Source organism: Adiantum capillus-veneris, chromosome 3 (assembly GCF_014529385.1).
Source record: "Adiantum capillus-veneris isolate H3 chromosome 3, ASM1452938v2, whole genome shotgun sequence".
NCBI classification, from domain to species: domain Eukaryota; kingdom Viridiplantae; phylum Streptophyta; class Polypodiopsida; order Polypodiales; family Pteridaceae; genus Adiantum; species Adiantum capillus-veneris.
Genome location: NC_140933.1, coordinates 133,129,499 through 133,201,587, shown reverse-complemented (window position 1 = coordinate 133,201,587; position 72,089 = coordinate 133,129,499). Strand labels below are relative to the sequence as shown.

The following is a 72,089-nucleotide window of genomic DNA, read 5'->3' as shown; positions in this document are numbered from 1 at the left end:
TGGGCTGATTTCTTCATTGGTCGTTGGATTTGTTGATGAGGTCCAATTTGCTGCAGCATCCTCATTGGTCCGAATATGTCTGATGTGAGAGATGATGTTGCATTTTTCCGTTGTTATAGCATAATGAGGAGGCTTCTATTTATTTACAAAAAGTATGTACAGGGGAAATAGAATGATGAGGTTCTAAATTACGGTCTAATACCTGGATGACCAAAGGGAAAAAACCCAGTGGAAAAAAAGTGCATTTGGAATATGCGCATTATTGGAGTACTTATTAGCATGGACAATATTAATAAAGTACCCAATGGATTATTCCCTGATAGATGGAATTAAAAAATGTGATATCCGTGGAAGTGTACTAGGCCGATGTCAATTTGCCAAGGTCAACACCAAGCGATGGGGAGCATTGGGCAGTCACCAAGCCTGATATTCGCTCAGTAGTGACTCAACTGTATTTTTGTAATCACGTCACCATGGTCTTCATTGTCGGTTACACCAAGGTCAACACCAAGCGATAGGGAGTGTTGTGCAATCCCCAAGTGTCCTATTCGTCCAGTAGTGACTCAACTGCATTTTTCCTTTTTGTTGTTGGTTATCATGTCCCAAGGTCTTTTTGGTCGTCTATAATGGCTTTAACACCTAGGTCAACACCAAGCGATAAGGAACGTTGGGTAGTCACCAAGTCTCCTATTCGCTCAGTATTGACTCAACTGTATGGCTTTGTTGGTTAGCATGACATTGGTTTGTTGCCTATTGTAGTCCACTCAAGGTGCATAGGTAGAAGAAAAAAAGAGTGTCTAATGCATATGTCCAATGGTGGGACATCCTATTTATGCATACATAGAAATGCATGGGAAACAATATGCTGTGCAAGAAAAAAATTTAGGGGTTATTCAAAAAGATGGTGTAGCTATAAAAGCATATGACATAGCTTTGCAAGATGGCACCCATTAAGAATGGTTTTCGTTGATGAGGATATGTGCTCTCATCTTACTGTGCACCGTGCGTGAGTGTTGAATTCTACGACACTCCACCATTTATAAGTTAATAGACTTCGCTCTTTTGCTCATCTCATCTAGCATGAGCAACACAACTTTAGATATGCTCAACTCTTCCAGCTTGAGCGCATAAGCCTAATAACTACGACTCTTAGTACAAAGTTTAATATGACTTGAAGCTTTGGGACTAATGCTTTGCTCATTTAATGGCTCAACAACCCGACTTTGACTATGTCAAAGAGTGATTTTTGCACCCTGGCGACTTGACTTTTTACATTCTTGAGCTTACTACAAACATTTCTTCAGGTAAAAGTAAGCTTGAATCTTCAAAAAGAGGATTCGTGAAGGACCAAGTTGGCATTGAAGGTTTCTTTTGCCATACCTGTTAATCTGCATTCTCCGTGGTTGGGTTGTCCTTCTTTGACTTTGAAGATTCCATTATCTTGATTCTCCAATTAGGCCAGTTGGTAGGAGTCTTTGATATTGTTGTAGGCCTTTGTTCACTGTCGGCATTTAGCTTTTGACTCAAAGCATTGGAAGACTTAGGAATTTAATCTCTTGCTGACCTTTGTATCTCCATTGTTAACTCTGCTTCACTTTAGGTCTTGTTGATTTCTTGATATCTTCATGCAGGTTTTGTGTAGTTGTAGTTGGCTTATGGTTGACTGGTAGCCAAATCTTTGTATAGCCCGTATTGAATCCTTGTCCAAGAGAAACATTCTTTGAGATCTTTCTTTGTTCTGTATCCTCTTGTGAGTTAAGGTAGACTTTAGCATCTTTCAATGTTGTTTTGTTGCATACCTGATTCTTAGGTATCCTGAGATATTGTCGAGGTTGATACCTTGTGGGCCTTCTTTCTTGTGAGGGACTTGAATTTACTTCATATGCTCTAACCTGTGGTTTTGATACCCATATCTGTCTATTACCTCTATAGTACTCTTGTTCCTTTAAGCTCCAATGTGATGGTATCCAGTCCATTTGTTTGTCTTTCTGTGTTGAATTCCTGTCTTTAATCCAAACTGGATCATTGACTTTGACTAAAATGCTCGAAACAAACACTTGCTTGATTATCTTTTGCTTTCTTGAGTACTTTGGCTGAAATATCTTGGTGTCTCTTTAGAGGTTTCAGTTGGGTCAGCACTTGACTTTAAGTTTTGAAAGCCTGACTTGCTTGAAGAAGCTGATCCATGAGGGTTCGTTGATGTAGAGGCATATGCTGTCACAACTTCTTTGCTAATCGGTGGAAGTTCCACTTTAGCTTTAACTTTCTCTACAATTTTGATATTCGTTCCTTCTAGCTTTGGTGGCATTTTTTGCTCCATAGCTATCGTGGTTGCTTTGCCTGATTTGCTTTAAGATCACAGCAGAGCGAGTTCACCATATCGTTGTGCTCTTCTTCTCGCACTCTCTCTCGCGTCACACTTTTGCTCGTACTCCTTCAACTGGTATCAGAGCTCAGATCGAGGCTCGGGGCAGCATTTGCAGGTAGCCAGAGTCACCTGCTCAGATTGGAGTGATATTTGACACGAAGACACGGCCCCAAATCTTGTGGGACAGCCCGAAGGGCTTGGTGTTCTCATAATTTCATTCTGAGGTCATCTCGGCCACCGTTCGGCTTCGACAAAGTTCTGCGTAGGCCATTTTATACTACGTGGTCTCAGGGGGTGCAGATCCAACTCTGCAAATTTGGGGTTTTGGCCTACGACTGCAGGTGCTGAGGATATCTGCACTTCCAAAGTGCTCATTTGTGGTTGTCTACACAACAAAGGACGGCTCACAGTTCTTGGAAGCGTGTCACATACGACATGGACGCACCTACACACAGACTGTAGGCGACATCCACTAGTTCATCAGGTAGCTTGTGTTTGCTGCTTGATATTCGAGATTTCATCCTTACATTGCAGGTACTTCCACATGGGATGTATTGTCAGAGATGATGTATGTCTGTTAAGGATTTACTGGCTGTGACTCACGCAGCAAACAACCGCCGCAGCGGTTACAACATACAGTGAGAAATTTGTGGATGTATGACTTTGTGGGAAGTCTATGTACTGTCACATTTACTACAGCCTTTGTTGAGGGTCGAGTGAGGTTTTATTGAGCTGGGGGATTCTCGAATGTTGAGATCCTTTCGATGATACAGGTCTTGGAGCGATCCCTCGAGCACCCTTAGATAGGCAGCTAGGATGTATTGACTATGAGTTAGACAGTTGGGATTGCATCTTTGATTTACTGCCGTTGAGGCATTGTCGCAGTCTATGCTTAAAGAACAGTGACAGGACAGTGACAGGACAGTACAGGTGTAGGACAGGTTTACCCACAGCTTACAGTGTTAGAGAGACAGTGGTTTTTTGAGCTGTTTTTGGTCTGTTTTTGAGTACACCAGAGCCATTTTACAAAGGAGACTCTGTCGAAATTTCTGCAGAATCTGAAGCTTTCTTGGTTCATTTGATAGGTTGATATTGGTTCAAAGCTTAGTTTACAAGGGAAACTCTGCCGAATTTTTCCCAGGAAAGTAAACTACTGTGAAGCGTAGCTATGGCTGGATCACAGGACACTGCTCTTTACAATATCAAGAAGCTGGATGGAACCAATTTCCCATTGTGGAAGAAGCAGATTTGGCACGTGTTGGTACAACAGAAGCAGATAAAACCTATAAAGCTCAAGGGGATAAAACCACAAGATATGGACAAAGATGAATGGAGCAAAATGGATGAATTGGCACTTTCTACCATTATGCTGACTTTGGCAGAAAGCATTTACTTCAATGTAGCAGACGAGATGTCGGCTTATGAAGCATGGAAAAAGCTGAGTGATCTTTATGAGAAGCAGAGTGCATCTTCACAGGTATACTGGCTTAAGAAGCTTGTTGACTTGAAGATGAAAGAAGGGACACCTATGTCCAATCATCTGAATGAATTCAACACCATCTACAGTCAGTTGTTAGCTCAAGGTGTCAAGTTTGATGAACCTGTTAGAGCTATGTTCCTGTTAATCACATTGCCGGAAAGTTGGGATAATTTTTGCACAGCTTTGAGTAATTCTGCACCTCCAGATGGTTTGACCATAGCAGGTGTAGAAGGCAGTCTGCTTACTGAAGAAACCAATAGAAAGATAATGGACAAAGGCAAAGGAATAGCCTTAGTTGTCAGGGGAAGGACCAAAGAAACGTACAAAGGTGGAAAGAGGAATCAGTCTCGTAGCAAGTCCCGCACTACTAAAGGCAAGAGTGACATAGAATGCTACCACTGTGGCAAGAAGGGTCACATGAAAAGAGACTGCAGAGAATGGAAAGCAGAAAAATGCAAAGAGAAAGCTGAAGACCATGGTGAGAAGAACAAGTCCTCAGTGAAGATTCAAGAAATAAATGTGACAAACACTGTTGCAGAGGATGACAGTCTAGTGTCAAGAGACATCTACTTCTTGAATAATACAATGGACTCAGCTCTTCTTACAGCATCCGATGGAAATGCACTGAGTGATTGGATTATAGACTCAGGGGCATCACTTCATGTGTCTCCAAACAAGGAGTGGTTTACCTCTTATGTGACCACTAAAGATCATGTTCGGCTAGGCAATGGGCAGACATGTGAGATCTTAGGTGTTGGAGATGTTCAATTGAAGTTTCAGAATGGCTCTTCTTTCACGCTGAAGAATGTGAGACATGTTCCCGCAATTACAAAGAGCTTGATCATCACAGGTTTACTTGATAATGTTGGCTACGTCACCACTTTTGGACAGAACATGTGGAAGATATCCAAGGGTTCTATGACAGTCGCACATGGAGTAAAGTCTGGAGGACTTTACATGATTTATGTATCAAATGTCTCTAAAAATGTAATCAATGTAACCGAGCAGCCGAGCGTTTCTTTGTGGCATAGCCGGTTAGGACATATGTCCAAGAAGGGAATGGAAATCTTGTCTCGTTCTGGTTATTTGCCTAGCTTGTCATTTAATGATTTTGAATTCTGTGAACATTGTCTGTATGGTAAGCAAACACAGCAGCCACATAATCATAGAAGCAGTCAAAGAGATACACAGTTGGCACTTGTTCATAGTGATTTGTGTGGACCTATGCCTAACCTATCTCTAGGGGGAGCTTCTTACTTAATGAAATTTATAGATGATTCCTCGAGGAAAGTATGGGTTTACTTTCTCAAGCATAAGGATGAAGCGTTTAGTGTTTTCAAAATGTTTGTGACACTTGTGGAGAATCAGAGTGGCAAGAAGCTTAAATGCTTACGCACTGACAATGGTGGAGAGTATGTTTCAAAGGCCTTTCAGGACTTTTGTGAGTCAAAAGGTATAAAACGTGAACTTACTGATCGTTACAATCCTCCTCAAAATGGTGTTGCTGAGAGGATGAATAGGACCATACAAGATAAGGTCAGAAGTATGTTGTATAATGCACAGTTGCCAAATGGGTTTTGGGTTGAAGCTGTATCAATAGCTGTTCATCTTATAAATAAATCTCCTAGCAAGGTTTTGCAGAAGGATTCAGTGGCAGAGATGGTATGGTCAGGCAAAATGCCCTCATACAAGCATCTCAGAGTCTTTGGCTTCAGTGGCACAGATGGTATGGTCAGGCAAAATTCCCTCATACAAGCAAGGTTTTGCAGAAGGATTCAGTGGCAGAGATGGTATGGTCAGGCAAAATGCCCTCATACAAGCATCTCAGAGTCTTTGGCTGTGAAGCATATACTCATGTTCCAAAGGAATTTAGGAACAAACTTGAGCCAAAGAGTAGAAAGTACATCTTTCTAGGCTATGGTAATTCTGGTGAGATGGGGTACAGACTTTGGGATCGAATCCAGAAAGGTTATCTGCAACAATGATGTTCACTTTAATGAAGCCAAATATCATTCTAAACCAGAGAGGGTTGAGGAGATTAGAAGAGTTGTCTTCCAAGAAGATGGACCTGCACGTGCAAGACAAAATGTCAGGGCTCAAGAGGAGCAAGGACAAGATAGAGTGGAACCACAGGTTGTGGTTGAGCCTGAGCCACCTATTTTTCGTAGATCTGGACGTATCACGCGACCTCCTGATAGGTTTGTTCCATCTATGAACTATGTCATGTTGATTGATTGCAATGAGCCTTCATGTTACAAGGAAGCAGTGCAAATGAAGGACTCTGGGAATTGGCAATTGGCCATGCAGTCAGAGATGACAGCTCTGCATAAAAACCAGACATGAAAGCTAGTTAAATTACCACATGGCAAAAAGGCTCTACCTTGTAAATGGGTTTACAGGTATAAGATCACCACTAATGATAGTCAGCCAAAGTACAAAGCAAGGCTTGTTGCCAAGGGCTTTAAGCAAGAACAAGGCATTGACTTTGATGAAGTCTTCTCTCCGGTGGTCAAAATGACTACATTGAGATGCTTTCTTGCATTGGTTGCCATATTAGATTTGGTGTTGCACCAAATGGATGTCAAGACAACGTTCTTGCATGGTGATTTAGATGCCAGCAGGGTTTGTTGAGAAAGGCAAGGAAGATTTGGTATGCCAGTTGTTAAAGAGTATTTATGGCTTAAAACAATCACCGAGGGCATGGTACCATAAGTTCCACAAGTTTATGCTTTCTCAAGGCTACAAACGTAGTGAGTTCGATCATTGTCTATATACAAAGAAGGCTAAGGATGGCAGTTGGTTGATCCTTATTTTGTATGTAGATGACATGTTGATTGTTGGCAAGCACTTGGAAGAAATTTCAGCTTTGAAGTCAAAGATGGCAAAATCGTTTGACATGAAAGACATGGGTGAGGCAAGTCATATACTTGGTATGCGCATTGAGAGAGACAGATCAAAGAAGTTGATTTGGTTATCTCAAACAGAGTATATTGACAAGGTTTTGCAATGTTTCAATATGGAGAAGGGAAAGGCATTGAGTGTTCCATTGCCACCATATGTGAAACTTAGCAAACAAGATTGTCCTGTGTCTGAGGAAGAACGGGCTGAAATGGATAAGATTCCATATGCGTCTGCAGTGGGTAGTTTGATGTATGCAATGATTGCTACTCGCCCAGACATTGCATTTGCAGTGGGAGTAGTAAGTCGATACATGTCAAACCCAGACAAGAAACATTGGGAGGCAGTGAAAGGAATATTGAGATACCTGAAAGCTACAAAGAGTATGCGTATATGCTATGGGAGTCACGAGCTAAGTGTAAAGGGTTTTACAGATTCAGATTATGCAGGTGACTTAGACAATCGAAGGTCTACATCAAGGTATGTCTTTACATTGGTTGGTGGAGCAGTATCATGGCGTTCTAGATTATAAGATTATGTTACTCAGTCTACTACAGAGGCTGAATATGTTGCAGCATCAGAGGCATGCAAAGAATCAATTTGGCTTAATCGACTAGTAATAGATTTGGGAATCAAAGAAGAGATGCATGTGTTATATTGTGATAGTCAAAGTGCTATACAATTGGCTCGCAATCCAGTTTATCACTCAAAGACAAAGCATGTGGATGTGAAGTATCATTTCATCAGGGAAATGCTTGAGGATAAGCAACTTCAGCTTGTCAAAGTTCACACCACAGAAAATCCTGTTGATCTACTTACAAAAGGACTTCCCTCAGAGAGCTTTGCGCATTTTCTCAAGCAGTTAGGTGTAGGGTAGTACATCACTTCTCTACATCTCTTGTATATTAGCTTGTATAGTAGCTTCTCTCACACTTAAAGTACCACATTGGACTTTAAGTGGGAGGTTGTTGGGTTATAAAGCCTAATGTGGTCGCCCAGGTAAGTGGGCGGGCCGCCAGGTATGTACACATATTCTTTTGTAAAAACCTAATAAGAACTCACTATGCTCTAACATTACAACAGAGCGAGTTCACCATATCGTCGTGCTCTTCTTCTCGCACTCTCTCTCGTGTCGCACTTCCGCTCGTACTCCTTCAGTTTCCTGATATGCTCACAAATTCAGGAGCATCTTCCATTTGTGGTCGACCACATCTTTTCCAAGTGCAAAAGGACATGAGGTTGAAAATCTAGCTTTACTTCTCCTGACAGCTTTTCTTTGTTTTCACTAACAATGTTGCACTTGATCTTCTCAGGATTTCTTTTTGTATTGAGTGCTTTTGTGGTGGCGGTGTCCGTGGGCTGAACTTTTTCTACATTGCTTTGTCTTGATCACCTACTTCCGTTGATGTTGGCTCGTCTTGTTGTAATATTGCACCTTTTTCTTGCAATTGTTGAGCATTGTGTGCTTGCATTTGAGTAACTTTTGATCTTAGAAGATCCACTGTACTTTCTGGAAGAATCTGTCTCTTTGGAGGAGATTTTGGTGGTGACCTTAGTGTATCTTTTTGGACTTTAGCTTTCGTTGATCTTGATTTTTTTGTCACCTGTTCTGTCAGCTTGAGGCTTTGCATCATCTTCAGATAGTCCTTGACTTCAGGTTTAGCATCCGTAGGGGCTTGTACAAGGTCATGAACCTGCTGAGAATCATTGCCATTTGCATCTCGATATGCATATGCGAGCTTGGTCTCAGGCAATTTCTTGAACATTATGGGATTTTTTTATTTTTGACTCTGACTTGTGAAGATCAACTGAAACTTTTGTCCCTGATAATCTTCATAGAAGAATTTTTCTAGAGATTTTGATGGGATATGGGTCAGTGGGAAACTTCCAACAACCATACGATCTTCCAATGGTTTTTGCTTTGCAGGGGTCTGCTGACTACAATTTCTTGGGCTTCTAGCTGGTGTAGCATTTTCTGGTACTAGAGCTGAGCTTGATGAATTTGCAGCTACCCCCTTCCTAGGGTGATCACTATAGCATGCTTCATTGTGAGAGCTCAAAACTGTTTGGCTCTGGTTGAGTCTCACCTTTTGGGATTGTGAAGATACACTTTGGGTAGCACTATTAATGTTTGGCATCTGTAAACCCTCTGCATAGTTTCCTATGTATCTTCGTGAAACATGACAAATTATTTCCCAAGTCAAGATGTAGATAGCATTATCTTTGCCCTAATATTGTCTATCCCATGGGTCTCCTATGATATGAGCTTATGTGGTTTCAGGACCCAATGCATCATAGATGCTACACTCTCGTCTATATCTACGACTGTTTTGATCAAATTATATGTTTGTTTGGTCACAACATCGAAGCTTGATTTCCAATGGAGGCGAGTTTGGCTACGAACAAATTTATGGGTTCACTCGGGTAATATCCTTCAGCTCTAGAGAGGATGGGCTATAATATATTCTTTTCTCTGAAATGAACCATCCTTTCTGATGTATCACTGGACTCACTTCTATGAGTTGGTATGTGTGCCGTTCAAACACAGGTTGATCCTTTTTGTACAGTTTTCCTTTTTGTTCTACATAGTGTGCATATGAATTATGTGTACCATACAAAGGTGATATCATTCTGTCTGATGTGTTCCTTAGACTCGTGAATGATTGCACACTTGTGGTAGTGGATGCAAAATCATTTGCAAACCTAACAATCTTTTCAACCTTCGGTGATATCTAGACACCTTGACCAAATTCATGCAAGAATTTGTTGTTCAAAGAATCAATTTTAAGCTTTTCAGATGCATGTGCATCTTTATGTTGATTTTGAACTTGCAAGTGTTTTTCTGGTGCTTCTAATGGTAATGCAGCATCATCTAATTGCATTAAAAGTGACGAGTTAAATGCACTTACATTGAGATTTGCATTTCCAATCTTCTCTGTACCTTTCTTGGCAGTTGATATGTCCCTAATGTCTGGATTTCTTGGACAATCTTCAAAAAAATGTCCACCTTTTTTTCCACAATCTCAGCAATATGCCATGACGGGTGGTATTTAATTTGTTTATGCCATATCAAGATTTAGTTGAGAAGTTTTTGCTTCTATGTTGGCCAAGTTGTCGGCATCTTCTTTTGAAACACTAAGCATCAAGTTGTAGAATGCTCTATCTTGACCTTTATACCGTCTTTGGCTTGGTTCTTTAATTAGATTAGCTTCTGGTTCTCGTTTATAGATCTATCACTGTAGTCCATGTACAACGACCCTGATTGCATATGCACTAATTGTATGTTTTGTTGGCTTGTACAGATTTGTGAATAAACACTTGGGTTGATTTTTTGTACCTCTGTGTGCACTTCATCTTTGAGCTTGCAATACCTGGCTCCAGTGAAGTCTGTGAACATCTGGGAGTTCTCTAAATCTGGCTTCACTCTGATGAGTAGGATCTTGGCTCCTGTGCTGCTTTTGTTGTTCATCAAGTATCTATGGCCTTTGAATCTGTATACAAAACTTTATACCATAAAGCTGTAAAATCTGCTATGTTTCACTTGTACCTGTGTTATCACTGCTACTGGCTTGCTCTGCTGTACTTGAACTCTCAGCTCGAGATGAGTCCATGTCAATTGGTTCTGTAAAAACTGTCTCCTAGCAAATTTTGGTATTGATTAGCAAAAAAATTTATGCTCGGGTTTGATAAGACTGCTTTTACCAAAGTACTTTTGGCAGTTGATTTCTCTTAGACTCACAAGAGTTGATTACTCTAGCTCGAAAGTGTCAGAATTGATTGCAGCCTTTGAAATAATGAAAATCTAGGCCTTGAATAACCTAACCTGCAGATTAGATTGTTTTTTGTTTTTTCCACTTGACTTGAATTCAGCTCTTGTCAAGCTCCCAATCCTTTGCCTGTAACCTGGTTCTTGAATCTGAGCTAAGTGAGTCAGCAATTGAGATTTCCAAATTCTATCGTTGTAAGGAGCTAAAGGACTAATCTGCAACTTGAAACTGAGTTAACAAGTACCAATTTGGATCCAATGGAATCGAAAATTGACCAGTGACCTTGTATTATGTTGTTCTAACACTATATAAGCTCGAAATTCAAAAATCTTGTTTCTGGGACTCAAAAGTAAATAATCCCGATTATTTACTTTTCTCAATTTCTATACTTTTTAAGCTTGTTTTACCAGCTAATTACCTTGTTGTGGTCTCTGGACAAGTTTGACTGAGTTTGATCAAGATTTGACCAAGTTATCCACTGTTTAGTGTCAATAGACTCTGATTCCAAGAATCTGGCTTAAGTTTCAATTTTGTGATCCAAATTTCTCCAAATTTGATTTGTGGAGTCTACTTGATGTGCTTGACCCTGTGGTATACTCAGTTGTGCCAAATTTCTCAATTCTGGAGCAAATGTAAATAATCGCGATTATTATTACAAGTTTTTCTTTTTTGAACTTTTTTTTCCCTCAAAAGTAAATAATCGCGATTATTTACTTTTAGTAATTTTTGGTCATCTGAGCATGTACACTTTTTTAACACATCAATATAAGCCTATGAGTCAAGTTTCACTGAATTTGAACAAGATTTACCAAATCACACTCAAGTTCTCGACATTCAGTACAGATTTCAGTTGTTATTAAGGTTTTGGTATGTTTTGTGATCCAAATTTTATGAGCCTTCACAGATGTTTACAATCATGCATAGAGTCTCTGGTATCAACCTTGATCAGTTTTGAACCAAAAGTAAATAATTGTGATTATTAACTTTTGACCTAAAATGAAAACTTATTTCAACTTTTTCAGAGAAGAGTCTTTTTATGATCTATTTTGAGCCTATGAATCAAGTTAAAACTTAATTTGAACAAGATTCATCCAGTCAGACTCAATTTCTCAACAATCTATACAGATTTCAATTTTTGTCAAGTTTTTGGTATGTTTTGTGATCCAATCTCTATGAGCCTTCACAAAAGATGTTTGTAATCATGCTTAGAATCTATGGTATCAACCTTGATCAGTTTTGAGCCAAAGAATAATCGCGATTATTAAATTTTGACCTAAAATGAACAATTTTTTCACCTTTTTTTCTAAACAGTCTTTTTATGATCTATTTTGAGCCTATGAATCAAGTTAAAACTTAATTTGAACAAGATTCATCAAGTCAAACTCAATTTCTCGACAATTAGTATAGATTTCAGTTTTTAGCTTGTTTTGTGATCCAAACTCTATCAACCTTCACAAAAGATGTTTGCAACCATGCATAGAGTCTCTGGTATCAACCTTGATCAGTTTTGAGCCAAAAGTTAATAATCACGATTATTAATTTTTGACCTAAAATGAACAATTTTTCAACTTTTTCATTAAACAGTCTTTTCATGATCTATCTTGAGCCTATGAATCAAGTTAAAACTTAATTTGGACAAGATTCATCAAGTGTATCAACTGTTTCGTGTCCGCAGACTCTGATTTCAAGAATCTGGTTTAAGTCTCACTTTTGTAATCCAAATTTTACCAAAATGGATTTGTGAGGTTTACTTGATGTGCTTGACCTTGTGGTATGTCCAAATATGCAAGATTATCAATTTTTGGAGCAGATGTAAATAATCGTGATTATTTATTTTTGCTAAATTTTTGTTAGTTTTTGTTTCAATCTTGACACAGATCTGTTAAGCACCTCAAGTTAAGATCTCTAGCCAAGTTTCATCAAGTTTGGCCAATTTTTTGTCAAATGGTCATCAGTTTTCTGTCCGCATACCTACTTTACAAAATTGGTCACAATTTTCAATTCAATGATCCAAATCTTACCAAATTTGGTTTGTGGGCTTATTACAACATGGTAAAACTAGTGATATGCTGACTTGGTCAAAAAAGTTGAAAACTGAAACAGATGTAAATAATCGCAATTATTTACAACTGATAAATTTTTTCATCTTTTTGATCAAGTGATCATGTACACAGGTTTATCACATCAATATAAGCCTATGAATCAAATTTCATCAAGTTTGAATAATTTTTTTTCCAATTTACACTAAAGACTCAGAAAGTCAGTACAAACTTTAGTTTTTACTCAGTTTGGTGATCTAAATCTTTTGTGCCTTTACAAAAGTTGTTTGTACACATGCAATGAGTCAATGGTATAAACCTTGGTCAAATATGAGCTAAAAGTTAACAATCGCAATTATTAACTTTAGGCTCAAAACTGATACTTTTTTGAATCTTTTCACTTGACAGTCTTTTCATGATCTATTTTAAGCTTATGAATCAAGTCAAAACTTAATTTGACCTAAAATGTCAAGAAAAAAATAATAATTTGAGTTTTGACCAACTCTTGAAAATTTTACCTCAAAGTGTCCTTGAGCTTACCCACTGGTTCATACAACTTTTAAGCTTACTCTCTAGTCGGATTGAGTAGTTTGAGTCTTTTTGTACTATTTCTAACCGTAAGCTTGAAATTCTGCAACTTCGAATAACAACTTACACTTGATTCTTTCAGAGAGAGCAATGTTTTGAAATCCACCTCGGATCCTGCTTACCCTACTCCTAGATTTTTATGCAAAGGGATTGTGGAAAGTGTCCACAAACACTAGTTTTCTTATTTTTTATGGTTTTCTGAGCATTGAGCTTAAGACTTGTATCGTACCAATCATTCTCAAAATCCTACTCTATCGATATTTACAATCCTACAATCCTAAAGGCACTCGGTAAGTACAACTTACCTCCAAGCTACCTCTACACAGCAAAAGACGACAATTTTAAGCTATGCGGTTTCTAAAAAGAAAGTTTTACTTTAGGTGAACCTATAGGAAATTAATGGACAACTACACAAGACAGTCGTGTTTTCTCTAGTTTAGGTCTATTCGTCTCGGACACGTCGTCAAATGTGAGACGCATACCTAACCTCACTATCCTATCTTATTGCAGTATTAGCGAGAACTACGATTAATTTGTCAAACCATGGGACGAAGCTGACTCGATTAATGCATAGAGGCTACAAAAGGTTGTCAATCTCTTGGAAAACAACTTACAATTCTCATCTAACTCAAGCTACACTCAAGTGACTGAAATCACCAAAGACAATCGCTCATCGACGGCAAGCAAATCACATCCGATACAGCATCAAATAACATCCAAACATAACGAAACTTTTTGGACAAGTTTACAAGACCTAAGAAACATGCTTATGGTATCAAACCGCACTTTAGATCAAGTTCAAAAATCGCGATTATTAACAGTAGTGGATTTTTGACCTAATCATTTTTGACCCAGAATGCATGTAGATGCATTCTGGGTCGAAAATGCATGTAGATGCATGTAGATGCTTAGCAATGATACCCCAATATCACGCATATGCTTAGTTTTTGATTTAAAAGTATAAATTCTTAGTTATGATGAAATTAGACCGCGGATCGACGACGTCGAAAGCTACAAAATACTGTGAATGGCTTACGTCAATGCGTAGAGCTCTTACATACGGTTGCAATGCAACAAACGCATTCGCAATGTGACACCGGAGAGGGAGTAGAAAGCGCGAGAAGAAAAGGAGTGAGCGTCGTTAACCCACGCTGTATATTTCTTATCCAAAAACTTAATCAAAACTTTACAAACTTGACTTTTATACCTTAGCCAAGGTATAAAATGTGTAATGTCCAACGCCCAAAACCTTTGAGACTCCACACTTATTGTATCTGCAACCCAGGTACACTAAGTGACCTATGCTTTACATTTTGGAACTCTTATTGAGCCCGTAACACATTAAATCATTATAATGGCTTGAAATAAATCGAGAATTTACAATACGTGATCATTTTGAGAAAACGTGTGATAAATGTGTAATTCCAATCTTTACTGCTTCTTCACTTTGATCTTTGTTGTGCATCCGTACATCTTGGTCTTTAGCAGCTTCTGTTAACTGACGTTGGCTCAGTTAACATCTTGCTTTTTGAGTTTTTTTTAAAAGACTGGTTACTTTGAAATTTTTTAGGATTCTAGTTACTTCTTGTATTGGTAATTTCTACTGCTTTATGAAATTTATAAATGATACATAATTATGCATGTCAATTGAAATTTCAACTCTGGCCTTTATTGATTACTAAGGCTTAATAGATTTACATATTATCTTGTTAGCACTAGTTAGATAAAGATGATGCGTGTGACACACGTGTTAAATCTTAGATTTCATTTCCTATCTAACAATTAAATATATATAATTTTCTTAAAAGAATGGGATAACTATTAACCTTAATACAACCTATTATAAAGATCTCACTTAGATAAGAAGAAGTGATGGCCTTCAAATTACAAGAAATTAAAAGAAACACGATTTACACTTGATCCGGAGGGACAATGGCCTTTTGATCTAAAAAATAGTGATAACTTTCATACCATTTGTTGTGAGAATGGATACTTGTTCATATTTCACAATACATGGATGGTAGATATAAGTTAAAAAGGTGTTAAGTAGGACATGGATAACACCTGATAGGATTTGTTGATACTTGTAAAATGTATTCAAGTATAACAAATGTGTTATCTTGTTTACACGGATCAAGCGAGGCCTCTATCTTTACTTAAAAATCTTTTTGGCTTAACTGATGTTTTTCACTGTCAAACCTAAGCTCTTTCAATTTATCTTGTTTATGTGGATGCAAGTGAGGACTGTTATCTTTACTTAAAATCTTTTTTCCTTAACTGTTGTCTGTCACTGTCAAACTTGGCCTCTTTCACTTTAGAATCAATTGTTCTTGACTATCTTACATACAAAACACTAGAAATGAATCAAAGGTTGAACTTTTGAACTTAAAGTTTTCAAAAGGAGAGGAATTTCACGCGTCACTCATTAGTTTACTTCAAAGAGAACTTTACAAAAAAATCAAATTTAAATACAAAATTGAAAGATAAAATTTATAATACAAAAGTAACATGTAAGATTTTATATAATGAATGCCTTTAGACAATGCAAAGTCAAAAGACTTAATCTGATACATAGAATAAATGTACAGTTTAAGTGCACATAACAAAAAAGATAATTTTAGCAAAGACCTTGTTATTTAATGAAAATTTATTTTTGAAAATATATTTAGCTTTATCTTTTCAAGAGGCCCTTTTCAAAACCAATATTGACATATTATAAAATTTTGTGCAAGTTTATATGTTTTTAAAACAGATTGAAAAAAAAAAAAAAAAAGCTTACCTATTCATGCGTTGACTTGGGATTGTCTCACTTTGAGAACATGTATGCAAATGAAGAGGTTGTTATCTACATTATTGACCATGAGAGAAAGAGAGACCATCACATTGCTTATGTGTATCACGTGTGTATGTGTGTGTGTATGAGAGAGAGAGAGAGAGAGAGAGAGAGTGTGTGTGTGTGTGTGTGTGTGTGTGTGTGTGTGTGTGAGAGAGAGAGAGAGAGAGAGAGAGAGAGAGAAAGAGAGAGTTGCATTGCATGTGTGTGTGCGTACGCGCATGTGTACATGTGTGTGTGAGAGATTTTACTCACGCTCAATAAGGACTTCATCTCACTAGGGACACCTTTGCCCTTCAAGTTTCAAGATATTATGATTTTTTTGACATTATTGTTTTTTTTTTAAAGATAACTAATATTTCTCATCCATAGAAAACGAACAAAATGATTTGAAATGGGTAAAATGCACAAAATAACTAAACCTCACAGTGGCACTCCGAATGGGGAGACATTGAACAATTGAAAGATCTTTTACCAGTTTTGGAATGTTTTCTTGTTTTTATTTTTAAGTTAAATTGTGGGCTATGCTTAAAAGTCTACAAAATGTCTGAATTCTAATAGGCAACTGTTCCTATAAAAAATCAAAGAGAGAGAGAGAGAGAGAGAGAGAGAGGGGGGGGAGGGGACACGGAGAGGACAAAATTTTAGTGTCCAACATGACGAAGAGAGGAGAGGAGAGAGAGAAAGAGAGAGCAAAATGTTTAAGGGTGTAGGAACAATCTAATGCGATATTAAAGTTCTACATGACAAATCTTCAACAATTGAATGGAGAGAAGGAGAAAAAACAAAGAGATCTAGAGAGAAGAAGAAAAGAGAATTTTTAATGCCATAAGAACAATCCCAAAAAATATATTCGACAACTTGGTTGAGAATAAAGTCATTCATGATTCATCTTCTGACTCTCTTTCTCTCTCTCTCTCTTTTAAGATTTGCACAAATCTTGATAAGAGGAGAATTTAAAACGTTGTAGAAACAATCCGATGAGATCTCCGAGGTCTATTCGATGGCCTCAAGTTCAAGATGTGTGTGTGTGTGGGTGTGTGTGTGTGTGTGTGTGTGTGTGAGAGAGAGAGAGAGAGAGAGAATCATAGCCATCTATACTTTCTTTAAAGAGATCGAGAAAAAAGAGATCGCTTGCAATCTCTTGGCATAATAGTGCACTAATATGTGACCTGGGTGTTACTGCGATCCAATAAACGTCTATTCTTATGGGACTATAGTCTCTTCCAAGTGGAGCACTATCAATACTTTCTTCCTACATGTATAGTCTTTTCCCATTTCTAAAAGTGATGCATATCACCTCCTTTTGATAGATTGTGCTCTCTCTCTCTCTCTCTCTCTCTCTCTCTCTCTCTCTCTCTCTCACACACACACACACACACACACACACACAAAGTGTACAACTCTACGAATAGATATTTAAGAGCAATTACGGTTATGATGTCAACATACTCTCTCTCTATATGTGTGTGTGTGTGTGCACACACACATGCTTGCATCAAAGATTTGTCACACAGATATTGAGGCTTGAAGAGACAGCTGATCCAAGTCAACAGGTGGACAAAGCAAGTGATCTTTTTATCAGTTTTTTTAAAGAAAAGCATAAATAGCTATCTCTCTCTCTCTCTCTCTCTCTCTCTCTCTCTCTCTCTCTCTCTCATGTTAAACTTGAGAACATCAAATAGATCTTTGAGATTTCATTGGATCGTTTTCTACAATGTTTTGAATTCTCCTTTGAATTTAAGAGCATAGAATAGATCTTTGAAATTTCATCGATCTAGAAGAGAGAGACAAAGAGAGAGAGATAAATTACTTTACTTTCACCCAAGTTATCAAATATATCTTTTGGGATTGTTTCTATGGCCTTAAAAATTATCTTCTTCTTCTTCTTCTTCTCCGCTCTCTCTCTCTCTCCCTCCATAGGTATTCAATTGTTGAAATTGTCGTGTAGAGTTTTAATCTCTCTCTAGATTGTTTCAACACCCTTAAAACATTTTGCTCTCTTTTTCCCTCTTCCCCCTTCTCCTTACCGCGTCATTCGTTGGGTGGTAAAATTTATCCCCCCCCCCCCCCCCCCCCCCCCCTCTCTCTCTCTCTCTCTCTCTCTCTCTCTCTTTGATTTTTGATATACAACTTTGCTTGTCATAATTCAAAAAAATTATAGATTTTTAAGTCAGGCCCATAGTTTACATTTAAAAATAAAAAATACAAAAGGCTCATCAAAGGTGCAAGCTCTCTCCATTTACGATGCCAATATTAGGGTTGATTTTTCTCGTGCATTTTATCCAATTTTTCAAAGTTTTTTTTTCGTACTCCTACGAGTGAAAAATCGAAGCTACTTTGTTAAAAAAAAACTTTAATGCTAAAAAAATCGTAATATTTTAAAAATTTTGAAAGACAAGGGTGTCAAATGAAATGTAGTCTCTATGAGCTCTCTCTCTCTCTCTCTCTCTCTCTCTCTCTCTCTCACACACACACACACACACACACACACACACACACACACATAAAAGAGCAAACACATAGACAATGTGATGGTTTATATCGTGGTTATTAACCAATGTGATTGTCAATATCGTGAATAACGACCTCTTTATTTGCATACATATCCTCAAAGCGAGACAATTCCAAGTCAATGCATGGACATGCAAAATTTTTCACTTTTTAAAAATCTTTTCAAAGACATACAAACTTGCACAATTTTTCAAAAAATATTAATAACAATTTAAAAAAAAACCTTTGAAAAGATAAAACCAAATATATCTTCGAAATTAAATTTATCATGAAATAACAAAAACTCCACTAAGATTATCTTTTTTTTTAACGTGTATTTAAATCGATATATTTATTCTATGTAGGTAGAGTGTCTCTCGACTTTACATCATCAAAAGACTTTTCATTTTAGATTAAATATTTTGTATGCTTTTTTTCAAATGAACCAATGAGTGGCACATGGAGTCCCTTTTCTTCCTTGACTATTTTAAGCTCCATTCTATATCTATACTAATAGATAATGGGGGAGGGGATTCCGGCTCCCCTCCCCCCCCCCTTACACGTGTCGAAAGTAGCATGATCCGGCAGTGTGCCCTGGCACACGGACACTGCACGAAGCAAGAACAATGTGCCCTACGTGAGTCAGAGAGAGAGAGAGAGAGAGAGAGAGAGAGAGAGAGAGAGAGAGAGAGATTGTGCTCCGTCCGACACAAACACACACACACACACACACACACACACAGAGAGCGCGAGTCTTGCATGAGTCAGAGAGAGAGAGAGAGCACGAGTGGCGCTACATATTGCCCCCGACGCGACCCACACGCATAGAGAGAGCCTCTGACTGACGACGCAACGTGGATAACCCACTGCCCCCCTAATTTGTGGAAATTCCCAAAATACCCCTCAAATTTCATTGCTTTAAATTTCATTTCCCTTCAAATTTTCCAAAGTTTCCAAAATCTCCATGGTTGTGAGATTAAGCTAAAATTTTGAGTTCGTTATGTAGGCTTTGGAGATGAATTACATGCTAATCACTTAAAAGCGGATCTCGACTGTCAAAAGCGGATCTCGACTCAAAAGGGTTTTTACACTATTTTTCTCTATTTGGGGGCAGACTATCTCCTTTTCCTCGGGCTCCCCTTGCCCTCAACCGGCATTTTTGAAATTGAAAACGACACGATGTTAAGTTGAAACACATTTTTCACGAACACTGGGCCTGCGTGATACACACACACACACACACACACACACACACACACAGAGAGAGTCTCGGAGAGAGAGAGGACCGGCACGATATTAAGCTGAGAATGAATATTTTACAAAATTAAGTTTGTTTTTTGGGTTTTTACACTATTTTTCTCTATTTGGGGACAGAATATCTCCTTTTTCCCTTGCCCTCAACCGGCATGTTTGAAATTGAAAACGGCACGATATTTTTCACGGACATTGGGCCTGCGTGATACACACACACAGAGAGGACCGATATTTTTGGAGTTGAAAACGGCACGACATTAAGCTGAGAAGAAAATTTTAGAAAATTAAGTTTATTTTTTGGTTTTTACACTGTTTTTCTCTATTTGGGGGCAGAATATCTATCTCCTTTTCCCCTTGCCCTCAATCGGCATTTTTGAAATTGAAAACGACACGATATTAAGTTGAAACACATTTTTCACGAACACTGGGCCTGCGTGATACAGAGAGAGAGAGAGAGAGAGAGGACCGGCACGATATTAAGCTGAGAAGGAAATTTTAGAAAATTAAGTTGTTTTTTGGGTTTTCACTATTTTTCTCTATTTGGGGACAGAATATCTCCTTTTCCCCTTGCCCTCAACCGGCATTTTTGAAATTGAAAACGGCACGATATTTTTCACGAGCATTGGGCCTGCGTGATACAGAGAGAGATGTATATCTCTACGTCCTTTCTCATTAACTTGGACCTTGGCTCCGTCACATTTATGCCGAAACCATAAAACACACGCGCGCGCGCGAGGTCGTGAGTAGCAGGCAGCGAATAGACACACACACACACACAAAGAGCTTTACACGTGCGTCCAAGGCCTCCTTTGATAATTTGGCTGCGCTGGTTTCCTCGGCGGCTCTGTCCGGGGTGGTCTGTGAAACGCTGGCAGCACAAGTGTCGTCCGCCCTCTAGAGACTCCAGAGAGAGAGAGAGAGAGAGAGATGAATGAAATGGTATATTAACGTCTTCATTCACGAGAGAGAGAGAGAGACGTATATCTCTACGTCCTTTCTCATTAACTTGGACCTTGGCTCCGTCACATTTATGACGAAACCATAAAACACACACGCACGCGCGAGGTCGTGAGTAGCAGGCGGCGAATAGACACACACACACACACACACACACACACACAGAGCTTTACACGTGCGTCCAGGGCCTGCTTTGATAATTTGGCTACGCTGGTTTCCTCGACGGCTCAGTCCGGGGTGGTCTGTGCAACGCTGGCATCACAGGTGTCGTCCGCCCGAGAGAGAGAGAGAGAGAGAGAGAGAGAGAGAGAGAGAGAGAGAGAGATGAATGAAATGGTATATTAACGTCTTCATTCACGAGAGAGAGAGAGAGAGAGAGAGAGAGAGGAGGGGGGAGAGAGAAAGAGATCTAGAGAGAGAGAGAGAGAGAGAGAGGAAGAGGAAGAGGGAGAGCGAGACAGAGAGCTTTAGAGAGAGAGAGAGAGAGGAGGGGGAGCGAGAAAGAGAGAGAGAGAGAGAGGGAGGGAGGGAGAGAGCGAGACAGAGAGCTTTAGAGAGCGAGAGAGAGTCTCGGGGAGAGAGAGAGAGAGAGAGAGAGAGAGAGAGAGAGAGAAGACCGGCACGATATTAAGCTGAGAAAGAAATTTTAGAAAATTAAGTTTGTTTTTTGGGTTTTTACACTATTTTTCTCTATTGGGGGCAGAATATCTCCTTTTCCCCTTGCCCTCAACCGGCATTTTTGAAATTGACAACGACACGATATTTTTCACGAACACTGGGCCTGCGTGATACAGAGAGAGAGAGAGAGAGAGAGAGTCTCAGAGAGAGACGTATATCTCTACGTCCTTTCTCATTAACTTGGACCTTGGCTCCGTCACATTTATGCCAAAACCATAAAACACACACGCGCACGCGAGGTCGTGAGTAGCAGGCGACGAATAGACACACACACACACACACACACACAGAGCTTTACACGTGCGTCCAGGGTCTACTTTGATAATTTGGCTACGCTGGTTTCCTCGGTGGCTCAATCCGGGGTGGTCTGTGCAACGCTGGCAGCACAGGTGTCGTCCGCCCTCTCGAGACTCCAGAGAGAGAGAGAGAGAGAGAGAGAGAGAGAGAGAGAGAGAGAGAGAGATGAATGAAATGGTATATTAACGTCTTCATTCACGAGAGAGAAAGAGAGAGAGAGTTTTATTATCGTCCTCGGAGGTCAAATATGACCTATGGGATCAAATGAACATGTCACGTGGTGTGAGTGGAGGTCATAAGCGACTCTCGATGCTCAAAAATGGTTGAAATGAGTGTCGCAATAGAGAGTCCACATCGTGGTTGGGAGAGGAAGGTATGTAGGGAGAGCTCATGGCTGAATATACGGGGAAAAGAGGATCTAATGTGGTCAAAAGCTGAGCACTCAAGTAGTGTATGGTACTCACTCTCTCGCACTTAATGAGGGCATAAGGTGCAAAGTCGATGACACTCCTCGCAAGTGCCCCAACGCCCTGTCTCGCAACGTAGAGAGAGGAGGGGGGAGAGAGAAAGAGATCTAGAGAGAGAGGGAGAGAGAGAGAAAGAGGGAGAGTTTTAGAGAGAGAGAGAGGAGGGGGAGCGAGAAAGAGAGCTAGAGAGAGAGAGAGAGAGAGAGAGAGAGAGGAAGAGGGAGAGCGAGACAGAGAGCTTTAGAGAGAGAGAGAGAGAGAGAGAGAAGACTCGGTAGAGGCGGTCTGCTGTTGATCGCGAAGAGAGAGAGAGAGAGTAGAGGCGGCCGGCTGTTGATAGCTGAGCTTCCAGGCAGTGCTCTCTGAGCGAGGACACACAGAGAGAGAGAGAGAGAGAGAGAGAGAGAGAGAGAGAGAGAGAGAGAGAGAGAGAGAGAGAGAGAGAGGCAGCAGACTCAGAGGCATGCTCAGTGTAGCCAGCACTTGCGCTCGAAAAGAGAGAGACGTATCTCTCTACGTCCTTTCTCATTAACTTGGACCTTGCCTCCGTCACATTTATTCCAAAATCATTAAAAAAAAACACACACACAGAGGGCACACACACACGAGGTCGTGAGTAGTAGGCGGCAAATAGAGAGAGAGAGAGAGAGAGAGAGAGAGAGAAAGAGAGATAGATAGATAGTTCTATTATCGTCCTGGGAGGTCAAATATGACCTATGGGACCAAATGAACATGTCACGTGGTGTGAGTGGAGTTCATAAGTGACTCTCGATGCTCAAAAATGGCTGAAATGAGCGTCACAATAGAGAGTCCACATCGTGGTTGGGAGAGGAAGGTATGTAGGGAGAGCTCATGGCTGAATATATGGGGAAAAGAGGACCTAATGTGGTCAAAAGCTGAGTACTCAAGTAGTGTGTGGTACTCACTCTCTCGCACTTGACGAGGGCATAAGGTGCAAAGTCGATGACACTCCTCGCCAGTGCCCCAACGTCCTGTCTCGCAGCGTAGAGAATGGGAGCTAAGACGAATGGAGGCAATGGTACGGATCGCACTCAACGGGATGGGCTCAAGGATGTAGGAATGGGTTCGGTTACCTCGTTCCGAGAAGAAGAGAGATTTGTAGTTTGGGGCAACGTGTGTGGTATAATGGCTGAAGCGAGAACCTCCGGATTTCTCCCAAGCCATGATACATTGGCGTTGTAAGAAGGCCTCATTAACTTGGGAGTCGATCGACGCATCCTTGACCAAGTGACATGCATCCCATCTTCCAAACCATTTCTTGATATCAAGCATCCACCCCGAACTTAGTATTTTGCTCTTGCATGTCTTTTGAACCTTTTGACTTGCTTCATATGCGATTCTAGGAAGTCGATGCAAAGGGCTACGTTGTGTCTTACGCATGTACTCCACAACCCTTTCCATGCCCAAGACCTCAATGGGAAGCGATCCGGACTCAAGAAGTAAGAGCATGTAGGGTGTTTGTGTCTTGACTTGGAGAAAGTTGGTGAGAAAACGCTTTTGAACATTCTCAAACTCTTTCCAAGTAGACTTCCCGATGCTTCCACCCCACACCTCCACTCCATAAAGAAGCACCGTTGTCACCAATGTGTCAAAGAGGTACTTTTTGAGAGCCCAACACTTGATATCTCCTGCATTGCACATGTTCTCAAATGCATAATAAGCCCTCTTTCCGGCTTCCAAGCGACGCATTGCACAATCCTTCCATTTATGATTGGATGGAACCTCAAGGCCAAGGTACTTGAAGTGATCTACCACTTCAAGTTTCTCATTGTTATATACAATGCATGGATTTTCGTCATTGAGGGTCTTTACAAGCATAACCTTGGTTTTGGATCCATTCACGATCAGCCCGCTATGTAGGCAAAAGCGTTCCAAGACACTCATAAGCTTTTGTGCATCTTCTAAGGTATGTGCCAAGAGCACTACATCATCGGCATAAAGCAAAAGCATGATCACCGCATTTCCAATCTTAACCTCTTCTATGCCTTCTTGCTGCATAAAATCAAGAACCATGTATTCCAATTCATCAATGAGTAGCCCAAAGAGGGTTGGGGAAAGTGGGCATCCTTGTTTGACACCAATAGTGCTTGCAAAAAATTCTGAAATTCCATCTCCCATACGTAATCGACATATCACTTTTTGGTAGATGCGAAAGACTGCATGCATAAATTCTCTCGGCACTTGAAGGCTTTGCATACGTCTCCAAAGATTTCCTCGCGGTACCATGTCAAAAGCTTTCTTGAAATCCACAAAGCAACAATACAACTTTTTTCCTTTCAATCGAGACGCTTCCATAAGAACTCGAAGAGTGACAAGGTGATCAATAGTGCTATGATGCTTTCGAAAACCTGCTTGGCCAAGCGCACGTTTGCATTCTTTTCAGCCCATTCACTTATCTTCATCTCCATGATACATCCAAATAACTTTGCCATCAAAGAACCAACCATTATAGTGCGATAGTTGTTCACATTGTTTACATCTCCTCCTTTGTGCAAAGGTTTGATCCAATTTGCACTCCAATCATGAGGCATGCCATACTGAAGTGCAAGGTTAAACATATCGCATATCCAATATCGTGTTTTCTTGCTTGTCCATTTAATCATTTCAGCCTTGACACCTTGAAGGTCACCTGCCTTGCGAGTAGCAAGTTTCTCAAGCGCGCGGCATACATCTTCAATGGTAAAGAAGGGAGACATAAATGGAAGGGAGCTACAACCCTCCATCTTATCAACATTGGGTTGCTCATAGAGGTTCTTACAATGCATATACATATCCTCAAGAGTCAAGTCACCAAAGCTCTCAACGCGCTTGCCTTTTAGATTTTGCCAAAACTTGCCACATGCATGTGCTTTCTCTTGTGCTAAAAGAAGTTGTTTTTCGACTTCCCACCTTCTCCTCTTCTTTTGAACAAGTGCTTTGTATGTGTGTGAACATTCCAAGTAAACTTCCTTGTCTTTGATTGCATCCAATCTTAGCAAGTGTTTTCGGGCTTGACTACATTCCATGTCAAACCATTTCTTCTTGGTGCTACCCTTTTTAAACCTTTTGCAAGACATGTGTTTCACCGAAAAGCATTCCTTCGCACAAGAGAAAATTACTTCTTTGAAAACTTTCCACTTGCATTCTAATGTTGGGCTCCCTTGATGCTCTATCATGCTTAACATTTGGTCCACCATATCAGCATATATAAGTGCTCGTTTGAAGTCTAGACGTAGGTACAAATGATTCACATCATGATTGGAGGCTACATGCTCGGGCCGTTTACCACACTTGAGGTCAATACATAACATCCTATGATCCGATTCCGGATTCCATTCACCAAGTGTAAAGCTTTGTATGCATTCTAGAGTGGCTTCTGAGAACAACATATAGTCAATCACGCTAGCACCATTGTGCTTTCTACATGTAAAAGCATTGGTGCCTTGCCATAGAGATACACCATTTGCAATGAGCATTCCGGTACTATTGCACATATGTAGAAGTGACTTTCCATAGTGATCCACTTCTTTTGCATCATTAGAACTTCGATTATACATGTATGAGTCATCCACTCTTCTTGATACATGCGGCATGTCGACTTGTTGTGTGTCGTGTTGTAACATATTTGTGTGAGCATTCATGTCTCCAAAAACAATGACTTCACCTTGATCCTTGTAATGAGCAATGTCTTCCTCTAGTTCAACAAAGGGTTGATCTCTATCCATATTCAAGCGAGCATAAAAGTTGGAGTCATAGTGAGGAATGTAGCAATCGGCCACAAACATGACTTGACCATTTGGTGGGCTGATTTTCAGCCATAAGTAGCGTTTATACTTATCTTCTTTGACAATGGAAACATCTTTCAAACCCTTTTTGGTCATACATGCTACGTCTCCTTGGCCTCTTCGTTGCTTTGCATTTTTGGCCCACATCAAAGAATGTACATCGTATTTGTCAAATCCAAGAATTCGTTGCGCATCATGCTCCCATGTTTCGACAAGAAGTATCACATCGGAGTCATTGGTAAGCTCATCAATGCCAATTCCCGCATTCCATGGATACCCGTTACAATTCCAAAAGCTTATTCGCAAGCGTGAGTTGGTCTCATAGATCATGTGTCCTTATTTGTTGGGTGGACTTGCATCCTCCTCAAGTGACTTTTCTTCTTGAGATGATACCTTAACCTTCTTGCTTCTTTCCTCGTATGCTTTGCGACGTACATTTTGTTGCATAAGAGTGCGATCCTCATATACATTACAACCCGTTCCTTTGAGGGAGATCCAACCATTGTCAAGGATGATCTTTCTCTTTACCTCATCAGCCATGGTACATACAATAGGTCTTTCTCCCGAGCGAGGGACTCCTTGTTTTCCAACTCGATGTGCACCATAAGCCATGATTCCTGACATGCCAAAGTGTGTAGCAAAAAACTCTTCAATAGCAACCGCAAGAGATTGGGGTGTTTCCATGCTTTCCTCCTTGATTCCACGAATGACGATGTTCTTTGAGCGTTTTTGTCGTTCTTGCAATTCTTGAGTGTCCACATTCTCTACATTCTTTGCTTGGACAACGGCTTGCGTGATAAGAGATGTAGAAACCACATTATCCTTACATATATCAGCCCATGATTTGGATGCATTTCTCATCTCACATACATCATGTCGTATTGTATCTATCAATTCCTCTTTTAATACATGATCACTCTCAACTTTGCTCAAGCGCTCTTTCACTACATTCATGTCCACAAGAGAGCGTTTACATTCTTGAACTTCATTCTCAAGATGCATCAAGCGTGTTGTTTGCATTTCAAGAACCTTCTTGAGGTGCTCATTCTCCACAACGAGAACTCTTAAAGTACCATTCTCCATTGCAAGTGCACGCAACTCTTCACCTTGCTTGTTGACGGTTTCTTGTAACGAAATCAAGTAAGCCATGATCATTGCTTCTGTTGTTGTAGATGATGTGGTTGGATTAGCATCCAAATTCCTTGGAGATTTTGTATCATTCTCCATGGCGAGTGTGGCTTTTCCACCCTTGCGAGTTTTGTCTAACATTGCCTTCAAGTCGGCAACAAAAACGCAAAGTTTTGACAGTTTTTTCAGTTCTGAGATGCTGTTACAGCAAAGCCTTTCATTACACAGAAAAATTCTGTCTTTACATCAATGCGTAGAGAGAGAGAGAGAGAGAGAGAGAGAGGGGGATTGGGGAGATAAGAAAGAAACAAGAAAAGAGAGTAATTTTTTTGATCTTCTTTTGTGAAATTTGTCAGTGAAGAGCTTGAGGATAAGAGGAGCCATGCCGCCGTCGAAGGCTCGGTCCGGGGTGGTCCGTGCAACGCTGGCAGCACAGGTGTCGTTCACCCTCTAGAGACTAGAGAGAGAGAGAGAGAGAGAGATCTAGAGAGAGAGAGAGAGCGAGACAGAGAGCTTTAGAGAGAGAGAGAGAGAGAGAGAGAGAGGAAGAGGGAGAGCGAGACATAGAGCTTTAGAGATAGAGAGAGAGAGAGAGAGAGAAGACTCAATAGAGGCGGCCAGCTATTGATCGCGAAGAGAGAGAGAGAGAGAGGACTCAGTAGAGGCGGCCGACTGTTGATAGCTGAGCTTCGGGGCAGTGCTCTGTGAAATTTGTCAAGAGTGAAGAGCTTGAGGGTAAGAGGGGCCATGCCACCGCCGAAGGCGGCGCCATTTTACTAGTAGATTTTTAAAAAGGTCGCTAATCTTTTTCACCAGTAGGAAACAAGACAAATGCCTTGCAATGGGTAACATGTCTGAAAAAAACCATGACAAAAACTAACCATAACATTGACATCCAAAATGGAAAGAGAAGCTACGGAATTGAAAGACCTTTTATAAGTTTTTGGGATATTTTGTCTTTCTAATTTTAAGAGTTAAATTATATACCACATTCTAAAATCTATAAATTCTATGAATTTTGATAAAAAATGAGAGAGAGAGAGAGAGAGAGAGAGAGAGAGGATAAATTTTTAAAGCCCAATGGACAAGAGCTGCACAAAACATAGATGGAGATGCAAGCAAACCAGGCGATATAGATAGAGATGCAAGCGTATCTAGAAAACGACATAGATGGAAGGATCAATCACATCCTCGATAGCTCTCCTGGTACATTGGAAAGTATGAGCACTAATCTTTTCACAACTTCACTTTACAATGAATATTTTTATTATTATAGAGTATTAATTTAGGCCTTAAGTCTTCAAAAAACTTGCTCACTAACTAAGTTTGTACTTTTGAACTTGGTGGCACTTTTGCCAACCTTAGGTAACCAAGGAAAAATACATTCTTCCCAATAAGTTAGGAGGCAATGATGTGCACTACTACTATGCCGGGTGCACAAGAAAGACACAAGAATAGAAGCAAGTGAGAGAGTGAAGGAGAGACATTAAATCCAATTTTGCTCACGTTGTTGAAACCATTTGTGTTCAAACAAAGTTTTACAATTACATTAATTTCTCTTAACTTTCATCTCTTCACACCATGCTAACTTATTTGATATGTATAATCAAGCATGGTAGCACTGTTAGACCAAGATAGATCAAAAGGAGGACTCCTTTCCCCCTCCCGCTCCCGCTCCCCCTCCCCCTCCCCCTCCCCATAGAAGTGGAGCACTTCTACGTTTGTTGAGCAAGGGCTAGCATGTCAGGAAAAGTAATGTCTATGAGAAGCTCCTAAGCTTGGTATCAAAGAATGTGAGGCATTTTACATATATTCATGTTGTTAGAATTTGTGAAGAGTTTGTATCATGCATAGCTTGTAGAAATGCAATAAACTATACATGTAGAAAGAGAGCATTGGTAGTGTTCCACTTGGAAAAGAAGATATCCCTATGAGAATAGAGACGATATTTCTTTCACCAAAGCAATGCATGGGTCACTCCCCCCCCCCCCGCCTCCCCCTCCCCCTCTTTTTTCCACACGGTCATTCCTTAAGCATGCCAAAAAGGAACCTAACATTATGTCCTTTGCCCTTTGGGTGGGCCACATTTAAAACTCTTTAAGCAATGTATCATACAACCCACATCCCACACTAACTTAGTATTTCACAATAAATACTCCCACTCAAAGTTTTTGTGTAAATGTTTGTAAATGCTTACAAGTCTTTTAAAAAAGAGAGAGCCAAGCAGCTAATAATCTTTTTTGTATCGCTTGGTTATTGAAGTTTTGATTGCATTTATACAAGCAGCTAATAATCTTTTTTGTATCGCTTGGTTATTGAAGTTTTGATTGCATTTATACAAGGCTTGGAAAGATTGAGCGACATCAAGAGAGGCTGCTTTTCCTTCTTTTGGAATAGTTCTTTTTTTTTTTGGATGGGGAGGGGGAAATGAGAGTTCTCTGCGCGCACGCACACACACACCATGGTTTCTCTCTATCTCTAATGTTTTTTTGTTCCGACACACCAAAGGGCCTACAGGGGGAGGTGCTTATCCCTTCCAAATATTAGCCATGTTACACGATCGGACAAGGGTCACATACCATCAAGCAAGCGCCACGCGTAGGCATCACCATGGCCATATAATTGATGCACCACGTGCTAGGAACGACGAAGAGAACTCGTAGCAACCAACTACAAACCTCTTCCTCGGGACCCGAGGAGGAGGATGCACTCGAGTGTCCCAAGGGCAAGAGTCCTGGCAACGTGAACACCAGGTGAGTACAAGGTGTCACTCTAAAGTATGACCCAACGGGGGTTATGAACCTACAATCCGTTTGGGGACCTCTATCTCAAATGTTGATAGGACTAATGTTCCCAAAAAAACGTATTAACACGTACGTAATAGGTTTTGGTTTATACTTGTGAAATACAAGTTTGCAATTTGGCAGAACTACAAACCTTTCCAGATTAGGTTATGCATATAATTTTTCCAAAATACCAGCAAAGTCTTGGAAAAATATTATAAATTTTCAATAGATCCTCGGGACATTTGATATGACCAATTATAGAGGGTACTAACACATTGGGACCGACCACAAGTTTGTCAATACACGACTATTATAACCGTAGTAGGTGAAGATGGCCGAGAGTTATACACTGCTTGATATTCTACTACAGTGGACCCACAAGATTTTTGCACCATTTTTAGGTGAGTGCTTGTGTCATGGGCCTCACAAGAAGTTTTTGGTAAATTGTCACAATAATTCCCACATTGTGACTTTACTTGAATATCATGAGCTTATGTGAGGGAGGCACCACATGTACGATTGGGGGCAGGGGACCGATTGGGGGCTGGTAGTCTGCTGCCCCCAATCGTACCTAGATAGGTATGTGGTGCCTCTCGAGCACAAACTCATGATGTTATGCATTGCATGAAAGACACTGAAAAAGACTCCGATTTCCTACATGAAAAATAAATTTTCTAAATCTTCTTGTGCCTTAGAAGGGTGGTTTATTGCTCGTTCAAAATGTCAACGTTAATACGCACTTCCTAAAAATATAACCATTCTAAATTAATTTAATAAAATGAACTTATATTAAACCAAATTTACGAAATGGACCCATATGAGGCTCTTAAATGAAAAAAAAAATCCTTTCACAAACTAGAACTAAAAATAAAAAATAAAAAAATCCATTGAGTCAATACTTCACATAAAATGTATGCTTGACTCCTCCTTGGCTCATGCTCAAGCTCATATGCATTCCCATGACTCTCTCTCTCTCTCTCTCTCTCTCTCTCTCTCTCTCTCTCTCTCCCCTCGACGGACCCTTGATCCTTAACTGATATGTATCGCACAGTCTTCACTCGACGAAGCACTTGTAATGTTTTGTTCTCGGTCTCATAGGTCATATCCGCCCCGCCCCGCCCCGCCCTCCCTCCCTCCCTCCCTCCCTTCTCTCTCTCTCTCTCTCACACGAAGCACTTGTAATGTTTTGTTGTCGGTCTCATAGGTCATATCTGACCTCCCCCCGCCCCGACCTCCCTGCCTCCCTTCTCTCTCTCTCTCTCTCTCTCTCTCTCTCACACACACACACACACACACACACACACACTTAACCAGAAATGAACAGTGAAAAGGCAGGCTCAAAATTCAGCTTTTCTTTAAAATGAATCGATCAAATAAATTAACTATGACAGGATGTCAAATAAAATATGCTGTACGACATTTAGGAAATGGGTAAGCAAGAAATAGGAGCTTCCCATGAATGAATGTGTGACCATTTTGCAATGGCGCCTAGGTAGATAATCCACTGGCTATAAGCACTAATTTACAGAACAGCATGCTCGCGTCCACGTGTCGCAAGCGAAGGTTTGGTTTGAGATGTGGATCTAAATCCTATTAAGATGTGGGTCTACATCTAATTGAGCCAAAAACTAGCAAAATTTAGGGTTTAGGGGTCACTAAATGTTTGATTTCAGCTCACTTCTTCACTCAGCTATGGGGATCCTTCTATTGGCACTATGCTCTACACAGATTTCACTAACAATTGACAGAGAGTTTGTATTACGCGACGCTCCTCGGCCTTCGCTCGAGACAGCTCTCCCTACCTCCCTAGAATGAGTTGGGGTCTGAAACTGAGGATGGTGACAGGGAAGGGGAGGAGGTGATGTCAGGAAGCCACTGCAGCACGTCGTCAAGAGACGGCATTACGTGGTTACGAAAACATCGGTCCAGCTCGCAAGGAAAAGAGACCAATGCACAATTGGTTGAAAAGCCTGAGTCTAGATGTTGATAGCTCAGAGAGGAGGCTGTCTTTGACATACAAGGTGCTTGTCTACTGTTCTGCAACTTTTCCCTTTGCTCACATTTGTCCGAAGGACTCCAGCCGATGTCATCAGGGAAGGGGGGATCCTTGAAAACCAAGGTGTGCGGAGCAGGAGACAGCGGCGTGCTGCTCCGCGGAATGGGCGGAGGCCGTGCACTTGCTGCAGCCAGCGAAGCTATTTGCTGTATCTCCTTAGGAGAGGAAGGGGCAGGTGAGGGAAGGGAAGGCAGAGAATTGGGGAAATTGAAAGAAGGTGCTTGCGGCCCCCGCAAGCACAGCATAGCGGCATCGTATGCGAGAGCTGCCATCTCCGGCGTTTCATAAGAGCCAAGCCAGATGCGGGAGCGCTTGTTGGGCTCTCGGATTTCGGCAACCCATTTGCCCCAGCTACGCTGCCGGATGCCTTTGAACTTCCTACTTGCAGAATGGAGGCCTAATTTGGAGTCAGTTTTGCAAGCAGCATGGCCATTGCTATGGCTCTGAGCTCTGTGATCTATCCAAGGGTGAGGGAAGGGATGGGGGAGGAGCTCTGCGAAGGCAAGGGGGACGGCGGGGTCGGAGGTTTTTCTCCGGTCGATGTGCATGTTGCGGGAATGGGGAAGGAAGGCTACCATGGGAGCTGAGGGGAAGGGGATTGAGGAGGAGAAGCTGAGTTTTGGTGCTAACAATTTATATGAACAAATTTAATGAAGGGAACAGAGAGAGGGGGAGAGAGTGTGTTTACCCGTGGGTTTAAGGTTATCTGCAAATCTGTGATGGCATATAAATCCTGTGAGATGAGCTCCTGCTGTCTGTCTCTCGACTCTGCACTGTTTTGCACAGCTAGAGCCAGATATGAAGCTCTCGTTGCGCAGCCACAACCTGACACGCGTCCTACGTGACCCAACCACAGGAATCCACGTGCCCTTCATAAGCCTTCGCCGTGGTCTAATCAAAAGTGCACAGCACTCGAGATATTTTGTTGAGTCAGCGTTCAAAGATGGCATAGTTAAAAGAAGCTTTCCAAGTTCTCAAGTATTGATCTCTAGGTATTCCCGTAGAAGCTATCCCCAAGCAAAGGTTAACTGTGCCTTTTCATGAGGTCCCCGGTTCAGAGAATCTTTTGGCCCATGCACACTTGTTATAGTGTTGAGGCTTGTTGTGGGATAAATAACACCACGTGCCAACTCGAGGCGGAATGCTAAGCCTCAACACGTGCGGCGTACACCCACACGAATGGGGGTAATCGTAATAGAGTGAGGGTTTGACTATTGCTTTGACTACTCTTAAACCTTCACAGAAGAAAGGATGGGACGTAAGAGAAGGGATATAAAGGAGGGACGGGGGGAGGGGGACTTCATTACGATTACCCCCTCCTATGTGGGAGTCCCCCCAAGTCACCTCCAAAGGCAAAGCACCCCACATGTGCATTTTTTACACTGCAGTGGGAACATAGATACACCAAGCAATGAGCCAAATTTCCTTTTATATGTACAAGTTTACTAATGGACCATCCGTCGGCCTTGATATTTGCACCGTCACATTGCAACATTAATGTCCCCTTGAAGCGGCCATACATGTGCGCAATCAAGACTAGTGTGTGATACTCTATCTAGTATAGAGTGCCATTTGAAGCCTAAATAAATGTGCTAACATGCCCCACATACACGTATATATACTTACATACATACATACACATGTATTTATGTAAGCATGTGAAGGCGACGCATCAACAACCTATGTATGTATTGTGGAGAGCTTGGACACATTGCTCAATGTCGTCCAAAGAAGAGAAGGATGAAAGGTCATGGTGCAATAGTCTCAACATTTTCGAGAAACATGGACATCCAACCCCTGTAGTGACCAGGCGGTTGGACAAAAACCAAGTAAAAGAAGGTCTCTATCTACCCGTTGATCCCACTTCAAGTTTTATGCTACCAGTCAAGATGCGTATGCCAGATAGGAAAATGGATTATGAAGCATTACTGGATCTAGGCGCAATGGCATGCTTATTGGACAAAGAATTTTCAAAAGAATAAGGCATACCACTTGTGAAAAGTCTATTCCAATAATCACAGAAGTAATCAACGATCGTCCTCGTGTTTCAGGGGATGCCATGTACAAAACTCGCCCCATAGAAGTAACATTAAAGGATCATGTTTCAAGGATTACATTCAATATCATACAATGTCTAAGTAGTCCAATTGTTATTGGTCTACCATGGCTCGAGTTACACAATTTTAGCATTGATTGGAGGGATTGAAATATTGAGCCAAGACAAGGTCAAATGGACAAAAGAAAGCATACAAAGCCTATATACATTGGAGCCAAGGTCTTCATGCGTGCAACAAGAAAGAATCCAACTTTCTTGATAATGCAATGCCAATTGACACACCAACAAAAAAATTCATGGAAGCATTGCCCCCTGAATATCAAGATCATAAAGATGTTTTTGAGAAGAAGAATGTAAATATACTACCAGAGCATAGGCCCTATGATTGTGCTATAGAGTTGCAAAAAGGGACTTTCTTGATAATGTAATGCCAATTGACACACCAACAAAAAAATTCATGGAAGCATTGCCCTCTGAATATCAAGATCATAAAGATGTTTTTGAGAAGAAGAATGCAAATATACTACTAGAGCATAGGCCCTATGATTGTGCTATAGAGTTGCAAAAAGGGACTTTCTTGATAATGCAATGCCAATTGACACACCAACAAAAAAATTCATGGAAGCATTGCCCCCTGAATATCAAGATCATAAAGATGTTTTTGAGAAGAAGAATGCAAATATACTACCAGAGCATAGGCCCTATGATTATGCTATAGAGTTGCAAAAAGGGACTCAAGCCCCTTTTGGTCCAATATACAAGATGAATTGAAAGAACTACATTGATAGATTCATACACCATTCAAAATCTCCAATAGGGGATCCAATACTATTTGTTAGGAAGAAAGATGGATCCCTTCGAATGTGTATGGATTATAGGCGTCTTAACAAGATCACCATCAAGAATTGCTATCCCCTCTCAAATCTTATTGAGCAACTTGGAAAAGCAAAGATTTTCAGAGAAATAGACCTCCATGGTGCCTACAATCTTGTCAAGATAAAAGAAGCCGATGAATGGGAAACAACTTTCCGCATGAGGTATGGCCACTTTGAATATTTTGTCATGTCATTTGGCCTCACAAATGCTCCAATCTTTTTTCAACACCTAATGAATGATATCTTCATTGAGCATCTGCATGATCTTGTGGTAATCTATCTTGATAATATCTTGATATTTTCTAAGAGTCAAGAGGAGCATGAGCAGCATGTATGAATAGTCTTGAATAAACTTTGAGAGAGAAACCTAGAGAAGTGCTTGTTTCATCAATCAAAAGTGGAGTTTGTGGGGTATGTTATTTTTGAGAAGGGATCTCCATGGAGTATAAAAAGGTGCAAACCACTCTTGATTGGGAGACACCCATGTCGATGAAAGATGTCCAATGCTTCTTAAGATTGCAAATTTCTATCGTATCTTTATCAAGAACTACTCCAAGATTGTGAGTCCATTGACAAGATAAACAAGGAAGGGAAAGTTTGCTTGGGATTCCAAGGCTGAGAAATCTTTTCAAACTCTAAAAGATAGCCTTCACAACCACACGAATTCTGATTCATGCATATCCTACAAAACCTTTCATCCTAGAGATACACGTTTCAAATTTTGCTCTTAGAGCCAATCTATCCCAAGTAGGTGATGATAGTCGAGTACATCCAGTGGCTTTCCACTCTCAGAAGTTCTTACCTGCAATCCATGACAAAGAGCTTATGGCAATTATTGACTCATTTGAAACCTCGTGTCACCTACTTGAAGGAGCTCCACATAAGATCGCAGTCTATACAGATCACAAGAATGTGGAGTACTTCATGTGGTCCCATGTCTTGAATTGTCGCCAAACAAGATTGAGTGGTATCTTACCAAGATTTGACTTCATTATTTCCTATAGGCCTGGTCATCAACAAGGTAATCCAGATTCCTTATCCAGAAGGTCCTTCCTTGCATCTAAAGAAGGAGATGTAGCATTTGATCAACAAGAGTCAGTAATCTTGAAACCTAATTAGCTCAAGCTAAACGCAACCAAATGCAAGGCTCCAGAAGATTCTACTTTTCTCGTCCAAGTGAATAATCAAACTGCCAAGTACCCTCTTACTCATAATTTCAAAAGGCAGCTACAGGGGCAAGGAAGTGCTAATGAGGACTTTCAAGAAATTGATGGGTTGATTTACTATAAAGGTCTCCTCTATATTCTGCGAGGCTCAACGCGCTTGGAAATACTCCAAAAGAGGCACGACCTTCCAAACAGTATGATATTTTGGGGTAAATAAGACAATCGATCTTGTATCAAGTGACTATTGGTGGCCTCAAATGTGGAAACTTGTCAACGAGTATGTGGGAACTTGTGGCACTTGCAATAGATCTAAGGCCCCTCGTCATCGTCCTCAGGGATTACTTCATCCCTAGCCTATTCCAAGCAAGCCATGGTCATCCATATCCATGGATTTCATTGTGGAGCTACCCTCTCACAGGGATCTGACTCCATTCTAGTGGTCGTGGACCTGTTTAAAAAGATGGCACACTTCATTCCAACCACCAAAACCATCACCGGAGAAGGCATCACCAACTCTTTTTACAACTATATATCTATCGTTGTCATGGCTTACCTGATGACATTGTTTGCAATCAAGGCCCATAATTCATCTCTAGATTTTGGAACATCTTTTTCAAGTTACTAGGAGTACTCATAAACCTCTCATCAGCCAATCACCCGCAAAGTGATGGACAAACAAAGAGAGTAAATTAAGTCCTCGAGCAATATGTACACTGTGTAATCAATTATCATCAAGATAATGGGATAGATCTACTACCATTGGTAGAGTTTTCTTACAATAACACTATACATGCTTCTATTCACCACACCCCATTCTTTGCCACCCATGGTCAACATCCCAAAATGGATATCCATGAAAATCATCAAGTGAAGAACCCAATTGTTGTAAACCTTGCTCAATAATTATCCAAAATTCATGAGCATTTGATGATGCACATAAAAGAAGCTCAAGAGAAATACAAGAGTAATGCAGACCAACATCGGATGTTACACCCAACATACAAAGTGGGAAATAAAGTATAGCTTCTACATCATGATCTACACTCCTCTCGTCCTTGCCAAAAGCTAGATTACAAGTAGATTGGACCATTCAAGATTCTAGCACAAGTCAATCTAGTCACCTATCGCCCTCAACTACCCCAATCCATGAAGATTCATCTAGTCTTTCATGTCTCAGTTCTAGAGCCTTTTCACACATCCAACATTCTTTGAAGAACCCAACAACCCCCACCTCCAATTAAGATCGATGGGCAAGAAGAATATGAAGTCAAGAAAGTACTTGATTATTGAATTTTACGAGGTAGGCCGCAATATCTTGTATACTGGAAAGGATATGATGCTAGTGAGAGAACATGGGAATCAAAACACCCCTCAAAATTCGGGAGTTCCACCGACAACATCCATGGAAACCAAACACACTTGATGCAAACACCATTGCTCCTTGTGGAACGCATCGCTAGATGTTGGGGGGGGGGGGGGGTAATGTCATGGATGCTTGAGGGTCAATCTTCTTGAGAAAGCACTAGAAGATTCTAGAAGGTTATAAAATATTCGAGAAGAATGGTGTGGAGAATTCTAGAAAATTGAGGAAACTTCTGGAGGTTCTAGAAGATGGCTTGCATCATCGCTTATGTCATTTCCTACATCATTACTAGAAGGTTCTCGAAGAAAGAACCTAGAAGGTTCTCAACATCTTTAGAAGGAAGAACCTAGAAGGGTCTAACCTCTTTAGTCCTTGATATAGATAGAGGTTTTGGGTTACAAGACCTTCAGTTTTGCCAACTTTAGTTGTGAGGCTCCTGCAACGTAAGTCCTCTTTTAGTTCTTGTCTTTTGTTCAAGTCTTGTTCTTGTAATCAAGTCTTGCCTTGTAAGTCAAGCTTTGTAATCCAAGTTTTGTAATCAAGTCTTTTTAACAAGTATTAAGTCTTGTAATCAAGATTAAGTGTTGCAATCAAGTTTCAAGGTCTTGTATATTGGGAGTGCCTCCTCTTGCTCTCTTCTAGCTCGCGACGTGCTCATAACACTCTATGCGGACTGTCACATTATATACACACACAATCAATTGCTTTTTTTAGCATACATGGTTAGTGATGGATATGTAGTACCTCATGACCTGAGTGAAAGTTTGACGTTTTAATAGGACAAGGATCCTAAGGAGCAAGGCTCGCCCTAGGGGTCAAGGACCTGAGCTAGGGGCTCGGATTGGACCGTTATGGACTGGGGATCCGAATTATGGCAAGGGCTAGAAGCTGGCCTATATATAGGGTGGTGGATCCGGCATCTCAGTCTCCTAGGTCTCATATTAGTAACAAAGCTCAGGGGAGGAGAGCCATGGAGGAAGGGGAAAGATGGCCTTGCATGGCTTGTTGCATGCTCTCTCTCTCTCTCTCTCTCTCTCTCTCTCTCTCTCTCTCTCTCTCTCTCTCTCCCCCCCCCATTTCCTAATTCTCTATGGGAAAGGTGAAACTATGCATGATTTTATTGAAGTCTTTCTATGTCAATATAGTAACATGAAGAGCTAAGAGCCATCTGATTTTAATCCATCAATGATTGCTTTCAAGCTTGAACAATTCTATTCAGTTGAGTACCCATCGATTCTAATGGGCAAGCAAGAGTCTTTCCGTTAGCGATTTTTGGGGCATTATTTTAGCACTACACACTTTGAGTGTGAAGATCAAGTTGAGTTTTTGAAAGTCTCAAACTCGTAAATGATTATCTCTACCAAGGTGTATAGATGAAGCAAGCATTTCAGATAGCACGGCTATTCACAAAAACCCGAGATTATGGATTTTCGGGTCTAGAAAAGATCTACTTTTGAACACAATTCCAACTCGAGTGGATCTCCTATTTTATCTTTAGCACTAAGAGTGTCTATATGCATACAGTTTTGGGGTAAGACTGAGCTTGTGATTACTAAATCACTTATTCAGTGTTGATGGTCAATTCTTGGAACCTTCAAACTTGTGCTTTCAAAGAAAGAATTCACCAACTGCCAAGGGGTAGTGGACAATTTTAAGCTTCCGAAGTAACAAGGGTAAACTCAAGGGGGGTCAAGGATACATTCCAAGGGTCGACTGCTATTTGAGTAGTTTCCCTACAAAAGTCTAACCAAGGGGTTTGGATTGTAAAGGCAACACAAAAGTTTACATGTGCAATACTACTTGCATTTCACTAATTTTTAATTAGTGTCCTAGGTATTTGCAGGCGGCAATTTTAGGTTCAACCTCCAGGTACGCATATGATTTTTGATTTTTTTATTTTACTTTGCCACGTAGGATGCATAAACTTCTATTTTTTCATCCATTTTTTGCTCTTAAGAGAGATGAAAAGGTCATGTAAGAGCCAAGAAATTTGGGTTGTAGTGTCCAAAATAAGTTTCCACATTTTACGTAGTTATAGACCTACTTGTAGGGTTTGATTTGGCACATGTTGTCACATTGGTTACAACATGGTTTAGGAACTCAAGGAATTCTGTTTAGCTAGTGTGGAGTAAGGATAATGAGGGTCCCTCTATAAGATCCCCAATTTTTGGGTCTCTTTTAAAAATGAGAAAAATAACATTCAATATCTTTTTGCCAAATTTTGACTTAAGATACTTGATTGACAGTATTGGAAGGTTCTAAAGTAAAAAGAAAGGTCGTTCCATGTTCAAGTAGGTTAGACGGACGTTTGGTTCAGTTTTGAAAAAATTCACTACTTTTAGTTTTTTCATGCTTTTGATGCTTTTAGGTGTTTTTTTCCGCAAAAAGCAAGGTCGGATCCTTGATCTACGTGTCCCAGGGAAGCTATAGTTCAATTTTATAAAAATTTGTTTTTTGAGTGCTTTTCACACTATTTTGAGCTTTTCACGAATGTTAGTGCTTTTTAGTGAAAAGCGAGTCCGCTTTCTTATTCTAGTGGACGAGGGGAAGGGGAACCTCTGAATCAATTTTAGATTTATTTTTTTTTGTGCTATTTCTAGCTTTTCGTGCTTTTTGGTAATTTTGAAAAGCAATGTGCTTTTTATGATAATCTAAACATAAAACTATTAATTTTAGTCTCCGTAGGATTTAAAAATGGTCACCCGGAGCGAAAACGGGACCAAACAAGATTTTTACGAGAATTATTTTTATAAAAAGCGATGCCATAAATACGTCGGGATAGTACACAGGAAAGTCATAATTATGTCGGGACATTATGGTACGGCATAGTCTAGCAGTACGGTTTCCATTAGTTGCCAATTTTGCTGTAAAAATTGAATGGTAAGTGGGAAAGTTAACCACCAAAAGCAAAGGCATGTTTTTAGCAAAGTTGCCAAAAAGAAGGAGCTAACACCATATTAGAGAGTTTGAGACTTTAGAGACAATTTGGGAATCACCAATGTCTTAAAGATTTGTCCATATGGACAAATCTCAAACTTTTTTTAAAGTCCAACTCCTTCCACAAGGTAGTACTTGAAAATATTTTTCAAGCCATACTCTCAAAAAATTGGCTAAGATTTCGCCATGTGATCAAATCTTAAATTCATTTTGAAAGTGGGAATTGGGAAATTCCCAAATTCATTGATATAATGTTAGCTATTCCTGGACCAAAAAACTAGCGCTAAAAATTTCCTTGGAAGCTACTCCAGCCAGCTGCAGAGCCTATAAATTCACCTGCAAGCCTTAGTTTTCAATGCCGTCTGTTGCGTCTACTACCGAAGGCTATACATATCTATTATACGTATAGCCTATAAATTCACCTGCAAGCCTCAGTTTTTAGTGCCATCTGTTGCGTCTACTACCGCAAGGCTATACGTATCTATTAACATATAGTCTATAAATTCACCTGCAAGCCTCAATTTTCAGTGCCATCTGTTGCATCTACTACCGCAAGGCTATATGTACCTATTATATGGAGTGGTGCAAGCTCTTCATCACCATCCCCATAAGCTCTTCATCACCGGGATACTCTCTCTCTACTTACTTACTATCTTCTCTCTCGTTTCACGGTGTACGCGCTCTCCGAAAGCTTTCGTGGCAGATACCTCTACATAGCTCTCATCACCGCTCTCTTGCGGCAAAGCAAGAAGCTTTTCAACAGCTCCTAATAGATTCTAAAGCACGGTGAGAATCCCTAAACTCCATAGCCATTATCATCTCTCTCTCTCTATGTCGTTTTTCTAAGTAGTCACCTTCTCAGTGATTGTTTTTTGTATACGAGTGCATGTATGGATTAACCGAGATGTATGAAGTTGCCCCATGATTATTTCATCATGTTTAGCACACTGATTTATGTACATGATGTGTTTATGATCATGTGCGTGCATAAAAAGCGCCTTTCCTTTCACGTCATAGAGGGGTAGGAACACTGTTTTGGTCATTATTCACAAGCCAATATGAAGTAACCCGAACCCTTTATAATGCAGATAAAACACATCATTTAGAACATTTTCTCTCTTTGATGTCATATGAAAAACACACATGAGCTAAGAGATATGGTCAAAAAACAGCTTGCTGCCCACTGCACAACCAATTTTTTGACTCCAGGCTCCTTGGAGAACCAATATATAGATTCACCGGATGGGCAAACCCACTTAACCAATTGAAGATCTTGATGAAACTTGATGATATATGTATTTAGATCTCCGTTATCACCTCGGGAATGCGGATTATTAATCGTTCCATAACCAGTTTTATCTAGACGTGTAGGGTTGCTACCTAGGGGGGTACCACATGACGTTGTGAGTTAATCGAGTTGTTTATGTATGATCTATAGTTTGTTTTGGTTAGTTGATTTCAGTTATTAGATGTCCATAAACTTATGTGAAGGTATATGGTTAGACATCCCGAACCGCATAAGTAGATATGATTAAAGTGGCTTTCTTTTTGGGTTACCGTTTGTTATGTGAGTACAATATGGGTGAAATGATGTGATAGAGTGCTAGTCTATATTATGGATCTGAGCTTGTTGCATTGGTTTGAGGTCAAATAATTTCATTTGCATGTTTTGCATGCTCCCGAAAATGCCACAAAGTTGTTTATTGCATATGTGTGAAGTTATGGTTTATGGTTAACCTTAAGGTCACAGCTGTTTTGCATCATGTTTATGGTGATGGAATGTTATCATATGATGTATGGAGACTTATGGATTGATGTGATCAACTTTGCATAGTTGGATGTTGTAAAAATTGGATTTTTATATCATGAGTAGTTGTTGGTCGGACTCTTTTTATGCATGAAAGAATCACGTTTTAAGAGTCACATGTGTATGGACTCCAATTGATTGCAGGGGTTATGTCAAACTCCAAGTGTGAGAGTTGGTTCAGTGTGATTATGATCGGTGGTTAAAAGATGAGGATCCCTCATGGATTATGGTTGTGATTTTATGGTGGAATCCGGTGTGGCTCATGGTTTTTTTTTGGATTTGGTTCTGCTGCCGAAATTTTTGCAGCCATGCTATATTCTAAAGTGGTTATGCAAGATTGGTCGTGCCTCACCCGAGTTGGGTGGAGTGCTCACCCGTGTGATATGACTGGATTATGGTTTATGGTTTTGGGATTGGATCATGAAGTGATCTAGATGGTTTATGGTAGGCAGGTGAGGGTCGAGACCCTGTACAATCTTATTGCTTGGAAAAGATTGTTTGTGCATATGGGAAGTGCTATTGTGATTGAACTCATGTGTTATGTTTCTCCTGGCAGCATCGCTACAAGATTAGGATCACCTACAATGGTTAGCCTTAGACTAAAGGGTCGTTGACCTGGGGCTTTGCTGGATCGGGGGTGTTGCCTAGGTCATATTCTTTTTTTTAGGCTCATCTATACGATTTGTGCCGGGGTTGAATAACCTACACAGCTAATGCATCGGGTATTTGCCTTGGCTTTGCGTAAACACCTGGTTTTGGGCATCGAAGAGGTGTGGCGCCTAAACTGGTATGGTTGGTGTTGATACTCTACCACCTACTGGTACTTGGGATCCTTTCAGAGCTCAGGTTCATGGAGGGAGGCGAAGCGGCCTCAACCTATGTCTGGCTCAAGTAGGGTTCTCCCCGGCGAAGTGATGTCCATGGTAGAGCGGATGTGGATGGGTGGACCGGTCGATCCCTACACAAGGTACGATGCTCTACTAGTTATTTTTTCATAAAAATTTTGATGTTATAATATATCCAAATTTTGTCATTGCATTAATACATGGTTGCCTGTTTCATTTAGACGGGGCATTTAAAGATTTTTTGTTGTCATTTTCTCATGTCTTTGTGCACTCTATTTCACCCTCTCTCTCTCTCTCTCTCTCTCTCTCTCTCTCTCTCTCTCTCTTCCCACAACGCGGTGTACACATATATTCACCCTCCACAATGTTATATTTTTCTTGATTACCCTTTCAATCATAACACCCATTCAGTGGTAGCACTACTCGCTAAGTACCTTTGGATGCAGTCCGGCTCATGGCCTAAACTCCATGCTTGGTCGGGCGCTGAGAACTCCTCCCCTATGCAAATGCTTCCGCAACTCTGATGTATATTGAAAATTGTATTAAAAGTGTAAATTGTATATTTTGTGCATAGACCCCTGGGGAGGGGTATCTCTCACCCTCCTACTCACATCGTGGAGTTTTTGCAATTACCTCCACATACAAGTACATCTCGTACTTGAAGGATGTTCTTTTCTCAAACATTGTTAGATGAGACATATTTCACATGTGGAGAATATGAGTCTCTGGGACTGACACTGGCGCCTGTCATATGAATTATGTGTCATGATGAAGTCCCTAGGTGTTGGTCAAATCCGTTTTCTTGACCATTTTCAACACGACGTATCAGGAATAATTTTAGTGGCAGAAAATTGTCGGATACACTGAACGACTTGTTAAGGTTACAAGTGTTGCTAAACAACATCAACGGATGGTTGTTTATGCATATAGCAAGGCTATGTGTTGTTAATGAAAAAGTTTCATTGTTTGTACCTAGAAGTGATTAATGTTTCACCTTCTATTATGGTTCACACATTTCAGCAAGGCTTGCAAATGATTGAAGTAGAAAGTATTTAACTATTTACACTCCTCTTTAATGTGTGCTAGGAGCATCACATTTTCCATAAGCATTGGCAAGTATGAGCATGGATATGCAGGTTCGGATCTATTTTTGCTAAATGCATGCACACTAGGTGTTATGAGCCCAAGTGTTTAGCAAAGACTGATTTGGAGCGGCATGCATACTCATCACATTCGTTGCTTATGAAGTATTTTGCACTCTATGTTCAGTATCTCTATGAGATTACTTTGGATCTACCAATCACCAATAGAGGTCATGGCTTGGTTTGGGTACTTATGGATCTTTCAAGTTAACCAAGATGGTTATGCATGTCATTGTTGATTCCTCAACAATATAGTACGACATTATGATCCCCGTTTACCAGTCATTTTGGAAGAATGTATGTAAACCGTGGGGAAACACACCGCAATACTATCAGTATCCAAGGGAATAGGCAGATTAGGTAGATTACAAAGTGTAATTTTGTGCTAAAGTATATGAGAAGTGAGTATGTTAGCACCAAGCAATCCAATTAGTAAGCATTTATTGCTCTAGTTGGAGCTTCATGTAGAATTCAAGTTCTCGACCTAGAACACTAATTATGGTGGGGTTGTTTACTGATAAGAAACGATAACAAGTCAAGAACTTAGACTTTTGGTTGATGAGTTACGTCAGCAAGTTACTTTCATGGAAAGTGAAAAGAGGTACTCTTTCGGGTACATCTTAGTTGTGATAACTCGTTTAGCATACTCAAGTAAGTTCTAAATGGAGTCTACATGCTATGCTATACATGAGCCGGTTACACCAAGATGGTTGCAAAGGGACAACAAGGTGGAAAATCAGGATGTTATTCATGATTTCATTGAATCTCTTGTTGAACCATGTTCCACTCAAATGAACAGATGGATCCGTGAAGGATGCCACTATGGAACACATTAGTGTATCACCACTCTTGTTTTCGAGGAGGAAAACACTTCTCCAAGGGGGGAGTAATGTCAACACAAGGATCCTAAGGAGCAAGGCTCGACCTAGGAGGTCGGGGACCTGAGCGAAGGTCTCGGACTGGACCAGTGTGGACTAAGGATCCGAATTATGGCTAGGGCTAGGAGTCGGCCTATATATAGGGTGGTAGGATGGTGGATCCGGTATCTCAATCTCCTAGGTTTCATATGGAGATGGATTGGAAGTAGTCTCTTCTAGAAATTCCATTCTAAAGGCAACTATCATGGAAGAGGCATTGGCCTCAAGATCGGTGGGAAGAAGTCGTGGAGAATATCTAGAAGTCAAAGTGACCGCAGTTTATGAAGATATTTTTGTGGAAGGTGATGTGGGGTGCTCTACTAACGAGCGTAAAATCCACGAAAGAGGCATTGGGTCTGATTGTTGCTTAGGATGCAGGATAGTTATTGAAGATTTGGCCCTCCTTTTCATGGAACGCTAGGCAATCAGAGGCCTAGCAAGGAAAATATGCAAGTAGATCCAAAGGACATGGCAAATCAGGTTCTTCAAGACTGAGTTTGTTCTTGGTGGCAAGAAGATGGGTAGCCTTATTGTTCTTATATGCACTCAAACTATCAGATACTTCGTGTCTCACCATATATGGCAAGCGAGGAACCACCGTGTGTTTGAGGGAGACCTTGATGTGGCAAGCTTCTACAAGAAAACAGAGTTATGTTCTATAGGCTCGGAAGAAAGCAAGACTCGAGAGACTGGTCTAGGGCTACCCATGCCATGTTGTCAGCTTGGGAGAAGTAAGAGCCTAGCACTATAGGTCAGCCTTGGTGAGAGGCATTGAACATCCATGTTGTAATCTTTAGCACCTCAAGGTCCGACCTGAGCTTGAGGCTATTTTGTAATTTTTATGTTGTGTTTACTACAATACACCCACAAATTGTGAGTTTTGCAAAAAAGAAAAAAGAATAACCCTCCTAAAATTTTCAGAAAGGCTTTGCCTTGTGAGAAGGTGAAAGCTTTTTCATAAAAATTTGGGCTTATTCCCGTGCCTATCTAGCTCATGTTTGCTGCATCAAATCCCAAGGGCCGTGATATGGTAATGTTGGGAGTGAACATACTAATGAAGAGGCTTCGAACAATCCTTCTATAGCTTAATGATTGAATATTGGTTGTTTTAAGTAGTCGAAGGAAAAAATAATCTAGGAAAAAAACTTCTCTTTAATTTTGGCCAAAATGTTGGTTTTATACCACACTCTTAACTTCATATGTTATTTGACCCCTTAAACATCATTATTTCAAAAGACCATTTTTTGAGCTTATCTAAAATTAAGTATTATTTAGCAATCAATAGACACCCTTCCTTTTGTTAAATTAACTTTTATAATTTAGATTAGAAAATCTACACAACTAAAGTAATGAAAATTTTAAGGCTCACTATGTTGCAGAAATGGGAAATGTAAAATTTGCATAGATGAGTCTATTTGAGGCTTGTTTAGAACACTCGTAACCCACCTTTATCTTGACACACCTTTATCTTGACACATCTACCAAGCATTGCTAGATCAAGGTAGACCAATCTCTCTCTCTCTCTCTCTCTCTCTCTCTCTCTCTCTCTCTCTCTCTCTCTCTATCTATCTATCTATCTATATATATATATATATATATATATATATATATATATATATATATATATATATATATATATATATATATATATATATATATATATATATATATATATATATATATATATATATATATATATATATAGTGTGTGTGTGTATATACACACACACATATATATATATACATACATATACATATACATATTATATATATATATATATATATATATATATATATATATATATATATATATATATATATATATATATATATATATATATATATATATATATATATATATATATATATATATATAGTGTGTGTGTGTATATACACACACACATATATATATATACATACATATACATATACATATTATATATATATATATATATATATATATATATATATATATATATATATACACACACATACATATACATATACATATAATATATATATATATATATATATATATATATATATATATATATACACACACACATACATATACATATACATATAATATATATATATATATATATATATAGTGTGTGTGTGTGTATATACACACACACATATATATATACATACATATACATATACATATAATATATATATATACACACACACACACACACACACATACACACACACACACCCCAATAGAATTATAGCACTCCTAAGTTTGTTGAACAAGGGTTGGCACCTCATAAAAAATAATGTCTATGAGAAGCTTTCAATCTTGGTATCAAAGAATGCTTTGCAGCATCTATAAGACATCGTGTCATGCATCACTTCTATAAATGCGATAGATTATATGTGTAGAAAGAGAATATTGATAGTGTTCCACTTGGAAGAGAAGATAGCCCTATGAGAATAGAGGCATTTTTTCCTTGGCCGCAGCAACGCGGGTCACATACTAGTCTTGAACTTAATTGTCTAGTATTTATTAGCCTGCTCAAAAGGCCTTGACTCATTGAAATTTTCTTTATATTTTAATTTGTGAAAGAGTCTTTTCATTTAAAGACTTTATAAACGCCCATAATGTGAAGTATTGACTCATTGAAAATTTTCTTTATATTTTAATTTGCAGAAGAGTCTTTTTATTTAAAGACTTTATAAACGCCCATAATGTGAAGTATTGACTCATTGAAATTTTCCTTGATATCTTAATTTATGAAAGAGTCATTTCTTTAAGTTGTTTTATTATTTCTTATGCTTATTAAACATAGTGTTTATTATGAAATCATTAAAATATTATTTTAGTTTAGTTTTTCAATGTCTCTTTTTATTTTATTTTTGAGAATGTCAATGTGAGCCTTTCGTTTTATTGTTTAAATCGCACCCTTCCCACCTGATAGAGAATTTATAATTGTGTATGTGAAATGAACAATACAATTTTATATTAAAACATAAGAAATCAAATGACATGTGATTGTGATTATATACACTCATTCAGACTGACTTCTCATAACTCTCTTCCTCCCTTAAGAGGTCTTTGTGACTCCTCACCTTGTTTTTGGCACCTTTCGATCATAACAAGGCGAAAGTTCAAGTAGGCAGCCAAAACAACTTTTTCAAAAGCCATCAATTAATTAGTTTTGGGGGGGGGGGGGGTATTTGTTTTTTTTAAGTGCTTAAGGGAGCCCATAGCCTAGTGGTTTAGATTGAGTTTCATAGTATGCACGTGATGAGTTCAAATGCTACTCATTAAGATTGGTTTTAAATGGTGATGTGCATGGACATGCTAATTGGAGATGCTAAGGATCTTGGGGAGATTCTATGTAATGAAAAACAAAAGTAGTAGAGCCAGTAGGTCCACACAATATGGCCTACATAATGCTATTGAGAGAAATTTAATAATAAGAGGATTCTTTGTGAGAGGAAAAAATTGGGAAAGTGACACCAACATTTAATTTAATTTTTTTTGGCCCCCTAAAGGCCTTAGTGCACTATGAGTGAAGGTAGTTCAATTTCCTTTGTTTGAAAAATGTCCCCAAGGAGCCTTAGAAGTTTGTGAATGAAAAGACATCATGGTCTTTTAAATGCTATTTTCTAAAGTTATATTCACCTTTTGAATTAAAAAGTGTATTCATAAGAGTTTGATCCCATGATATAATGTATTGATAAAGGGTCTTTTGATTTAAGGATTTCATAAAGATTTATTTTACTAATTTATTTATTATTTTTATGTTTATTAAATTTAGTTTTTTGATAATAAAAACAATATTTTTTTAATGTGATTGTTTTTATTTGCTTCCTTCTCATTTTATTTGGCTTCCAAATGTAGATGTTCAATATGCACCTTTCACAGTATTTAAGTGGAGCCCTTCGTAATATACAAACCATCTGTGTATAATAGATAACATAATTTTATATTAAAACATAATGAAAATTTCATGTGATTGTAGGCACATATTCAAACTTAAACTCCCTCATCACTCCTTAACTTAGCATGTCTTCGTGCCTCTCACCTTGTTTTTGTCATAAAAGAATATTATACTTTTTTGGAAACAAGTGTAACAATGACTTATTCCAAAAGCATAAAAAATAATGACTAAACCAATATTCAATGGTCCTCTTTAAAGCAAGAGTTACACAAATGTCAATACCTCTCACAAAGACCTAAAAGAAATGCTAAAAAATATATTTTTTTGCCATGTGGCACTAATTGCAAGCTTTATTCTATGGTCCACAATTACACCAAAAATCCAACGATTGACTCCTTATGTAGTCCAAAAATCCCTTACAATATGCTTTTAACATAGAAATATGGTTCTACAAAATCTATGAGATAAGTTAAGAAAGCAAGGAGACGATCGTCGCCCTTGATAAACAAACAAAATTTTATGAATGTAATAGGTCTTTCAACACCACTATGACTAACTTGCTTGTTGGAAAAGGTTCTCCTATCAGCCGATGTAGTTATGTTCCATTGTAATTGTTATGGTTACGAACATAGCAAAAATTTATAGTTTTTTAATTATGATAATATAATCAACTCACAATTGTGAGTTTTTTTTAAATAAAAAAAGGCTATACAACACGGCCTACTTCCAACTAAAATGCATCATAGTGATTCATATAGTGGTGTCTGTGTTAGAAAAAAACCGGGGTCCAATGTTTTTTAACGGGCTAAAATTTTAAAACCCCGGTTGGATTTTGAGCTTGCCTTGAAGAAAACCGAAAAATATTCACAAGTTTTAGTGTAATTACCAAAAAAAGCTTCAAATTTGGCTCTAAAAACCGAGAGAATTTCAAGTTTGCCCTTATTTTCATCGATTTTTTTCTAGCCCTAAGTGGTGTGGAAAGTGCACTTTGCAAATGCAACAAGATCCTCAGTTGACACGCACGTAAGCAATGACAAGCTAGCAAGTTAGAATACAATGTGGGCCATGACAACAAATAGCAAGTTAGCACCCACAACTTAATAACAATAATAATTTACAAACCCTACCATTATATTAGAAGACTACTATATTTTTTTCAGAAAGTTGGGTCGAGTACACTAGGAGGTTAAAAACCGAATGACTAATGTTGATTGATCACTAATCCTATATTGGACATTCCAACTACTAAACGGCCAACATTTTGACACGTAGCACAAGTCGTGTCTTTCTACTATTGGTTCATTGAAACTGTAGTCTTCAAAGTGTTAATGGCGCCTTCTTTAATCCTCTTTTGCGTGCACATGATAGCATTAAAAACTTGCCGTGGTGGATTTAAAGACCTTGCTTGATTGTTTAAAACAAACTCACACATTATTTATTACTTCTTGTCTATGAGTTGAAGGTGTCTTTTTTTTAAGTCTCTAAAGAAGCGTTGTAGTTTGCATACTTTGCATGCAAAGTTGACAACGCTCTCATAAAAGGAAAAGGGCAACATCTATCAACAACTATCAATTGTATGTAACCTACGGATCGCGATCCGTCACCTCTCCTACCAACTCGGTGGTGTTTATTTTCCCACGGATCGCAATCAATAATTCGGTCATAAAGATCTGAAGTGAAAACTTGTCCATGGATCACGATCCTAGTGCAAGTCAAAGATTTTTAAATAATTTAAAAAAGTTTATTTTTTTAAAATTCTCTTTGGAGCTTCGGCTCAGGGTTGGGTCACACCATCGCCTTCGCTTGAGACATGGCCATGGAAAACACGCATAAGCCATCATACGTTGAGGCGGTGGTGGGGGGCCAAGGAGAGGCGAACGACCCCTCTCTTGGTGGGGCAGACAAGGGCCCAAAATTAGTCATAGCCCAACACAACAGGGGCAGCCAGGGCAGCATGTCGAGGCTAAACAAGGAGGAATTAAAATGAAGGCAATTGACAACTTCGGCTTTGGCATGCACCTTGCCCATGAAATCGAATACCGATGTAGATTTAGCAAGCTCGATGAGTTGTCTCTTGATTAGAGTAGGAGGGACTGCCACGGTGAGAGCATTCTCTACTTCGACTCTTGGTGGGAGCGTTCTTTTAAGAACTTGAAAGGCCCTATCTCCCTTGGCAACATCCAAAGGTTTGGGGGTGCCTTAGCTTTCTCCAACGTTCTTTTATTCAAAGACACTGCACTAATAATCTTAGCCAATTCTTTCTCATTTTGTATCTTACTAGTATGTGACCCGCGCGTTGCTGCGGCTAAAACAAATGGCATCTAGTCATAAAATGCCATCTTTGACGTGAAAAATGTTTGAAATGCTTTCTTTCTACATATAAGGCACATATATTTTATCAGTGTATTTAAGCGACATTGGCACCTTAAAGCTTGATAGCAATGGAAGCAAACATAGATCGTTGAATTGCTTATCTTTGCAAAAGTTTTATGCATTATATTGAACTTAAGGGTGTGTTGCAGAATTGAGAGTATGACCCGATGTACTCTCTCTCTCTCTCTCTCTCTCTCTCTCTCTCTCTCTCTCTCTCTCTCTCTCTCTCTCTCTCTATATATATATATATATATATATATATATATATATATATATATATATATATGTGTGTGTGTGTGTGTGTGTGTGTGTGTGTGTGTGTGTGTGTGTGTGTGTGTGTGCACCCACCAAACCCAAATTAAAAAAGCAAATATTTTTCTGAAAGAGAAGACTGTATTCAACCAGTTAGATACTTTAGCCTATTCCCTTACCTGCAATACATACCCTAGCAACCATTTGGTTTAGCTTCCATTCCCTCGGGTGTGACCATAAGCATGTACTCTCTCTCTCTCTCTCTCTCTCTCTCTCTCTCTCTCTCTCTCTCTCTCTCTCTCTCTCTCTCTCTGGCTGGCACTCTCCACTAAATGAATAGGTGGACCAATTTTCCCCACACATAACCACACTAGGTAGAGTTCCCTCATTTCATAGAGCCATCAAAGTGATCTTAAATAGTGTTGGGAAAATGCAGCTATGTGTGTAGCGGCCAACTTGAGCAGCTTTTGCATACCGTGGCTACACGTGCAAGGAGCAGGTTGAGCTTGATGCAGTGTTTGTTGTGTAGAACCCACTTCCCCAATGCATGTTGAACTATTTTGAATCATCCGCTTCTCCAATGTGTTGCTCTATTCGGAATCATTTGCTTCCTTGCAAGACAATATGTTTGTGCCATTTTTGTCAATATTAGCAAGGTGTATGTCAAGAATGACAATATTGTGTACTTTGGATGTAATTCCTCTATAGGAAACTGAGACGTCATAGTTTCTTTTGGCATGTACATACATTTGAAGACACCCTATTTTTGGACGGGTTGAAGTAGTTTCTACAATTTTTGATAGGCCAAAAGATTCATGGTGGCATTTCACCAAAGTTGTTGAGGGGACTCCTGCAAAACCAATGAGCTTTTACCTACATGTTTTATCATCATCCTTATGATCCAAAAGAAAAGCTACCACTCCACACAAAGCACCCTCATCTCCATTCTTAGAAACAGGCGGACCCGTAGGGTTACTTACAACCATAGGTTTCTTATCCTGCTGGATTGAAAAACCCAATAATGGAAGACTCAAATTCATCTTGCATAAAGTATACACCTCGAGACCCATCACAAGCTAAAACAGGAGCATGTCCCTCTTCTAGAATAGTTTTGACACGATCCAAGAGATCTACACCACTTACGATATGCTACATTTTGAGAAGCTTTCAACATTACCACTTTTTGTCAGGTAACAATTGTCAAATTTTTCTTCTACTTTGCTCGATGGAAGCCTCCTCATTTTGCCATGCAGCATTAATTTGTTTGCCCCTCACCTTGTGAGAAACTTCTAGTAACTCTTATGTCAGCCCCAATAGCATGCATTATTGTTTTCACAATATTGCTTAAAAATAAGTGCACTATAGCATCATCCCCCACTAAAAATTACTCAATTAACATGTCATCCTTTGAGATTATGACCTTGCAGTGCGAGTTGTAGCTTGTGAGTTGCAAATCTAGCTTTTTTTGTTAAAAGCCTTTATTTCAAGTCTTCATTCTATCAGTTCTTAAAGCATGCTCCTTGCCACTAATTGTTTTAATTGTCACTACCTATTATTCTAAAACTTTCACAACCAAATGCACACACTTTCCATTTGTGAGACCAGAATCCTTCACTAAAGCATCTTGACAGGAAAGCTCAGAGCCTCCATATGTCAATCTCTAGTGCTTTACATAAAAACCTTGCACGCTTCAATCCATATTTGTTTATAAGCAAACCGTCATCACTTTGAGAGTCTAGGAATAATATGATGCGATTAATAATAGTTTACTAAGACATTATCATTGTGCTCCGAAGATGACTCTCATCAATCCCAAGGGATAAGCAAAGACCAATAGCGATGGTTATGCTTTGTTGCAAATGGCTCTCTCTCTCTCTCTCTCTCTCAAGACAAAATACCTTCTTTTGGAAGTTTTAATAACTCTAGAGGCATGTCCACACAACATTGAAGTTGCATACGATAAATATGCCAAAAAAGGGGCTATATAACATACCTTGCCAGGCGACGGGCAAGCACAAACAATTCATTATTATCAGTTCCCTAAAAATCAAAGACAAATATATACATCTATTGAGGCACACTTTATATGTCAAAAGATCACCACACAACATCACTTGTTGTCCTTATTAACCTTCCCACAGAGTGTCCCCTTTGACAATCGCAAATGTCTTAAGACCGATTCCGCATTTGAGCCCATACCTTCGAGAGTTCACTCATTGAATTCCTGTAGACATTCCACAAACCTTGCATTTGCAAATCTAGTGGCACCCACCTGTGCAAGAACCCTAGGAGCTAGAGACCTGGATCCTCCACCCAACCGCCCATACTTATAGGCTCTTAGCCCTAGGATCCCCTGTCCACACTGCTAGCTAGCCCGTGGCCGGGGTCCGTGACCCCCCTTTAGGGTAGGGCCCTGCCCGTAGGACCCGTGTCCTGACATTACTCCCCCCTTTGGAAGAGTTTTCGTCCTCGAAAACACAAGTGGTGATATCTTCATAAGAACACTAATGTTTTCCATCGTGGCATCCCTCATGGATCCAACGGTTTGTTGAATCGAAACCCGGTTCATTGGGAAGTTCAATGAAATCAAGAATAACATCTGGATTTTCCACATTGTTGTCCCTGTACAACCGTCTTGGTTAACCGACCCATAACCAACATAATGTGAAGACTCCATTTAAAACTCACTTGAGTATGTTAAACTAGTTATCCTAACTAAGAGGTGTCTAAATTCATACCCAGGTTTCAGTCTTTCTGAAGGTACTTGAATGTGCAATATAACCTCGGCTCATCTTTCCATGAAAGTACTATGCTGACATACTCATCAGCAGTAACCAAGTCCTTGACTTGCTATGGTTTCTTGCCAGTAGCCAACCCCATCAAAACTGATGATTAAGGTTGATAACTTGAGAATAACAAGCAGAGACTAAAACTAGCCGTAACATGCCTTTCATCATATGAAGCAAACTCCAAACCAGAAAGGTAACCGATCCATTTGTTTCGCTTCTTGCTAATGTATGCACTTATCATATCCTTTAGCATGGTTTACTAACGTATGCACTTTGCATATCCTTTAGCATGGTTTACTAACGTATGCACTTTGCATATCCTTTAGCACTAAATAGAATGCTTGTAAGCTGCCCATCCTACGCAGGATGAATAAGAGCAGTAAGGGTGAGGTACTTCCCCCAACCACTTATAGACAGTCTTCCACGACTGACGATAAACCATGACTCAAACATTGAGTAGCCAGCCATATACTCGATATGGAATGGAGACAACCAACTAGGTTGAAAGCAGATTGGAGTTTCAAGCATCCAATCACAAACACCCATACTTAGCCATCACCTTGTATGGCAGGCTGTAAACTCATACTAAATCTGCAAGATAAAGTCCATGAATTTGCATGCCGCTCCGAATAAATTTGTGTTAAACACTAGGGCCCATAACACCTAGTGTGCATGCATTTAACACAAACATATCCGAACCGCAATTCCATGACGAGACTTTCCACTATACTTACGTGAAAATCTTGCAACAAAAGTTGGACCATAATAGAATGTAACAACCCGGTCACACATAGGAACCAACCATGAGACCCTCTCATGAACGTAGCATACTTTGCAGCAAAAGTTGGACCATAATAGAATGTGACAACCCGGTCACACCTAGGTACCAACCATGAGACATTCTCATGAACGTAGCAAACTTTTCTATATGTAGAAACAACCCTCCGTTAAGGTGGTTTCAAAGCACTTGTAATCACAACAAGTCTGTACTTAGTACCCGACAATTTTTGGCCACTGAAATTGTACCGGATATTGTGTGCTTCGAATGGTCTAATGAACGGATGCGACCAGCACCTAGGGACTTCGTCGCGACACATCATTAAGAATTGGGCGCCAGTGTCAGTCCCAGAGACTCATATTCTCCACATGTGGAATATGTCTCAAGTAAGGATGTCAGGAAAAGTGACATCCATCAAGTACAAGCTGTACTTGTGTGTGGAGGTAATTGATAACACTCTGCAACAAGAGTGAGAGGGACCCTCATTATCATGCTCCACACTGGCTAAACCGAACTCCTTGAGTTCCTAGACCATGTTGTATCCCATGTGACAACATGTGCCAAATCGAACCCTACAAGTAGGTTCGTAACATCATAAGGCAGAAAGGTAGATTGAACACTTGGTCCAAAATACTTTGTGCCGACATGCCCTTGGCATGGCTCTGTAACATTCAAGCGTGCTGATACGTCTTGAAAAAAAAACAAGCAAAGCATACAAAAAATGGAATAACACCAAATCAATAGATGCGTACCTGTAGATTTGAACGTAATGTTCACTTACTCGTATGCAAATGGGGAGGAGCACGTCTCCAACCTGAAAAAACAAACAGCAGTGCACTAGGAACCATGGGTGTTGCCCTCGCAATCCAACCCCTTTGGTTAAAATCTACATAGTCAAACCCTTTGGTAAGACCCTTTGTAGAAACTGATGAACTAGCAGGTAATAGTAACCAACAGAGTTAACCGTGTATGTAATGACTGAAATCAACTTGAAAGTTGAAGTTGTTTGCTACCGCATGGTAGATTGCAGAATTCTTTCCATGAAATTCTAATTGGGAGAGATCAAACTATGATCCTCAATGCCGAAGTTGTGATGTAGCACTCACATGTCGGGTCTTACCCCAAAACAGTCTGTCCATAGACACTTCGTAGTGCTATAGAGAGAGCAGGAGACCCACACAAGTGAACTACCAATCTCTTATGGATAGCCATGCTGTCACAAATGATTGTTGTGTCTATACTCCGTGGTAGAGAGCAGCTGATGTGAGTTTAAGATTATCAAAAACTCAACTTGAGTGTCGCACTGAAAACATGTAGTGCAAAAATGACACCCTAAACATCTGTAATGACAAGACTCTTGCTTGTCCATTAACGTCGATGTATACTCCCCTGGGTAGAGTTGTTCAATCTTAAGAACAATCACCCAAAGAATGCCAATAGTTGGGTCTTACCCTTGGCCTCACAATGGCTCTTAGCCTGTGTGGTGCATAGCCCTTATGCAAATTAGTGTTCAATGGATGAACCGATGAAGACTAATTTGAGTAGCATCTTAGCCACGAGCTAGCTGAGAGTTAGAGCACCTTGGCTCAAGCTGACTCACGAGCAAAACATGTATCAAAAGCTTCTTAGAAGATTTTGATTATTCCCTCAAAGAGAGGGAGAGCGAGAAGAAGAGATGCTGGGCTGAGGAACTTTCCTTAATTTTTTAGAGTGTGTACCCAAGCTGTGTGCTCTGACGCATCTTATGCCTGACTTGCAGCTTATCGTATAAGCATTCCACAGTTATCCGGTATGACTCTCTCATCAAGAGAGGTAACAGAAAAACACAAAACTAATTCCGACCCACCTACCTTGCAGGGGTCGTGATTGTATGAGGACGACTTAGCATTGGCACTTTGCCCGTGAAATAAGTCCTAGATTTAGGTTCCTTGTAGTGTTGGTGTGTGTTGATAGCAACCAACAAGAAGAGTAAACAATCCATCCTTAGTCTGTCCTTGACAGAGTTGCGAGTGTGATAGCAGAAGCATAATGCAGGAAATGGTAGAATTAAATCCACCTCACTAGCATGGCTTGCATGCGAAATTGTAAGCCCTTGTGGAGAGTGATGGCCTCAAACGTGAGAACCAAAACCATAAGTGCCTTGCACAGTTTAGACTGGTAGGGATTCTATGAGTTGATATTCCCTATTTTGTCAGTTCCCCAAAGTCGTGCTTCGTCTAAAATGGCCAAAGCACGTTGTGGTGCACAATGACAGTAATTGCCAAGTAAAGTATACACAGGGAAAAACAAGAAAAACTTAAACTTGGCTAACCTGGTCATTGTTGCTACAACCAGTTGTCATGAAATTGGGAAGGAAAAACTCATTCCAAAATGGCTTATAGCCATATCTGTAAAGACGTCGTCGTATATTCTATACACCCGTCTGGTACATAAGGAAATAACCTGCAATATGAAATAACCTGCAAACACATTTCCTATTCCTTCCCAAGTTTGGATGCTTAAAATATATGCCAAACGGGAGAAGCCACAATGCGAGATCCCTGTACAAAATCTGTTAGTTTTAATAGCCCAAACACCCGCTAGCAGCTGGTGAAAATAGTGACAAGGAGTCGTCCATGCCGAGCAACTAGATGTGCTAATTTTCTTGAGAGTCCAAAACACTACCAATTGTCTATGGAGTGGCATCAAATTGAACCACTGAGAAATCGTGCTCATTAAGTACACCTGCCAAACAACTTTGAACCATTGAGCAGTAAGAATTATCGGCCGTGCCGATCCCTGTAAGTATCAGTTCCTTTTGCATGGCTTGAATATTGTGTAGTCAAGCCCTGCTCGATGTTGATCTCTCAACCAAACAGCGGCTCTTTGCAAACAAAGCAGTGGAAAAAAAGTTGACTGCGTACGGAACTTGTCACAAGCTGTGCTTGTGCCTGCATGCAAGAGCTACATAGCATGTTTGAAAGCATAATCAAACCAAAACAAAAGTTATTGCATACCTTGGCGATGATTTATGTGGACTTCTCGAGTCGTGCTTGAGGACTTGTTGTAGCCCTAACCATGGTCCTTACCATGGTAGGGTTTATCTTTGTGAATTGCCGCCTCAAGCAACGTGTCTTGAATCAACCAATAACCATCATCCATGTTGTACTCTCCTTGTCGGAATTGCTCCATGCTGGAAGACATGGCCTTGCCATTGCATGATATAGCTTAGTTACCTTGAACATTGGCACATGTACTTAATACCACGGGTAGCATCCAAAGAGGTGTAAGCATCCTTAACACTTGTGAAGTCCCGTCGGTTTGATAAAGCGAGGTGTAAGCCCTTTGAACGCCTTTGCCTTAATCTCTGCAAAACGACAGGTTTTCTTATTTGCTAAAATCCCGAACAACTGAGGACTCGTCGAGATACCATGGTCCTGTCGAGATGCCACTGCTACGAGGGGGGGGGGGGGGGGGGGGCATGGGTTGCCTCCCTTAGTAAATTTTAATTGCCCAAGGCCAAAGGCCTTAGGGCTTTTGTGTGTGAAATCGAAAACTCAACATTGGCTGGCTATGGTGTCGCAAACGGGTCGCCGCCTGTAAGCCGTGAGAGGGAGGCGGTTCCATGGCTCGGCAGGAATTGGTGCAGTGACGAGTTGTCACCGGCATGACTCTGCGACCCCAACAAGGGAGAGATGAAGCGATTCTGTGAGGGTCAACCTCCCCTCCTTATTCGCTACAGCCAGCCCTGCACACGCCGGGTCTTCCTTGGCCGCCTTCCTCGCCTGTTAAGGGCTCCTGCCCATGGCTTCTTGAGCCCGCCATGGAAGTCCCCATATAAGGGGTCCCTCCTCCGGTTCTCCCCTCGGCTGCCCCTTCATGCACGCCCTCATGCCCACGTTGCGGCTCCCCTTCTTTCCCGACGTGCAAGGGTTGTGCTCCCCGGTTCTCCATGAACGCCCGATAGAGAGAGAGAGAGAGAGAGAGAGAGAGAGAGAGAGAGAGAGAGAGAGAGAGAGAGAGAGAGAGAGAGAGAGAGAAGAGAGAGACACCATGCATCCCTCCTCCATAGCTCCTTGCTTCGCCCTTCTCTCCACCTTGCTCTGATACCTGTGTAAGAACCCTAGGAGCTAGAGACCTGGATCCTCCACCCAACCGCCCATACTTATAGGCTCTTAGCCCTAGGATCCCCTGTCCACACTGCTAGCTGGCCCGTGACCGGGGTCCGTGACCCCCCTTTAGGGTAGGGCCCTGCCCGTAGGACCCGTGTCCTGACAACCTGGGCAACCTTAGGAGCAGCCTCGCGGTCCTTGGACATCACCTTTTGGAGCAATCTCCTTGCTTTGCTTGCATAGTTCGATGACGTTATTGGCAGTTCCTTGAAGGCAGTTTCATGAGCAACAAATCCAAGAATATTATTAGTGTATGGAGCACTTCATTCTGGTATGTAAGGCTCATTTTTATCTCTCCTTCAGGCCATGGCAAGAAGGAGTTGCAACAGACGTAATAGGTAATTCTCTCTCTCTCTCTCTCTCTCTCTCTCTCTCTCTCTCTCTCTCTCTCTCTATATATATATATATATATATATATATATATATATATATATATATATATATATATATAGGGCTAATTAAGATTAAGGTGCCTGAAGCCTCTTTTGGTATGCCTTCTTCACACGTGGCCACTCCAATACAATCTCCTTCCACTATCAAATGGGGGCACCTAGCAGCTTCCCAGATCTTGAACTCCCCCAAGGCCTCATAAGGCAGAGGAAGGGGGCCAAGGCAATGTCCACATATCATATTCTCTACCCTCCAAAACATCGACCTCTAGCAAACACATCGTGGAGGGCTCCATCCAATGTCTCGAGTGCCTCGACGAATTCCTTCCAGCCTTGCCCTATCTTCTCTCCTTGGAAGCTTTGAACAATCCGCGCTCCGTCGTTGTAGAGCTTCTTGTCAACAAAGTCTGCCCAGGAGTAGGGGCCACCGCACTGTGGTATTTATTGACGAAAAGAAGGGATACATGACCGGGAGAGGGTCAAACTTCTTCAATGTATTGCAAAACGACCAAAGACTCGCAAACAGGGTTGCCATTGTGGATGAGCATAGGGATCTTCTTGTGGATGGGGTTAACCTAAAGCAAGAACTCACTCTTCTTTTGAAGGTCTTCCTCTATGTACTCTTATTTTACCCCCTTTTCATAATTAAGGGCAATGAGGACCGGCAGGCCAAACATGGTGCACCATCGGTGGAGAACCTTGAGTGTCAGTGTGGCCATGGCGAATTACAACACTGCACCAGAAATTGAGAAGCCAAGGAGTATGTTTTGAGGTCTCTCTCTCTCTCTCTCTCTCTCTCTCTCTCTCTCTCTCTCTCTCTCTCTCTCTCTCTAGTTTCCTACGATGTTAAAACAATTTTCTTCTTCCTCTCTCTCTGGCGCATGCAACGAAGTCAAGCTGCAATATTTTGTGGATGGGCCAAGAGCCCTGGAGAATTTGTAAGCTAATCTCTCAGTGTTCGGGAAAAATGTGTCTCAACTTAGTAGCGTGCCGTTTCCAATTTCAAGGGGAAAAGGAGAAATTCTGCCCCAAAATAGAGAAAAATAGTGGTAAAACCTGGAAAATGCCCCTAATTTTCTAAAATTTCCTCTTGGCAAACTCAAGGAAAGGAATTTTGTATGTTTGGAAAAGTGATTTTTTTTTAACATTGTCTCTCTCTCTCTCCAATTTCACATACACGCATGAATATGGACAACAGTGCACGTCCTGCAGTTGATCTCTTCCAAGCTTCCATCAATTCCACTCATATTGTCGAGGGCTTTGAGCTCACCGAGTTGCCGGCAGTTCTTTCAAGTTGCAGCATTCGCACTGCACGTGCATGCGCACACACACACTGCAGGTACAAAATTACGAATATCAAGCTCGCTAGCAACTCTTACAGCATTGTGTGCACACACACACACACACACAGAGGTGACTGTCCACACACGGTCTGCAAGTACATCGTACGAAATCATATCGTGCTGCTGCATCATCATATCTCTCTCTCTCTCTCTCTCTCTCTCTCTCTCTCTCTCTCTCTCTCACACACACACACACACACACACACACTGTCACAGTGTCACACACACTAAGTGAACATGGATGATGGACATCAGTTGCAGCCTACAGGACAGTACTAAATATTATGATCACATGCAGCAGAAGAAGGAGAATCAAGCACGTGGATGCCTTCTTTGAGCTCAAAAAATTTAAGCTGCATTATATTTAGTATAGAAGTATAGGTTATCCTTTTAAAAGTCAATAATATGTACCAGGTTATGACACCTCACATCTCCCTTTAACTCATCTCATTGATCTCCCCCTTTTTTCCCCCATATAACCCTACAACTCATAGATGTTATTCCCATGCTATGTACTTGAACAACACCACTCAAAGTTATGACCTTTGCACATCCATAACCTATACTCATATTCACATCATAGAATAGCCCCACTACTGTGCCCCAAATTCTTTCAATGTGACATGACTTGCCCATACCTTGAGAAGTGCACAATCAAAATATAATGGTGATTCTAAAATATTGGAATTTGGTATGAGTGTCTGTGCAAGTGCCTAGAGAGCCAAGTTCAATTCCTAGTGGAGAGAAAAATGATGAAGACATTTTGAAAATGCATAGGGTAAAGGAGCCATAGGGTAATGGAGCTATATTGCAGACAATGAAATTGTTACACCTCCAACGCGAGCTCTAATTAAGCATTTTGGATGAAGGGCTCAAATAATGCGCCATGAGTGCATGCATCTATAGCAAAAAGTTGTAGCGCAATTGGTACACGCTAGCTCTGTCACGAGCATAAATGCACGAGCATAAATGCAATTTCTAGTGTAACAAAAAAAGGGGTGATTGTTGTATCCATCAAGGGGGAGAAATTACAACCAGCAAGGCTTGAAGATGAGAATTGACAGGCAACAATTCATCTAGGTTGAGATAACCAAGGAAACTTTGGCTTGGTGTTGTCATTAAATTCGCACTTAGAAGCCAAATACTTTGGGGCTAGAATGGGTCCTCAAGAGGGGACCTTTATTTTATTGGGATATTTACCCTAATTCCATTCAATTGAAACCCACTCACTACTTGTAGATGTCCGCGAGAGAGAGAGAGAGAGAGAGAGAGAGAGAGAGAGAGAGAGAGAGAGAGAGAGAGAGAGAGAGAGAGAGAGAGAGAGAGAAGAAGAAGAAGAGAATTTTAACGTCGCAGGAAACTATCCGAAGAGACCTTAAAGATCTATCCGATTGGGGCTAGAACGGGTCCTCAAGAGGGGGACGTTCTTTTATTGGGATAATTACTCTAATTCCATTCAATTGACACCCACACACTACTTGTAGATGTCCGAGAGAGAGAGAGAAAGAAGAAGAAGAGAATTTTAACGTCGCAGGAAACTATCCGAAGAGACCTTAAAGATCTATCCAATTGGGGCTAGAACGGGTCCTCAAGAGGGGGCCGTTCTTTTATTGGGATATTTACCCTAATTCCATTCAATTGACACCCCTGCACTACTTGTAGTGTCCGAGAGAGAGAGAGAGAGAGAGAGAGAGAGAGAGAGAGAGAGAAAGAAGAAGAAGAGAGATTTAACGCTGCAAGAAACTATCCCAAGAGACCTTAAAGATCTATCTGACAGGACTCAAGACCTGCTATTCAAGAGGAAAATGGTAAAGAGAGAGAAAGAATTTGCGACTTTTCCTTGTTAATTATAAGTGGGTGGCTAGAGAGATGCAGCCATCCATCTAAAAGTGCAAGCCGAGGAGGGCCCAAATTTGGGTGGCAGTCCTTTTTCCTACACAATATATTCACTCCACTCTTATTGTTATTTACAGATGGAGCCGCTCGAACAGCAAAAATTAACGTCGACAATGATGATGATGAGCAAGAGGATCTCGTCTTTCATTGGTTGCCGTTTTTTTTTTTGCAACGTGTTGTAAGCCAAGAAGAACTCGTTGTTTGCCTTCTCCAGCTCCTCCAAACTGTGACAAAATGCATTGGCTTCATCAAAAACTCTCTCTCTCTCTCTCTCTCTCTCTCTCTCTCTCTCTCTCTCTCTCTCTCTCTCTCTCTCTCTCTCTCTCTCTCTCTCTCAAATCCGCCCTACCGAGTGCATAACAGTTTTCTTTCACAACAATTAAAAGGTGGGCTGCCACGAAGCTCTCTCTCTCTCTCTCTCTCTCTCTCTCTCTCTCTCTCTCTCTCTCTCTCTCTCTCTCTCTCTCTCTCTCTCTCTCTCTCTCTCTCTCTCTCTCATGGTAAAGACCGGATCAATGTGAGCATGCTTGGCCAGGGCTTCCATGAACTCCTCTCGGCTCATCTTCATCAATACGCAGCGCTCCATCGAAGGTTGGACCTGAGGCGCAGAAAAAATGAGCAGGCTCTCTCTCTCTCTCTCTCTCTCTCTCTCTCTCTCTCTCTCTCCCCGCACGCGCACACACACACACACACAACCATGGAGAAGAGGCGAAGAGCATGGTAGCTGTAGTAAGAACGGTGAGATGGGTTGGCAACCTGCCACCTCCAACAGGTCTTGCTGCCCGAGTCTTGCTCTAAACAAGAGGGTGTTATCCCTTGAAGTTACTACAGAGGCATGATAGTGCTCAGCACTTGCATTACCTGTGGTAGAGAGCACACAGGCCACGAGCAGAAATAGAACAACTAACACTGGTCACACGAGGATGACGCTAAAGCGCCACCGAGGGCAGGCGAGGAAGTCGATGATGTGGCTGGATGCAGGAGGGTGCTTAATGTGAGCACGCTCGAAGGTGCTGCCACCGTGCTATTGTCTCTCTCTCTCACACTCTCCTACACACACAGGTTGTGCGCATGCAGTCGTACATGGCTCTCTCTCACTCTCACTCTCTCTCTCTCTCTCTCTCTCTCTCTCTCTCTCTCTCTCTCTCTCTCTCTCTCTCTCTCTCTCTCACACACACACACACACACACACACACACACACACACACACACATAAAGCATGCCAGGCAGCCAAGAGTTGACGCGTATGTCACAATCTCTGTCTCTCTCTCTCTCTCTCTCTCTCTCTCTCTCTCTCTCTCTCTCTCTCTCAAAAGACGAGACTGTTTCAATTCATTGGAGTAATAAAAGGAGGCAAGACGACATAGCAGCGATGAAGGCAGCCTCAAAGTTGGGGAAGGTGCAGTCCGTGCAGTGAAGGTCTTTACTTGAAAGGTTTAAAACCCTCCAGTGCACGACACGTGGATCCCTTCTCCTTCTTCAAAAATTTTAAGCCACATTATAAAGAGTATAGATGTCCTACCATTATTTACAAAGCCATAGTGGCTTATTGAACTGAGATTCTAAAATATTGTGCGAATAAAAATGGCCAAGAGTAATTGCCGACGCCTCTTTATCAACTCCCTGCATTCCACTTTACAAACTCATCATCATCAACTCAATTAGAAAATAAATAGATAGCGCATAATTAACCATTACGCCAGCTATCCCAATTGCAATTAACTAGTACAATAGGAGGATGTCCAGTCTCATAACATCCCTCCCACTAGGGATAGCAACTGTCCTCAGTTGCTCAATAGAGAAATCAATTGGACCGTGAGTGATGGAAACTGTGGAGAAGGTCGGGGAAGTTGCGAAAAAACTTTCGAGGCATCCATTTGGCATCCTCTCTAGGGTGGCCCTTGAAAGTCAAAAGTTAACGGTTATAAACCATGCCAGTGCGATATTGCAATTCTTCAATAATTAATGCACGAAAAGGTTTAGTCACGCACAATTTTTGTTTGAAGTAAAGGAAGTTTTCTTGCATGGTGTATTCGAGAAATGTGTGCACAGAATTGTCAAGCATATGCAGCCATGTCGTTTTGAAGTCATCATCATGTGCATAAGTGTTAGGCATAGTGTCAAATGAAGTTCCCGTAATGGTTGATAGATGATTAAGTGAGGGTCTTCTACTCAAAGCATTAGCTACAATGTTTTCTTTACCAGGTTGGCATTGAATATTGGACTGAAAATTTTGAATAAAAGCGGCCCACTTAATATGTCTATCATCTATTAAGGGCTGAGAAAGTAAATATTTGACACTTTGTTGATCAGTTTTTATGATGAGATCAGTACCCATTACATAGTGTTTTCAAATTTTCAATGCATGTACCACAATAGTCAACTCTTTATCATAAGTATTGAACTTTGTTTCAGAAGGTTTGAATTTACGGCTTTCAAAAGCAAGTGGATGGTCATCTTGCATAAGGACTCCACCGATACCTTTTCCACTAGCATCAGTGACTACCACAAAGAATGGTCTTTCAAAATTAGGCAATTGCAATACATGTGCATTAGTCAAAGCATGTTTAAGTGCATTAAATGAGCTTTCTTGTAAATCAGTCCATTCATAAGGTGTGTTTTTCTTTAGCAGGAGAGTCAAACAATGTGACTTGTAAGCAAAATTACGAACAAATTATGTGTAATAGCTACAAAGACCAAAAAAAGAACGTAGCTCATGCAAGTTTTTGGGTCTAGGCCATGACTGAATGGCGTCAATTTGTTTGAGGTCTATGTGTATTCCCTTACCCGATACAATGTGTCCCAAATATTCAATTTCAGATTGGAAAAATGAACTCTTTCCAGGATTCAAATACGAGTGATTTTGTGCAAGCAGATCAAATACACGTGTTAAGTGCTCTTTATGCTCTTCTTCATATTTACTGAATACCAGAATGTCATCAAAAAATACAATCACAAAATCTTGATGGTCAATGAAAATTCGATTCATCATGCGTGTTAATGTGGCTGGTGCATTTGTCAAACCAAATGGCATGACAAGAAATTCAAGGTGTCCAGTTTGTGTTCTGATAGCAGTTTTGTAGACATCATGTTTAATCATTTTGACTTGGTGATACCCTGATTTAAGGTCGATTTTGCTAAAAAAAATTGCCCCTTTCAGTTTGTCTAAAAGATCATCCACTCTAGGAATAGGAAACCTATTCTTAATGATGATCTTGTTTAAAGCCCTGTAGTCTCGATACACATGCGAAAGGTTTCATTTTTCTTCTTGACAAGAAGCATTGGAGCTCCTTATGGTGAACTACTAGGTCGGAGTAGGCCTTGGTCAAGTAAATCAGTGATTTGAGTTTGTATCTCTCTGTGTGCGGTTGGATTTACACGATAAGATGCTCTACAAGGAGGTTCACTACCCGGTATAATGTCAATTTTGTGGCCTTCTGGGCATGAAGGTGGAATTCCAGGTGGCAGATCATGCATGAAACAATCTTTAAATTGTGAGAGAAATTTATCATGTGTGGAGTTTCGTGAAGTTTCAATTTCAGCATAAATTTGATTTACCAACACTAGATATGTTTTCCCCTGTTTTCTAATTGCTCTTTTGGCTTAAGTCTAAGAGAGGAGTGGAAATTTTTGGTGTGCTAGTGTTGCTTGGATGGAGAAATTTTTAGTATTATGAGTGAGAGACATTGTACGTGTTTTATAATTAATCAACGGATCAAATTCATGACGAAATGGCATTCCCAAAATCATATCAGGACCATGCAATGGTGCTACCACAAATATTCGTGTTTGTGTAAATTCACCGATCAAACTTCAACAGTGACTTGGGTTTTACAATTAAAACGTTGATTTTTAAACAATTTTAACCTTGTGAGGTGATGAGATTTCAGAAAGAGATAGTTGTTGTGCCAAACGTGTGGAAATGAAATCATGGCTACTACCATCATCTAACAAAATGGTGACACTTTCACCCTTAATAGTGCATTGCACTTTAAACAAAGTATGAGGAGATATAAGAGTACCTGAAGATGGATTGTCATCGTTACCATAATCAGAATCATATCCCTCACCGTAGTTAACTTCCACTTCATTGTCGTCGAGAGTAGTATCTTCGATGAGGTTAAGAGTAGCTCCGTTGAGGCAGTTGTTGTTGAAGGGTTTTTTATTTGAATTTATGTTGATTCCATTGGATTGACCATTGCCCTTAGTAGGACCATTTAGGCACTTATCTGCATAGTGGCCATACTGAAAACATTTTAAAAAGCAAAAAGGCAATCATCGCCATTGAGAAACAAACAAAATCTGATGAATGTAATAGGTCTTTCGACATTGCTATGACTAACTTGCATGGGTGAAGAGGTGGACTCATTCCTTTCCTTGGGGTGGTTCTCCTATCAACCGATGTAGTTATATTCCGTTGTAATTGTTTTTGCTCGTTACAAGCATAACAAAAATTTATTTTATTTTTTTGTGATAATATAATCCACTCACAATTGTGAATTTTACCCCCAAAAAAAAGGGGGGGGGGGGGGGGGTGTTATACAACACATGCCTACTTGCAACTAAAATGCATCATAGTGATTCACATAATGGTGTGCAAAGTGCACTTTGCAAATGCAACAAGATCCTCAGTTGACATGCACGTAAGCAATGACAAGCTAGCTAATTAGCATACAATGCGGGCCATGACAACAAATAGCAAGCTAGCACCCATAACTTAATAACTATAATAATTTACAAACCGTACCATTATATTAGAACAGCATATCCAAAGGGAGCCTATTATTTTCTGCAGAAAGTTCAAACGTTTGGGTCTATTACTAGAGGTTAAAAACCGAATGACTAATGTTAATTGATCACTAATCCTATATTGGACGTTCCAACCACTAAATGGCCAGCAATATGACACGTAGCAAAAGTCGTGTCTTTCTACTATTGGTTCATTGAAACTGTAGTCTTCAAAGTGTTAAATGGTGCCTTCTGTAATCCTCTTTTGCGTGCACATGATAGTATTAAAAACTTGCCGTGGTGAATTTAAAGACCTTGCCTGATTGTTTAAAACAAACTCACACATTATTTATTACTTGTTGTTTATGAGTTGGTCTCTTTTTGAGTCTCTAAAGGAGCGTTGTAGTTTGCATACTTTGCATGCAAAGTTGACAACTCATAAAAGGAAAAGTGCAACATCTATCAACAACTATCAATTGTATGTAGCCTACGTATCTCGATCTGTCCCTCTCCTACCAAATCGGTGGTGTTTATTTTCCCACGGATAGCGATCAATCGTTCGGTCGTAAAGATCTGAAGTGAAAACTTGTCCACAGATCACGATCCTAGTGCAAGTCAACGGTTTTTAAATAATTAAAAAAGTTTTTTAAAAATCCTCTTTGGAGCTTCGGCTCAAGGCCAGGTCACACCGCCGCCTTCGCTTGAGACATGGTAATGGAAAACACACACAAGCCATCATACGTTGAGGCGGTGGTGGGGGCCCAAGGAGAGGCGAACGATCCCTCTCCTGATGGGGCAGACAAGGGCCCAAAAGTAGTCATAGCCCAACACAACACGGGCAGCCAATTCTTTCTCAATCTGCACCTTATGTCCTACCATTATTTACAAATCCAGAGTGACTTATTGAACTGAGATTCTAAAATACTGTGCGAATAAAAATAGCCAAGAGTAATTGCCGGTGCCTCTTCATCAACTCCCCGCATTCCACTCTACAAAATCATCATCATCAACTCAATTAGAAAATAAATAGACAGCACATAATTAACCATTACGCCAGCTATCTAAATCGTAGCTAACCACTACAACAGAAGGGTGCTCAGTCTCATAACATCGCTCCCACCAGGGATAGCAAATGTCCTCAGCTGCTCAATTGAGAAATCAACTGGACCGTGAGTGATGGAAACTGTGGAAAAGATCGGGGAAGTTGTGAAAATACTTTTCAGGCATCCTCTTTAGGGTGGCCCTTGAAAGTCAAAAGGTAACGGTTATAAACCATGCCTGTGCGATGTTGCAATTCTTCAATAATTAATGTACGAAAAGGTTTAGTCACACACGATTTTTGTTTGAAGTAAAGGGAGTTTTCTTGAATGGTGTATTCAAGAAATGTGTGCACAAAATTGTCAAGCATATGCAACCATGTCGTTTTGAAGTCATCATCATGTGCATAAGTGTTAGGCATAGTGTCAAATGAAGTTCCCGTAATGGTTGATAGATGATCAAGTGAGGGTCTTCTACTGAAAACATTAGCTACAATGTTTTCTTTACCAGGTTGATATTGAATGTTGGGCTGAAAATTTTGAATAAAAGCGGCCCACTTAATATGTCTATCATCTATTAAGGGCTGAAAAAGTAAATATTTGACACTTTGTTGATCAGTTTTTATGATGAGATCAGTACTTATTACATAGTGTTTTCACATTTCAATGCATGTACCACAGCACTCAACTCTTTATCATAAGTACTGAACTTTGTTTCAGAAGGTTTGAATTTATGGCTTTCAAAAGCAAGTGGATAGTTATCTTGCATAAGGACTGCACCGATACCTTTTTCACTAGCATCAGTGACTACCACAAAGAATGGTCTTTCAAAATCAGGCCATTGCAATACAGGTGCAGTAGCATGTTTAAGTGCATTAAATGAGATTTCTTGTAAATCAGTCCATTCATAAGGTGTGTTTTTCGTCAACAGGAGAGTCAAACAATGTGACTTGTAACCAAAATTACTAATAAATTTCCTGTAATAGCTACAAAGACCAAAAAAAGAACGTAGCTCATGCAAGTTTTTGGGTCTAGGCCATGACTGAATGGCTTCAATTTTCTTGGGGTCTATATGTATTCCCTTACCCGATACAATGTGTCCCAAATATTCAATTTCAGATTGGAAAAATGAACTCTTTTCAAGATTCAAATACAAGTGATTTTGTGCAAGCATATCAAATACACATGTTAAGTGCTCTATATTCTCTTCTTCAGATTTACTGAATACCAGAATGTCATCAAAAAATACAATCACAAATCTTGATGGTCAATGAAAATTTGATTCATCATACATGTGAATGTGGCTGGTGCATTTGTCAAACCAAATGGCATGAGAAGAAATTTATAGTGTCCAGGTTGTGTTCTGAAAGCAGTTTTGTAGACATCATGTTCAAACATTTTGACTTGGTGGTACCCTGATTTAAGGTCAATTTTGCTAAAAATGTTTGCCCCTTTCAGTTTGTCTAAAAGATCATCCACTCTAGGAATAGGAAACCTATTCTTAATGCTGATTTTGTTTAAAGCCCTGTAGTCGATACACATGCGAAAGGTTTCATTTTTCTTCTTGACAAGAAGTACTCGAGCTCCGTATGGTGAACTAGTAGCTCGGATTAGGCCTCGGTCAAGTAAATCAATGATTTGAGTTTGTATCTCCCTATGTGCAGTTGGATTTACATGATAAGGTGCTCTACAAGGAGGTTCACTACCCGGTATAATGTCAATTTTGTGGTCTTCTGGACGTGAAGGTGGAATTCCAGGTGGCAGATCACGCATGAAACAATCTTTAAATTATGAGAGAAATTTATCGTGTGTGGAGTTTCGTGAAGTTTCAGTTTCAGCAGAAGTTTGATTTACCGACACTAGATATGTTTTCCCCTGTTTTCTAATTACTCTTTTGGCTTGAGTGTGAGAGAGGAGTGAAAATTTTTGATGTGCTAATGTTGCTTGGATGGAGAAATTTTTATTATTATGAGTGAGAGACATTGTACGTGTTTTATCATTAATCAACGGGTCAAATTCATGACGAAATGGCATTCCCAAAATCATATCAAGACCATGCAATGGTGCTACCAGAAATGTTCGTGTTTGTATAAATTCACCGATGCAAACTTCAATAGTGACTTGGGTTTTACAATTAAAACGTTGATTATTAAAAACAGTTTTAACCTTGTGAGGTGATGAGATTTCAGAGAGAGATAGTTACTGTGTCAAACGTGTGGAAATGAAATCATGGCTACTACCATCATCTAACAGAATGGTGACACTTTCACCCTTAACAGTGCCTTGCACTTTAAACAAAGTGTGAGGAGATATAAGAGTACCTGAAGATGGATTGTCATCGTTATCATAATCATGATCATATCCCTCACCGTAGTTAACTTCCACTTCATTGTCGTCGGAAGTAGCATCTTCGATGAGGTTAAGAGTAGCTCTGTTGGGGCGGTTGTTGTTGAAGAGTTCTTTATTTGAATTTCTGTTGACTCCATTGGAATGGACATTGGATTGACCATTGCCCTTAGTAGGACCATTTGGGCACTTATCTGCATAGTGACCATACTAAAAACATTTAAAACACTTCACCTTTTTGTTACAATTAGAATTTGGAGTAGGTCGTTGGTTGAAAGAATTTTTGTTGTCTCGTTGCTGCATGTTGTTGTTGTTGTTGCTTGTATGAGGTTGAGCAGTTGTAGGAGAATTGTCAAATCTGCATCTCTTGAAAAAGGGACGGCTTTGGTGTTTATTTCTATCAAATTTAGTAAAGAAAGGAGGTCTCTTGTTACGGTTAGCGTTAACAGTTTGATCAGTTTGAAAAGGTTATCCATCTTTCTTCTTTTCTGCATTAAGGGCCAAATTAATAGCTTTTGACAGAGAATCTGGTTCGAACATATCTACCTCAGCACCAATTTGTAATACCAAGCCTGATATGTACTTACGCTTCAATTTCCTGCGACTAACATGTTCAATAGCTTGCAATTGAATTAAACAGTTCCAAAAACGATCAGTGTAACCCTGTACATCTTCATTTTGACCCTGTCGAATTAAATCCCATTGACGTCGTGCTTTAGCTTTATACTATGTGGGCAAAAATTGAGGTAAATTTTTAAATGCATGCCAGTTACGTGGTCTCTAATTTTCCCACTTGCATATTTTCCCTGCAAGGCCTCTGATTGCCTGACATTCCATAAATAGGTGGGCCAGATATTCACTAGCCATCTTGCACCCAAGCATCGATTGGACCCAATTCCTCTTTCTTGGATCTTTATGCCCATCGGTAGAGCACCCCACGTCACCTTCCATACAAACATCTTCATAAATTGTGGCCATTTTGGCTTCCAGATGTTCTCCATAACTTCCTCCCATCATTCTTCCAACCATTGTCTCTTCCATATTTTGTTGAGGGGGCTAGACCAATTATTATTGTGCATCAATGCATGATATATGCCTTTAGAATGGGGTTTCCAGAAAAGACTACTTCCAT

At 40.2% G+C, this 72,089-nt stretch overlaps 3 protein-coding genes and 2 pseudogenes across 9 annotated transcripts; all 5 read right to left on the bottom strand.

Annotated features, from left to right (window-relative positions):
* Positions 1–24,408: 24,408 nt before the first annotated feature.
* Positions 24,409–32,851, bottom strand: LOC147461745 (uncharacterized). Of its 3 annotated transcripts, none has more exons than XM_086509204.1 (2): positions 32,563–32,832; positions 24,409–27,886 (listed from the first exon to the last, which is right to left on the bottom strand). In XM_086509204.1, the coding sequence occupies exon 2, from the start codon at positions 26,232–26,234 to the stop codon at positions 24,417–24,419; it is 1,818 nt and encodes a 605-aa protein (XP_086365330.1). In that variant the 5' UTR covers positions 26,235–27,886; positions 32,563–32,832; the 3' UTR covers positions 24,409–24,416. The 3 variants fall into 3 exon arrangements, 2 of the variants coding, with proteins under 2 accessions (XP_086365330.1, XP_086365331.1); XM_086509205.1 differs by having other exon boundaries at positions 26,234–27,886; positions 32,563–32,826; XR_015187632.1 differs by lacking the exon at positions 24,409–27,886 and adding an exon at positions 29,773–30,472 and having other exon boundaries at positions 32,563–32,851.
* On the bottom strand, positions 31,153–32,565 carry LOC147461746 (uncharacterized). The gene has a single exon (XM_086509206.1). It carries the CDS (start codon positions 32,450–32,452, stop codon positions 31,625–31,627), a length of 828 nt encoding a protein of 275 aa, XP_086365332.1. The 5' UTR covers positions 32,453–32,565; the 3' UTR covers positions 31,153–31,624.
* Positions 32,852–52,090: 19,239 nt separating the features above from the next.
* On the bottom strand, positions 52,091–53,697 carry LOC147461744 (phosphatidylinositol 4-kinase gamma 3-like; annotated as a pseudogene).
* Positions 53,698–59,682: 5,985 nt separating this feature from the next.
* LOC147461743 (glutathione S-transferase U25 pseudogene) lies at positions 59,683–60,326 on the bottom strand (annotated as a pseudogene).
* Positions 60,327–63,024: 2,698 nt separating this feature from the next.
* LOC147461742 (uncharacterized) lies at positions 63,025–67,727 on the bottom strand. Of its 5 annotated transcripts, XM_086509201.1 has the most exons (4): positions 67,190–67,585; positions 66,869–67,091; positions 63,355–63,444; positions 63,025–63,070 (listed from the first exon to the last, which is right to left on the bottom strand). In XM_086509201.1, exons 1-3 carry the CDS (start codon positions 67,193–67,195, stop codon positions 63,359–63,361), a joined length of 315 nt encoding a protein of 104 aa, XP_086365327.1. In that variant the 5' UTR covers positions 67,196–67,585; the 3' UTR covers positions 63,025–63,070; positions 63,355–63,358. The 5 variants fall into 5 exon arrangements, 3 of the variants coding, with proteins under 3 accessions (XP_086365327.1, XP_086365328.1, XP_086365329.1); XR_015187631.1 differs by lacking the exons at positions 63,025–63,070; positions 63,355–63,444; positions 67,190–67,585 and adding exons at positions 64,367–64,469; positions 67,594–67,727 and having other exon boundaries at positions 66,869–67,075; XR_015187630.1 differs by lacking the exons at positions 63,025–63,070; positions 63,355–63,444 and adding an exon at positions 64,367–64,469 and having other exon boundaries at positions 66,869–67,075; positions 67,190–67,574.
* Between the last annotated feature and the right edge of the window lie 4,362 nt (positions 67,728–72,089).

Coding starts and splice junctions, on each gene's coding strand:
- LOC147461746 (XM_086509206.1), bottom strand. CDS start 32,452: ATGGTAGCCTTCCTTCCCCATTCCCGCAACATGCACATCGACCGGAGA.
- LOC147461742 (XM_086509201.1), bottom strand. Junction 63,445..66,868: donor CGATGACAATCCATCTTCAG/GTACTCTTATAT, acceptor TCTGCGCCTCAG/GTCCAACCTTCGATGGAGCG.
- LOC147461745 (XM_086509204.1), bottom strand. CDS start 26,234: ATGATCTATGAGACCAACTCACGCTTGCGAATAAGCTTTTGGAATTGT.